Source organism: Eublepharis macularius, chromosome 11 (genome assembly GCF_028583425.1).
Source record: "Eublepharis macularius isolate TG4126 chromosome 11, MPM_Emac_v1.0, whole genome shotgun sequence".
Taxonomy (NCBI): Eukaryota; Metazoa; Chordata; class Lepidosauria; order Squamata; family Eublepharidae; genus Eublepharis; species Eublepharis macularius.
Window position 1 is genome coordinate 66,793,008 of NC_072800.1, and position 72,089 is coordinate 66,865,096.

Consider the following 72,089-nt stretch of genomic DNA (forward strand, 5'->3'; position numbering starts at 1 on the left):
GAACGTCTCTTCATGACATCTGTCAAGCGGCCACCTGCTCATCCTCGGACACATTTATATGCCATTCATGGATGTGAATGCCAGAAAGGAGATGGCGGTGGGGATGGCAGTCGTGCACTCCTTATTCTCCTAGTCATCTCACACCCTCCTCCTTGGTGAGTAGCTTTTTATTCTCCCACAATGTGGGACTGCACCGAAAACCGACAATGAAAATAGTGTTGCACTTACCTGTAACTGTTGTTTGTCTAGGTCTTTGTGCAGGCACACATTCCCTCCCTCCTACCCCACTGTGAGACACTAAGTTCTTGTGTCGGCATAGGGGGAACTAAGGGAAGAAGGGTCGCTCCACCCAGCAGCACTGCATTCAGCAGGAAAGCGTCCACGCATGCGTGTAGCTGGCCAGGAGTGACCTTCTAGTATATGAGAGCTTTCAAATCTTCCAGTGGCCGGCCTGCGCCTGCAAAGTCCCACAATGTGTGCCTGCACAAAGACCTAGATGAACAACCGTTACAGGTAAGTGCAACACTGTTTTACCTATCAGAGGTCCATGGAAGGAGCCGGCTTTCTTTGGGGAGGGGCTCAGATCGGGATCTGAGGGTGACACACTTGGACTCAGATGAATGTGTACACATTGACTGGGTCAGAACTCACATATTTATACAGTAAAAGGGACCTGGGAACGGAATGGACTTGGGCACTAAAGATTTTTATATTTGATGAGTTTTGATCAGCATTCTGGCCATAGACAAGGGGTGTAATTGCTTGTTTTAGTTCCTGTCAATAAAACAATAATTCAACATTCCATTCTGGGGCAAGAGGAGCAGTTGCTTATTCAAGTGTCCAATAAAACTACAATTCACCAAATATCTCTGAAGATTGGTGATGTGTTACAGAGTTTTAATTAAGCTTTCTCTTTCAGGAAGAAACAAAAAATCTCCAGAGATGATAAATGACTCCCGATATCTAGATTGGGTTGCACTGGGGGTTTCTCACCCAATGGGAATGAAAAGGGAAGGGCAGTCAGGAGAGAATCTTCTCAGGAACTTTCTTGCTTGGGAGGCTTGGGAAGGCAGAGTACAATAAGCTTAATTGCCCTGCATTCCATTTGCTCTAGTCCTGCTGGACATGTTGTGCTCCTGTGCTATGAAGTACATCAGACTGAGAGGCTCGTCTGTTTCATATGAGAAGCATCCTTTTGCCTACCACTCACAGAAGAACAGGTAAGCAGAAGCCCTGTGGTATGAATGCCTTGCTGAGCTGTATCATTTCAGATCGCAGGTGGGATTTGGATTCTCCCCCATCTGAAAAAATCTTTCATCTACAAATGAATTATTAGGGTAAGGCTCCAGGTGAAACTTTTCACTAACATGCTATGTATGTGTGCACAGGGACAATTTTATATGGAGGAACACTTAGATATTTGATCTTCCAACTCCAATGTGAAACAATACCGCTCTGCAACAGATACATTACATGGACTTCTGCTCATGTTTCACCATGGTGTAATGTGTAATGACTAAGGGCACAAACACACATGAATTGCCTGTAAATGGATGCATTCAGCCACAATTCAGACAGGCTGCACAGGAAGGAAAGCATTTCAAAGTGAAAAATACATGTCCTTTAAATCTTTTTTATCCTCTAAAAGCGGATGGCAGCATGAGAAGCCCAGTTTCACATAGCAAAACCAAGCAGGCATAGGAGGATTAAATCTCCTTTCCCACCCCAAACTGCAGCTGCACATGTAAGCAATCTATCTTTTACAGACTGAGATCTGTGACAGTTGTCATTTTGTTTTATGCCCTCAATTTTAATTTTATTGGCTGCAGCTGTGTAATAAAAACATACGAAGGGTTCTACCAATGGCCAGCTAAATGTCTCTGGAAAGCACAGAAGTAGAATATAAAGGCAAGAACCTACTCTTGTCCCGCATTCAGAGATGAAATGCCTCTGAGCAAGGAGGTTCCATTTAGCCATCACGATAGCAGACTTCTTCTCCGCACTTGGCAGAAAGTTTCGAACAACTATCTCAGTGAGTAGTTATAATACGAAGTAGTAAGCTACCATTTTATAAGAGATTGTAGGAAATTTTCCCAAACTGCTTGATTTATAAAAGCACAAAACTAAATGAGCTGGTGGTTTTCCTGGTCCAATCTGGCTTGTATGTGTATGTGTGGAGAGCTGAATATTGCAAAACTATTATGGCAATAAAGGAGCAGACAGAATTGCAAAAGATTTTTTTTTTAATTCAGAAAATGCAATGCAATGCAATGTAAACACTCAGTTGTAGCTCCTTTTAGTGTAAAAGATGCAGATAGTGGCATTGGCCTTAGTCGCTCAGTTCAGGACAATTTTAGATTTGTCCCAGAATGAAACATAAGAGCATCTGAGTCAAATTTCCATTCTCAGAGCAGGGATTGCAAATGTACATGCACCACTAGAAACATGTTCTACAAAACTTAATATTACGTGATTTGTTTATATCAAACAGAAGATTCTCATGTAAATTACAAAAAGCGAATGGGTAATACACTGAATTATCTTTAATAATATAAAATTGCCTATCAAAAACATTGATTTAAGAGATTAATAAAAATGATTTCATAAAACATGACTGAATATTTTCATTACTAAATTTGTGTAATATATAACACACTTTGAAAAGAAGCCTGCTTTCCACTGTACAAGGATGCAAGTTTTGGGACACTGAATTATAAAAACGTACGGCAAAACAACTCATTTTCTAGAATCAGTGACCTTCTGCTAATAGAAAACCAAGCAGACACTTCCAGATTGAAACTGCCCCTTTCCTCAGACTTGTTTCTCCAACCTGTGGATCTCTCCCAGGGGAAACAGCTGGCAGATTTTACTGCTGCTATAGCAACTGTGTCGTCAGTCTGTTGGCTTGGCAACACTGCAGCAGTACAAGGTGCAGTTCAGAATGCTCCCGATATTAACGAGAATGCATTTTTATATTGAGCTGTCAAGTTACAGCTTTCACTGCACTTTTATAAATTTAGCAATAAAAAACCCTATGCAATCTTTATTTGCCAGTTTGATCAAATCTTCGTATCTGAAACCTTGCAACGAATTAAAATCCATTCCTTGTAGAACTGCATCAGATGGGTCAAACCTCTGCAGCTGTTTCAACTGCTCAGGTGACAACCCAGCTCCCATCATGCCTTCTCCTCCAACATGGGGCTCCTTTTAAAGAAAGACAATAAAACAAGTTACTTAAATTGCTCTCCAGCTCACTGTTATTTCACTGAGAATGCAAGCTTTTATTCATATTTTTAAGAACCAGGACCCTTACTGCCACTATGGGCTCAGCCCTTTTACTGTAGAAAACCAAGCTTAGGTTGGCCATGGTGCATCCTTCTAGTAGGAAAGATTTTTTCATTTCTTTTAGAATGGCTCAGACTGCAGGAGTTAACATATGGACAGACCATGGAGATGTTCACAGAGGATATGTGCCTTAAAGTGCAGCAGCATCAATAAAACCAACACTAAGAAAACACTAATACTTCTTTATGTACAACAAAAAATTTACATTCAGTTTATGTTAGGGAGGATGTATTGTTCCAGGAAAGAACAGGTGAAAGATAGAACACAGGTGCTTAGCTGCTGTAAAGCTATTGAAGGAGGGATTCAGAAGGGACGCCCTGCTCATTCGGCGCGCGAGAGAGAATGCCGCCGCCTTGTTCCAGGATGAGTGTTTGATTATAGTTCCTCATGGGCAATATAAAGCACACTCCTGAAGAAGCAGGCGCGAAATCTGTTCGTAGCCAGCCCCAGATCTGAGCGTGCTGAAGGGCTGCTTTTTCCATCACATACTGTGAGCCACCTTGCCGGAGGAATTTCACACAGTGGAGGACTTTCATCAATTGAGAAAATACATGCAGAAGTAAGAAAGGAACACTCAGGTGGACTTTTTTGCACAGAGGATCTTTATTATACCCGGATATTGTTGTCTATTTGTCATCTGTCGTCTGTAGAATTAATATCAATGAATTTTGCCTTTGTCATTTTGTAAAGTGATTTATGAATTATTAGCACACTGCACTTTAAAATTTCACTTATAAATTGTATATATTTGTACTTTGTCTCCTGTGGGGGTTTCCCCCCCTCCTTGTTGTGATTGCTCTTTCACAGGAGTGGCCATACTTCTTTTTGTAAAGCTACTGAAGGCAGGGAGACAATTATGCTACTTTGCTACCTTAAAGGGTAAGGGGGAGGCTTTTCAAGGACCTGGGATATGAGCAGACAAATACCCGCATTAGCTGACAAAATACTGCGGCAAATAATCATTTTCATAACTAAAGGAAAACTAGGCAAATTAATTATTTACTCACTACTCTACATTTGTATCTCTCACGAATCCTGGATGATATCCAAGAACAGACTGCCTGACAATGCTGCAGTCCCCCAATAAAAGTTGGAAACTGGAACACGTGCTCCTATTTCTGATAATTAGGATTTGGCAAGTGAGGGGTTGTTCGCTAGGCAGGGAGGAAAAGTCTGTACTTTCTGTGTGCCTCATTTGAGATCAACAGCAGGTTTTCTGCCTACCCCTTAAGAGGAAGAATCAAACAGGAAGATTGGGTAATTCATGGATGGAAAAAATATCAGGCATTCTTCACTGAAATTGCAGAAAGTCAGTAATATGTTCTGACACAGTATCAAAGCACCTGCTGGAGTCTAGCAGTTCAGCACTGCTAGATACCAACATCAAATCTGAGGAGACCAAGCGCCTGCCATTTTTACAGCTTTGCAGTGTCTACCATGGCCCTGCCACTGCCCCTTCCACCTGGGTCTTGGTCACTGGGCAATCCCTGAAGAGAGTTTGCTCTTCCATTTCAGAAAGAAGCTTCATACGATACTGATAAGTGCTAGCAAAGGTTAAGAGTGACAATCTATTCACTTTCTAAAACATTTTCTGTTCTTGCATCCAGCAGAAATGTGCACGTATTCAATACACTTATCAGATAGCCTACTGGCCTTGCGATTTGGCCACTCAAGTGCACATGAAGCTGCCTGATGCTGAGTCTGACTACTGATCTATCCAAGTCAGTACTGCCTACTCTGATCAGCAACGGCTCTCCAGAGTCTCATAAAAGTCTTTCATATCCACTGCCTGATCCTTTTAGCGGGAGATGCCAGGGATGGAGCCTGGAAATTCTGGATGACAAGCAGATGCTCTTTTGTTGAGCCACAGCTCTGATTTGTGCCTGATTTTTTAATATGTATTTTCCCCCCTAACAGAAACATTGCATTGACACTTAGTAATGTTAAAATTTAACTGCAAGTAAGCCTGACACTAAATCAGATAAATGTATCAAGCGCCTGGCAGCCCCGTACCTTCTATGGATGACAATGTACCACTCCAAATTCAACATACTGCACTATAACAGCAAATTCAGCATCTTCTGTAGGCATGCATGTCAGATAAGTATGTTTACAAAAATTACACAAAACCTATGATCAAATTAGAGTCTGTCTCAGCCATTTAATCCTGAAAGATTAAAAACTGAATCCCTTTAGCCACCCTGCCAGTGAAAGTCTGGGAAAAGCAAAGCGTAAATAATTATACATTCCAAAGTCACATTATTATCTGATGCATTCTAATATAACTTTATACTATATTACAGTTTTGAGTCATGATTCAGTGAGGAGCGGATATAAACTTATGGTCAATTAACATTTACTTTAGTTAATGACTTCCCAAACTGCTGCTAACCCACAAAGCACCAGCACAGCCTGCTGAACCCTGCACAGGGAAGGGCAACGGAGTCATGGAAACTCATCGACGCAGATGCTTCCCCAGTCCACTCTCTCTGCAGGATCAGCAGGCTGCCCAGGCTCAGTTAAGTCAACAGAGACATATTGCCCTTCCATCTGGTCCTCTCAGTGCCCTTTTGTAGGGGAAAACAGGAACTCAGAGACAGGAAAATATTTAGTAGGCTTCTCTTGGGCAGTTTCTTTTGTACTTTGGCAGCTAAAAGGTATACAGCTGAGCTGCTGTCTGCAATGCATTCAGGGGATCAGTTAAACTTCTTACAGCAAGGCAACTTTCAAAATAGCAAAGATCTCCTTTCAGTATAAATTGTCACTTGTTCATTAAGGAGAGGTAGTGGGATCCCAGAAAGCACAGGGTACTGAAAAAGAGGAACACTAGGGGGAGCTGTGGGGAGGCTGGTCAGAGCATGCAGTGAAATGGCGAGCGCATGCGCTCCACATGCTCCTGATAATATCTGGTTTCAATTGGAAGTGATAGGGTCTCTTTAGGAATTGGCTCCGAACACAGGATTTTTGCTAAGACTCCATCGCTTTTTGTTTAAACTGGAAGTGACATCATCAGGAGCACACAGAGCATAGGTGTGCACTTTGCACATATGCTAAAGTTGTGCCCTCCCCTGCCCGGAGCCCCACCCTGGTTTCAAGGTAGATGGATCTGGCAACTCTGACACATACACGTGTCCCTACCCATACACATGACTTCCCTACCCTGCTCTGAGAAGGTATAGAATTCCGGACCCAGGCTGCAAATTCTGTTATGATATCGTGACACAATAATTATGATAACCTTGAAAGATCCATTTTGCCTTGCTGATACATTCACTAACATTAAAACAGTTATTCATTATGATTTCCCACAAAATTTATGGGAAAATCTGCCCCACTTCCTATTCTGAGCAATAACAATTCTTTAATAAGAACAAATTATACAGAATGAACATATCTATATACTTTGCATAATTTATTCTGCTTCTGACATCTAAGTATTCAAATAATTTGGATTTTTAATCCCCCCCCCAAAAACAAACATCTGTAACTATCAAAGTCTTCCACTCACACATGGTGGGATCCAATCCAATGTTGTTTTTTCCACTAACTCCAAGAATTAAAAACATACATACTTCCCAAAAATATATGGTCAAAAATCTGCACCACATACCAAATACTGCACTTGCGCAATGATTCTGCAAACACTTGATTGAAAAAAAGACCATCATAAAGGAGAGCAGGAACTTACTGATGGCAATGCTATTCTTTCTCGCGGCTGTGTTTCCTGACACAGTCATTTATATAAGCTGACATATACCAAAGTTGTACAGAAACTTTGAAATTATTATAGAAGTGATCTCCCCCAGACAATCAAGTTACATAAAATCAAGGACTGTTTTAGAGTCATCTTAATCATGATACAGTCAGTGTTAACACTCAAAGCTGCCTTATACTGAATCAGATCATTCCTCTATCACAGCATTCAAGTAAGTAGCCACATTAGTCTGTAATAGCAGAACAAAATCTGAGACCAGTAGCACTTTAAAGACCAACAAAATTTTACAGAACATCAGCTTCTGAGAGTAAACACTCACTTTGTTAGATACCTTTGTCAGTATTGTCTACTATGACTGGCAGCAGCCCTCCAGGGTCTCAGGCGGATGCCTCTCGCATCACGTACTGCCTGATCCTTTTCACTGGAGATGCCGGGGATTGGATCTGGGATTTTCTGCATGCAAAGCAGATGCCCTACCATTGAGCCACAGCCCCCCGTCCCCTTCATGGATAAAATGCACAGAAGAAAAAACGTGATTGGAAACACAGCAATTAGATGGCTCTGTGGATTTGTGAACCCTCCTCCATCCCCACCCCCACCCCAGAACTCATTCTTCCATCTTTTCCACAGTCCATGATCTTCTCATTCAGCAAAAGAAATGATAATCTTTACATACCAGATTGCAAATTTTAAAGTAAACATGTTGTTACCTGTGACTGAAGCTGGAGGCATGGGAAAGTCTGTAGCGCCCAAGCAACTTGCTCCTCATTTTCTGAAAGTGTTATTGTGCAAGTACTGTATACCAGGATTCCCCCTGGTTTCAGCAGCTGTACTGCCTATGGCCAAAATACACTTTCACTAGATCATCAACATTTCATATGCCAAATTACTTCCAACATACTGATTGGGACAAAACAGTCACATAACTCTGTTCAGTTAGGCAGGAAGAAAGACCACTTCTAAAGAGAATCCACAACAGGAAATTTGTTAGAGGTCACCTTTATATGGTGAATGTTCCACAAAAGTTGAGCCCTTTTTGTTGTACCAGCCTGCCACATAGATTCACCCTGAATGCATATTATAGCTAACATTTCTTCAACAGCCTATGTTAGAATGGATGCAAACTACGTAATGAGGGCCAATCCACGGGTTAACACATGAATGTCTTGTCTTGTAGAAGCAGCCGTATCATGAGAGGCAGCTCTAGGACTTCTGCTTCCCTGTGTTCAATAGACCTGGTTGACATTCCAAGAGTTTGTGAACACTAAGCCTTCAAGGTTACAATGACTCTTTTGGAGTGCCATAATAAAAGCAATCTGAAAAAGTTCATCCCAAACCATTCAAGCTGTCACTATCCCATACAAAATACAAAGATTAAAATGTGATCAAGAGTGATGTTAAACAGTGTGCCAGTAAAATCTTACTCCTTTGATGTTCTAAACTCTTTGACTAGTTTTCAACAGATATTCTCAGAAATTGAAACAGTAATTGCATCTTCTTTAGAAAACCCTGAATCTGTATGTTAAAACTCTCCCTCATCTAAAAAAAAATCATTAAAAGTTCTAAACCCCTCCCCTCTTTAGACTCAGCAGACTCAATACACAAGAGAAAACAGCTGAATAAATCATGACTGTTGCTATTTCCAGTTTCTATCTGAGAACATTGTGAGATTAAAGGAGATGTCTTGGGACAAGTTAAAGAGGGCACTAGGCCGTCTTCCCACTGGATCTGCTGAAGGACTAATTCAACCCCAGTGGGTTCCTCCTATTCTGTTGATGTAAGATCTTTTAATTTGACCTGACTTTAGGCAGCCATGGAGCTAGAAATGTTAATGAATGTATTATCCTGTCTGACTTGGAAGGTAGAGAAAGAGAGGGCATGTTCTTTGTGCTCAAACTATACAGATGGGATAGAATAACAATCCAAATAAAAAATAAATACATTTGTTTAGATAAAGGTTCAGAAACGCAATTCTCAAAAAGTTCTGGTTACATATTAAAGACAGCCATGCTATTAAAAGAGCACGAGGAAAGATCAAACACTGTGACTGGAGATCACAGCCCCCTTGCAGGAAGATAAAACCCTGATTTTTTACAATTTGACATGAGTGTCTCATACAGTTATTTTCCCAAGGTGTGTTGGCTTTTTAGATAGATGTAGTATAATTATAACCTACTGCAAATGCTGTCCGTTGCTCAGAAAGAGAAAACACCTCCTGCCTCCTACTAACCTGTCACCTGTATCACAAACTATCACATGTCATACAAATGATGACTCACTTCCCTGTTCCCAATTCATGCAACGTGAGTGGTCAGGCTGTCCTCACCTGTGTGAGTAGCTAAGGCTAAGAATTAACTACTGAAATATTTGTAAAGGGATTAGCTGTTGCTTGCAGACGTTGGCATTCACAGAACTTCAAAGTAGAACATTATAGAGACTTGCAACCTCCTCAAAGAACACCAGTATTATCACTGGACGGTGATACCAGCCTCATAATGGAGACTTGGCTGCCAAAACTTTAGTTTTCGTTATGGTCCGTTGCATCAAGATGAGACAAAGCAAAAAAAAAGATGAGACAGAGCACAGGGTGCTTCAAAGATACACCGTACTGTGTGTGAGCATGGGCGGGGGGGGGGGGGGGGCTGGGATGATGAACTGCCAATTTAATAACTGCAGCTGAAGTCTGATGAAGTAAGTGGCTAGGCCTCTGTTTTCCAAAGGTACAGGTTTGCAGTATTCCTTAGACTGTGTCATTAATACATACCACTCTGAAAAGCTTGCGCTGCAAGGGCTGATAAGATGCCACTTCTTTTAAAGACCAGGAATAAGCCATATTTGGTCTCTGCCCCATTCCACTACAGGGAGCATCAAGAAGTATTCGATCAAATGATTCTCGTAAGAATGGAGGTCCTTCTGCAAAAAGCAAAGTTACTATATTTCAAGAACTGCAGCCAATTTTTGTTTTACTTTACACACGAACACTTTTTAATTAATTGCTATTATGTTTAGATAAAGAAAGCAAAAATTCCTTTTCCTCCTACTGCATTCCTGAATGATTTCAACAGAAAGATATTGTGGATCACATGTTGTACATGTTAATGCCAGTTTCATGAAGCCTTTCTGCTGATGCTAAGTCAAGACTTGGTTTGTGTGTTGGGATATATACAAACAACAAATGTGGCATACCAACTGCTACTAGAGTCAGATGTAATGAACATTAGTCATTTATACATTATATATCTGTAGAAGTGGAAAAATATATGAAAAGAATAATGGTCTTAAAGGGACAGTCCAGAAGGCTTGCTGTGCACCTGTCAAGGGTAAATATACCTATTCACTATGTGGCAATAGGTAAGGGTAGGATTAAGATATAGAAAGACAGATAAATGTTTTGCACACATACTACTGATGAACTGATAGTCAAGAAAAGGAGAAAGGATATATACAGTACTTATGTTTGCTAAACCATTTTTCAGGTTACAAAGATTTTTATAATAACTGGCAGAGTTAAATAGTATTTAATCGCCTTGAAAACTGCAGCAAAACTGATCATTGTTCCCTTCTGAAAACATCACCACAACCACCACCACCGCAAAGAAATTCAAACATTTCATATTACCTTGCTCGAATTCTCTCTGGTCAGAGGCAAGTGCCTTAGTACTATCACAGCAAAACACTTTAATACAATTCAGTTTTAGCAATGCAGCATTTTGCCTAATCTTCTTTACTTTATCTGCTGTCTTGTCCATGGCGATCACTTCCCCCTGAAAAATAAGGTGAAAATCAAAAAGGACAAATGATTTAAAAAATGAGATTTTCTTGCTGAAAATCTTGAATACTAAATTATTTAGTACATTGCCCAATTCACATATACCATTTCAAGTAATAACTGCTGTATTATGAGATACTTGGGACACAGATCTCAAATCATGAGATAAATTTGCACTGGTTTCACTTCATTTATTTATTTAAAATACTGATATGCCTGCTTTTCTCCTGTGAGCCTCAGGATCCAAGGTGGGTAACAACAGGATAAAACCAATATCAAACAACTGAATAGAAACAAACACTAAAGCAGATCTATACTATATTAAGACCACATTAAAAACCAATCTCAAATACCTTAAGGAAATGCAACATCACCCATGATACCTGCCATTCCTAAAACAATGAGCATTTTATAGCTTTTCAGTATATAAAGCACTTCAGATATATTGTAAGTCCTTTTGAAAGTGAAAGGTTTCTCCTGAATATGGGAATGGAATCAGAAGGCACCGGGTATGGTCCAAAGACATATGATACAGCACCCTGGCTAAAGCTAAGCAGGTGTGGGTCTGGTCAGTACCTAGTTGAATAATCTCCTGGGAATCCTATGTGTACCATGTCTTCAGTTCTATGAAGGAAGAAAGCAGGATACAATTGTAAATAAATAAATAAATAAAAATTTGGAAATGCTTGAACGAGAGTTTATCTTGCCTAAGGAAAATTCCAGAACATAAATTGCACTTTAAAAAATTTAACCTCTTGTGGTGTCTTTCCAATTCACAAACTGAAGTGTTTACTAGACATTATGATGTGCTAACTTAGCAAAAAAGTGTCCATTAAAATAAAGCAAACAGATGGAAAGCAAACACTGTTTGTGGACAAACACCATTAAGTAAATGGTTATTTCTTGTGAACGTCATGACTTTATGTCATGGAAGCTTTGTGCGTTCTGGTAATTTCTCCACAATGAAACCTTGCCTGAACACTTCACTAAGCACTAAATGATCATGTCAAGAAGGCTGCCCCATACCACAAACTGCATGAGTCTTTCTTATACACATGACTGGCCACAACAAAACCTTTTTGCTAATGCACAGACCATTACGCATTGCACCAAAGCTGCATGATCTTCCTAACACACCTGACATGTGTGCAATGCTCTTTCTATCAAAACAGCAAGACAGCTAAATGTATTCTTAAGCTGTCTCAAAAGGCTAAAATTGGTACTTTTTACTTATATACACACAGTTCCTCACAATCAGAAATGCTGTGGACCATAGAAAATTTATTAATTCTCTTATGCCACTTTTCTTCCAGGACAACCAGTGAAAAAAGATTAATGTTCTACAGTGCAGTCCTAAACAGTAGGCTTAAAAGGGTGTTTCTGCTTACAACTGCACAGTTTGCTGAATACTCATAATGGGAACTGAAAAGTTATTTGAGAAAACTCACTTAAAAGCAAGAGTGCAAAATTCTGAAAATAAAACAAATATTCGCTTCTCAAATTCTGAAATTTGCTCTGCAATACAAATTCTCAGCCTCTATATAAGTTTTGAAGAAGAGAATGCCAGGATTCTCCTTTCGACATCTTCCGAATACACACACTGGGTAGAAGGCTCTTTGACCATGCATTAGGCAACACATCTTTCCCCTTCCCGATCCATCACAGCTCAGCTATTTTACTCCACGATTCAATGTAGTTTGGGTAAACTGAACTGCAGTAAATCTTGTCAGCCAGAACAAGCAGCACCTTCCCCTCTCAGGCTCATCTATGAGTATATGAAACAGCATCATATCAAGTCAGTTTCTTGGCCCATTTACCCAGTGTGGTCTTCAGTTGGTGGATCACATTAAATGTACCATCTTTCCCCCCCAATTTTAGAAAGGAGAGAGGATGGATTAGGAAACAGAGAGGAAGAAAGAGCAAGAAGGGAGGGGGAAAGTCAAATACAGTAAAAAATTTAATGGGTCCCATCTTGGTTGTTAGTGTTAAACAAGAGTCCAGGATATGAAAACACTGAAGAGTACCGGTCTGCTTTGACCAGCAGTAGCTGTCCAGGCAGAAATCCCCCCAGTCCTGTTCAGTGAAATCCTTTTAAGTGGAAATGACAGAATGGAACCCTCTACATGCAATCATGTTCTAAGGTCAGGATAGGGCTAAAGTTCTCTTCAAATACTGTTTGCAGCTATTTGCAGATGGGGACAGGATGGGTGACACTGGAATTATTTCGGCAATGATGAAAACTGATTCAAACTGCTCTTGAACATTAAAAAGGAAGCAAGATTATAAATTCTTTACATTAATTGCAGGAACATACTCTTATGATTGCGTGGGATACCACCCATAAGTTTAGATATGAATTCCAAAGGTGTTTCTATTTAATCTGAAGGAGATGCACAAATAAAACACTAATTTTTATCTACTGGACACCCTCTCTATGAACCAACCTCAGTTTCTTTTCAAAAGAAATGGCACAATCTACTGGGTTACTCATTCCAACATAACAAAAAAGCACTCATCATTACATCATTAATATTTGTTTTTAAGATGTTAGAGCACAATACCATGATGATATTGCAGTTATTTTATTTTTACTGCATCATTTTTCCTCAGTCAGAGGAAAGTGAATTAAAATTTGATTAAAAGCTGACATTCTGAACTAAAAAGAACCCTGATCAATTTGCATTATGTTCCTTCTCACAAGCCTGCTATAGCTATAGTTTTAAAATGCACCAGATCTAGTGAAATAGGATCTTTTTGCTCTAAATTTGATTGTGAGCGACAGTTAGCTCCCCCAAAATATGTGTTTAGTTCAATAATTCTGCAAAACTGCAGAGACGGCCAGCAAATGAGCACTATGTTCAAATATTAATGGTGTGCTGCTATGAGTTATCTGTGAAGCTCAGCAGATGAGTGAAACAAGCCATGCTCATGAATTGTGGGTCAAACTTTCCTCGCTGAGACAGAAAATGTTCACTTCACTTACCTCATCACGCATTAGTGTTGCAAGATGGGTTGTTTTTCCCCCAGGAGCTGCACACATATCCAAAATTCTCTCACCTGGTTGAGGATTTAAAACATAGCTCACAACTGAAGAGGGCAAATTCTAGCAGAAAAAGACAAGGCCTTAAGAATTAGAGAATCTTTAAAGTTATCTGGCTTAATGTGAATATCCCCATTTTTATTTCATTTCTCCCCTGCTGGAAATTAAACCATGAATCTTTATTTTCACATTAGCTTCTGTTCCCTCACACCAAAATTTTCCTGCCAAAATCAACACCATTTTCAATATAATTTTGCTTCGGTTTTTATACACAGTATACGAACGCCATCTTAAAATGGCATAAAAATAACAACAAATGATTGACAGCAGTGACAATGAGGTGAGTAAACAGAAAAAGATGATAATGACAGCAACTAAAATAAAAAATGAAATGAAAATGGCCCATATTTGCTCTTCCTTATTAGGACGCTAGGATTGCTGCAGGAATTAGTACAGGAATGGCTTATAAAATATTTTAAGTTCTGTTATTTGATGGTTCCACAAAGCCTAAGCACTCTCGCCTCCCACCTCTCTCTGTGTATCTCTGTGTGGGAAAAAAGGATATTATTAGTAACTATTTGCTTGGTTGCTTAATTTCTAAGGAATGCCTTTTTCTATCAAAATGGGTTCTAGCTAGCTTTATTAAAATGCATATTGTGGAGCTTGTGATCTTACAAAATTAGAAATTACAAGACTAGAAGGTTCTCCTTGAAAGATGGAACATATCCCACCCTCCCAATTTTATCCTCACAGCAACTCTTTTAAGAGAAGAGAAACCCAGGGAAAAGTCTAGCCCAAATTCACCAAGGAAGATTTATGGTGGAGCAGAGACTGGAGCTCATATCTCCTTGGTCCGAGTCTGATACCGCTACATACAGTTCCTCTCCTAAGAGCACTGAAGGCCAGTGCATAACCATTTCGGATACACAGAACTGCCTAGGAGCTGCTGATGACTCTGTTACAAAGGAGGGCAAGGCTGAAGCAGTATATGAAAAGAAAAGTCTGTAACAGGGTCACTGCAGTCTCTTTACAGAAATTCACTTCCAGGTCACATCCTTGGGATTTGACAAAGTGGTAGGTAGATTGACTGGTCAGCTGGTTCCTGCAACTGAGAAGCCACTATTCAGTCAGCTTTCTATCTCTTATCAGCCCCTGCTTGGCAGCATCAAAGTAAGAACACCCTTCAGGTAACCCACACCCTAGAAGGGGTTATGACAAATGCAGAGCCACCTAAGCACACTGGTATAATTCACTAACTAAGTGTGTGGGTGTGTGAGACAATACATTTCTTTTTGGGGGGGGGGGGCAAAAGCAATAGTTGTTATCACACAGATGCTCTTTATTGTTTTGAGGTATAAAAGCCAGATTCAGCAGGGCTGTGGGAGTTTTAACTGCTGCAGTTTAACAAACTTATTTCAATTAGTTATTTTTTATTTTATATTATTTAATACTTTTGGTAAACTGCCCTGAGTGCTTTTAAAGTTGAAGGACAGGCTATGAATCTTATAAATAAGAAAATAAATAGCCAAATAAATATATATATATAATATACCTAATATTTTATAACAGTATTATGCTCCCAAACTATCCCAAAGGTTCAGGCTAATTCACATTTTACTCTGTACCTCATTTTCTTGCATTTTCATCTCTCTGCATGTATAAACACACACACAGAAAAACAATGGCAGCCTTCCTCAATCTTCCAAGATTAATGATTTATATATAATTAAAAACTTACAAGTGGGAACCTGCAAGACTCCCCCTCCTCCCACACTCATCTCACCAGTCCAGGCATTTGCTGCACAGCTTGCTGCTCTTCCCTTCCTTTCCCTCACCAAAGGACTCCTGGATAGAATTTTGCTCCGCTGTCTCCCTCTCCTCCTGCCCACCCATCTCCCTCTCCACCACCATCCCTGAGTCCAGCAACAGAGGGAGGACAGTGGGGGGTGGAAATGCCCCCTCCTCCTCCCCCAGCTGCCCACCTCCAGCTGTGCTGCTTTGGCAGCAGGTGGGACAGTGGAGGGAGACCGAGGAAGATCCTGCCCACGTCCAGCACTGCCACCTTAGCAATGATTTTGGCAGGAGCAGGGGTCGATGGAGGCACCGGCCTGCCTCCGGCACTGCCATCTTGGCAGCAATTTTGGTGCCAGGGGCAGCAGAGGGCCTTGCCTACCTCCAGAGCTGCCACCTTAACGTCTCCATTGAAAGCCCCCAGGGAAGTGTACTCAGACAGGAGGGGGCAGCAGATGCTTGCATCCCATAACAGGGCTTTGCACAGACTCCCTTGACTGGATCCCCCCTCCTCCGCCTTTGGGCAGAGGAAAGGGCACAACAGTGGGTCAGGATACCTGGGAGCATCAATCTAATGCAGTTGCAGAGCATTTTGGTGCTGGATGGGTAAGGGTCATTTAGATGCCAGCAGCATCCGTCTCAGTCAGGCCTCCTCTGCCTTCATGGGACCATGGACCCTCCCAAGATGCAGCGAACTTGTCATCAGTGCATGTCTCTGCTTTCCCTGGATGCAGCAGAGGGGGAGTCGTGAAACCACATCCCATAAGATGGATCTCTGGGGCAGCCCACCATCGAGGCTCCCCCTTTTGCCATTTGCAGGAGGGGCAGGGGGAAGTCGGACCCAGGACTTTAGCGTGCTTCTCTCTTCTGGTTCAGAAAGATTCTTTGGTAAAGCAATGGGAACTGTAGACTATAATACTTCGTACTGTGTGTTGCTGCAAGTATGGTCCTACAGGGTAGTTTCTGCAATGATTTATATTTCATGTCAAATTGCCTGTGTTCTGTGTCAGTATTGTTTCAGCACTGTATTGGGAATTTCTTTCAGGAAACAGCTTAATCTCCAGAAAACTATAGCAACAGTTAATAATTGCTTACCTGCAAAAATATGTAACTGGATAGCACGTTGTCAAATGAAGGACTAAGGTAGATTGGCTCTATCATTTTTACTCCCAACCCTCTGAAAGGCACAAAACTCATTGTTAAAAACGGTGCGCCTACATTTCCAGAGCTACGTTATGCTAGTGTTAAATGTCCTGATTTTAACTGTGTTTAAAAAGAGGTGATGAGTTACCAGTACTACCATATAATATAAGCCCGTAATTTAATTAATTCTAATTTTATATTTGAGATCATTACTAGAAAAAAATCATAAATCTGGATCAGTATCCGCAAAAACTTGTATTTACTGATGGGTATTAGTTGAGCAATTTTTTAAATTTAATTTACTATTTAACAATACATTATTTTCTACTCTAGAACATCTACAATGTAATCCCAGGCAGAGTTAAACCCTTCTAAGAGCATTTAATTGTGCAATCCTAAGGGGGAGTGCGGAAAGCACACAGGGAGAAAACTAAGGCTTGCCAGATGTAAATGGCTGACCCCAAGTGCTTCAGGCTGTGAATGCGACCACTGCCAAGTCTTGACACCTTTCTGGTCCCACTTTTCAGGGACGGGAAACCTGTTTCTCATGTTGGCAGTGGTGGCAGGGGGGATTTGCAGGCACGTGTAGCTGCAGCCACCAGCCCGGCCCTCATTGGAAAGGGAGTTGGACGGGCAAGAGGGTGGGTGCCCTATCCGCACCTTCAGTGTTACCTCTGCTCCCCGCCCCGCCCTGCCCCCCAGGCAGGGATGCCTACTCTCTGACAGGTGGTGTTGGTGGGCAGCGAGGATCGCGGCCTCCCCATTAGCTGCACTGGTGCTCGCCCCTCACCTGCCTGTCAGGGGAGCAGTGCGGCCATTGGCTGGTGTGGGTGGGGTTGTCAGGGGAACAGTAGGCGCTCTTGGCGGCGCCTACGCCTTGCCATGCTGAGCTCCGGTGCCAGCGTGGCTCTCCTGCAAAAGTCCACATGGAGCGGCAGAGATGCGCTGCTTTTACATTGACATGCAGGCGGGGGGACTGGATCAGGCCTTAGGATTGGGCTGCCGGTTAATTAACTCAGAACTTTGCTTAGGATTGCCCTGCTAAAAGGTACTGTTCTTTTGTAAACCCAGGTTAATGCTTAGTTGCCTAACTTGCACTGATGTTACACGTAATAGTTATCTTCTCCTATTTTTAGCCCTCTGAGAAAATTCTCTGCAGCACCTTCCTGCCTCTTTCTGGGTAAAACTAAGTCTCCATTCCTAACAACAGTGCTTTGGGCAAGACCCTGAAGCACAGATGCTTCCTGCACCACCAAGGTAACCATGAAAACCCCTGAGTCAGATGGAAAAAGCCAATGGTACAGCTCCTAACCACACTAGTGCATGACCTGATTTCCAGGAAATGAAGAGTTAGTGCACTTGGAAGTCATAGCTTAGTATTTTCTCATATGAGCTTCTCCTGTTGCTGCAACTAAGAAAGAGAAAAGGATGCACCATAGATTCAGAGAGAAAGTGTGCAACCAGCAGATTGGAGACAGAAAAGCAGACAGCATAAACAGAAAGAAGCACTCAGAGAGTCCTATCTTACAGAGGGAGAAAAAACCACAACATATAAGAAAAGTCAGTTAACACAGTGAGTTTAAACACTTTTCCATGGTTAACGTAGGGTAAAGGTAGATCTCAAAGTAATTTGAGTTGTGTACCCCTGACAAACACAGCTGAAAATGAAAATGATAAATAACTGCTGTCAGCAAAAACAGATGCTTATCCTTGGGTAAAGCAGATAATGCTGCATGAGACAAACAAAACCTGAACCAATGCAAAAAATAGGAGCAGTCTGAACTGCAGGAATCACATAATTCCCTTTGATCATCTAGCAGGATTATGACATTATGCTGCATTTTCAAAAAAATCTACTTGGAAATCAAATTCAGCTCCAAGTTAAAGACAAATGCTTAACAACTAAGGTGATTTTAATAAATGAACCATATTTCCTAATGTATATTATCCTGTGTCCTAATTCTGAAGAAATTACACATAACGTATACTATCTCTGTATCTATAATACGCAACAATCCATCTTCAATACAATTCTGCATCCATCTTCACAAGTGGTGTTAAAAACGGAACTCCCTCCACAGGATATATGTCTGTCCCCTTCCATCAGTGTCTTCTGCTTATTTGCTTTGTCTAGCATTCCCCCAGTGACCTCTTCTTTCTGCCCATTGTTTTAATTACAGTAATGGATTTGACTGTGCAAATCATGAAAAACTATGGATACTTTTAAAAGGAATGAGTGCGCCACAACATCAGATTGGTTTGATGTGCAACCTGTACACCGGACAAGAAGCTACTTTTAGAACAGAATATGGGGAAACAGAATAGTTTCCATCTGGTAAAGGTAATGGCCTACTAAGAATATGGTTTCAATGCAGAAATAGGATAAGTGAGCCAATCTCACCACTGACAACCCCAGTTGATATTTACTGTGATAACAGTAAGTGCCATCATGTTTACTTACTTCAGTGGGCCATTAGAATTAAAAATGTCATTGCGTCTCACTTCAGAAATCCCATTTCCAAGGAAAACTTTGGTTCCCAGAAATTCCTTGGCTCCTCTTTTACATTTCCCTTCAATATCAGAGTAGACAGAAACCACATCACCAGCTTTCATAACTGGGGAGAGAAAAGAGAACATTTCTGATTATATTTTACTTGGCATAAGAACACTGGTCAAATCATTAGGGACATCTGCTAGAACACGCACTCCAGCCCCATGCACTTGCAAGAAACATTTCAGGTCAGGAGGAATAGCTCTGGAACAACTTCAATAATGGCTATTCCACATGCACACTTGGCAGCATTTTCTATGACTTAAAAGAACACGTCCCAATCTTTCAAAATAATAAAAAAGAATCCCAATGTCCAATCTATAAAAAACACATTTTAATACCAAGTGACTTATATTGGAGGATCTAGAGTAGAAAGGGAAAAGAAGTAGCAGGAACTTATGCCTGTCTTTTCCTTCAAATATACAGAACAAAATAATTTTATTTGTTACAAAATGTATTCTGAATCCCTAACACAAACTCTTAAGCCTTTTAAGTTCATCTTTTAATTTTTTCTGACCTGAAGCACAGCTTCTCACAGCTGCTGGAATCAGAAATATCTAAACGGTAGCATTAACCCTTTTAAGGACTTTTTGGAAATAAACAAATAAATGTTTTAAGCTTCCATAACATATAAAACAAATTTAAGTCATAAATGTTTTCGCTCTTGTGTATTTCCCAATTAGGCCATCTACAATGGAACTAAACAATACAGGCGCAAATATTACTTGAGACAGCCCTGAAATTAAATAACTACTGTGACTTCTTTTCAACAACAACAACAATAATAATAATAATCAATTTATATACTGCCCTTCAGAACAATTTAACACCCACTCAGAGCAGTTTATAAAGTATGTTATTATTATCCCCACAACAATCATCCTGTGAAGTGGGTGGGGCTGAGAGGGCTCTGGAAGAGCTGTGACTGACCCAAGGTCACCCAGCTGTAAAAGTATCTAAAGTAACAGATTCTTGGTAGCCTGATGAGTTCCCAAAGTTTTGAATGAAATCCATTCAGACATCTAAATTAACAGTAATACAAGCCCAGTGCTGCACAACTTCTACCACACCAAGCAAACTGCTGCCCAATGGAGGCTCATTAAGCCTGCCTCTTCTCCTGTCCTTGGGTGGCAACTTGACCAGCCCCCAAACTTAGCTGGTAAGGCTGCATTTGGCCTGGTGGAGTATATCTAAGAAAGTGGCCTGATCTAAGCAAGAAAACATTACAAAGAACATAAAAACACAAAAGAACTGAACTGAAAAATGAGTGCATTGTGGTGAAGCATCAATGTTAATTTGTTTGTGATTTAGAATGGTGACATCAGTGGGTTCCATTCTTTTTTCGATCAGCTGAGTCTTAACATTAGGTTTGAGAGGCAATATAAAGAAGTCTCTATTAATTATCAGATATTATTTTTAAAAATGAGAGAGATTATGAACTGTCTGTAAAGAAAATACAGAGATCATTAATGCAAGGGCCTACAGGGGAGGAAATGTGACTTTCCCTCTTCTCCAAGTCCTTGAAGGTCCTTTCTTTTAATGTATAAATGTGTGAGTGCTCTGCAAGTTTGCCTGAAGTTACTGTAATATGTTAAGCTGCTTTATGATGGAGTTTTGTGTGTGTGGATGTATACACACACACACACACACACATATATTCGTTTTAAGTATTATAGTATAAGGTATATTAGTTAGGACATTTTTAGGATTCTACTCTGGTTAAGTGTGACTGTGTGCGCGCGCGCATGCACATGTGTGTGTATGCGCTATCAAGTCGCAATTGACTTATGGCAACCCCAGCAAGGGGTTTTCAAGGCAAGTGAGAAGCGGAGGTGGTTTGCCATTGCCTTCCTCTGCAGAGTCTTCCTTGGCGGTTGCCCACCGAAGTACCAACCTTGCTTAGCTTCTAAGACCTGATGAGATTGGACTATAATGTGCTACTTCCCCTTCTATTTTTTAATTTAAGTATCTTCAGAGAGTTTTATCAATGACATTTATTATATATATTAAAAATATGAATTAAATATGATAGAATATTTGAAATATGTTAAAAATATGTATGTTTTGATAGTTTTTACAATGTCCTTGATAAGGATATTATTAAAATACACTAGGAACCACAGCAGTCCTCACTGCTGTCATTTTGGTGTGCTGCTGTGCCTTTTTACACTAGTTTTTGTTCCTCTTTTCATTTGTGCCGTTTCTCACCCCGCTTTTCAAAGAGGCATGAAATTGTTTGCATAGGGATATTTCTTTTTCCAAGGTATTAAGGCTGGTTTTCCCTCTTCCAACTGAGACATACATAGCTGACTACTTGGAGAAGAATGTGGATGGGCATTCAGACGTTCATCCAAATGCATGTCCCACTGAAAGAAATAGGAGTGTAGTTGCATGACATCTTTACTGAGATGCTGTTCATCTGCACTACGTTTCTGTTAATGGAAAATGCGTCCTTACCCACATTCTGCAGCAAGTAGTCCTGTGTTGACTATATGCAACAGGAACTAAATATGGACAAAAAGTCTTACCCCACAGTACTGGAGATACTAAGAGAATCAATGTGGTGCAGTCAGCAGAGTGCTGGGCTAGGATCTGATTGAACCCGCCAGCAAAGCTTGCTGTATGACCTTGAGCCAGTCCCACTCGCTCAGCCTAACCTGCCTCACAGGGCTGCAAGGATCAAAGAGGGGAGAACAATGTAAAACACTCTGGGTCACCACTGGGAAGAAAGGCAGAATATAAATGAAATAAATACATAAAAATAAACTGCCAGCAGAGCATAACACAGGAGAGGTTGCCTGGTTGACTAGACAAAAGGGATGCATCCTCTTTTCCCCATTCAGAGTGAATGCAATAATGGGGGGGGGGCTTTGTTTGCCCTTGGTGCTGCTATTAAGACAGTCTCCAACTCCTTATTTGCAATAATGCAGCAAAGAAAAGAAACAGCCTAAACATGACATTGGAAATGTTCAAAAGTAAATCTCAGAAAAACTTGGTGCAGCCCTAAAAAAAGAGTGGCACATATTCAGAGACAGTAGCTCTTAGCTATGTAGTATTTTTCCTTAAATGTTATGAAAAATATATTGAAAAATTCTTACAGTTTGAAGTGGATATGATTCCAGGGACATATACATGCGCTCCTCGAAGCACTGCATTCCCACATTGGGCACCAACAATTACCTGATTTGTCAATTCTTGGAGGTCCTTTCTGAAAAGGAAAATTGAATTTAATGAAGGAAAATCTAGTAATATTTAGATTTATTTATTTATTCAATTACATTTTTAGACCGCCCTCCCCGTCAGACGGGCTCAGGGCAGTTTGACAACAAATTAAATGAAAGTTAAATGTCATTCATGGGGTCAGATTACAAAATAACTATGATAAACAAAGCTGTGTAAATTGCAACTCATTAACTGCCCTTGTATCCACAGCCATCTCTCAGTTTGCACTATCCACTTTGCTGCCCAGAGCCTCTTCACCCACTACTGCCACTGATATCCACTCTTTTTGCTTCCATTGTACTTCCTTGGTGTGATCTTTGTGGCTGCTACTGTTTTTAAGCAGAGAAACAGTTGTACATTTTCTCTGTCTCACTCACAAGTTGTATATTTAAAATCTGAAAACAAGTTTCATAAAACTAAGGTCATCTTTAAAAACAAAATAAAAACACCCAGCATTTCAAGGGAAGTAAACTGTATTGGTAGTTATGTTATTCACATTTTTCCTTCTGTTTATGGCAAATTATAATCTGAGCGACTGAAGATGATTTATAGCCAAAACGTGTAATATTAAACTTAAAAAATCTACAAACCTGGGCCCAATAATAGGAATAAGTAAAACATCAGAAAGTTCTGGGTGCTGAAGAATTGGAATACTGAAACCTTTATACTGCTATGAGATAAAAGAGAGAAAAGTACGTTGCTTTAATGTGTTTAATAACAAGTAGCCAGTAGTATTAGAATAATTTTATTTTTTATTTTCATCATTAGGAAAGCCAAAGCAAAAACCAAATATATAATTAAAAAGGAGTTGACAGTATTAGAGCTAATTTATTGTTCACAATTAGTATGTTTTTATTTAGTATAGATATAAATGTTCAGAAAAAAGTAAATACAGGACAGCCAATGTCCTAATGAATTTTTATAATAGCTGCAGTGTAGACCGTTGATAGAATTTATTTCAAAACTAAAGAATACCTGATGTTACTATGTACGCAGATTTTTTTTTCCTGGAATAAGTGATATCTTCAAAGCATTACCAGTTTGCTCACTTATGTTATTACTGATTACAGAAAAAGGCTGCAACTTTCTAACTAGGGGTGTGTGATCTGGCTTTTTGATCTGGCTTTTATAGCCAGATTTATGCCGATTTGGCAAAATCTGACTAAGTCAGATCAGAGAATCCGGAATCAGAACCAGGATGCCAGATCAAGATAGCCAGATTAATCTGGGTTAATCCCGCAAACACAGCTTCAGCCTGTTGGTTCAGTTTGCATTGGGACTGTGCCTTTGGCTGAAAGCTGACTTGCTTCTGTGCGTTTTCATCTAAGATCCAACTGGAGGCACCTTGGTTAAGGGCCCAGAGAATTGGACCCTGTGGCCAATCTTCCTGAAACCTAGCGAGTCTTCAGTGGACAGTCAGCAATAGGTTCCCTGCAAATCTGGTGAAGTTTGCTTGAAAAATAAGACCCCCCCCCCCATAGTTGCCCTCCAGATAGGGAATAATGCTGGATTCTGTAATTTAATTTAATTTAATTTAATTGCATTTCTGGCCTGCCCTCCCCGCAAGTGGGCTCAGGGCGGGTAACAACATTAATAATATTAGAATAACATAAAATACAATATAAAATCAATAATATAATACAAGATATAAAAATTAAAACCAAATCCAAGCAACAATGTGTGATGTTACTACACCTCATCAGGAATTTATTAGGGTAGAGAGGACAGGTAGCAGATGGCTCAGCTAAACAGAGAACCAAGGCCATAGCAGAGAGGCCAGTCAAGAAGCCCGCACAAGCCTCAACCACTACCATAGGCTTGGACGAACAACTCCATCTTACAGGCCCAGCAGAATTCCTACAGGTCCCTAGTCTCGACGAAGACGGAACTCCATCAGGCTGGTTACAGGGCTGAAAAGGCCCTGGCCCTGGTTGAGGCTAGGCGAACGTCCTTGGGGCCATTTTGCTGAATCTTAACCAGATTTCAGGGATACTGAACTTGTTTGTTTCCTGCAAACCTAGATCCAGATCAACCTACTTTCTATTTTGTATTATCATGTACTATTCTTTTCATTTCATCTTTTTCATTTCAATTGTTTGCTATTCACACACCATCCTTGATTTACAGTGCTAAACAGAGTTAAACTCTTCTAAATCCAGTGATGTTAACGGGTTTAGGATTATACGTGCTAGTGGTTTCAATTGGTTGACAGACAAACAGAGGCACAGCACAGACCTTGCAGATCTCTTCAGACAGTAGACTTCTTACATGTTCAACAGATGCCAAGTGAGTGTTTACTCGAACAGTTGTGAAAGCAGGCGGATGAGACAAATTATTTAACAGATGTTCATATTTTCTTTCAACTTCCAGGGGACCCACAGCAGATACGAGCTTAAAATAAAAGCACAAACAATACCATGCTGTAATTATGATGAAGTTCCAGATCTAACTCAAACTACAATTAATCTAAATTAGAGTACCTAAAACTTAGAAAGAGAAAAATAGGCTTAACTCCAAATGATAATGTACAGAAATCAATGAGAAATAAGGCTGCAAACCTAAGAATACTTAACCTGGATGATAAGTGTGGGCACAATCCTAAGAAGGTCTACTTTGGAGAGCATTTCATGTTATCAATGGGGCTTATTCCAGGAAAGTGTCCTTAAGATTGCAACCTATGCATGCTGGAAATCAAATTACATTCAAGAATTAAGTTTTAACCAACCGATAAGCCTAACTGGTAAAATAATTTAAAGGCTGGAGATGAGCAAATATGGTTCCAATAGTTCTGAAGTGCATTCTTTTGTTTTACTCTGAAATATATTATTATAAACAATTATTACCCATCAGGGTCTTTGGGGGTGATATGAGTTTTAGAAGTCAAATAAACATTCACTGACTTTTTATAAATATCTTCAGTTCCAGAATATTTCAACCCAAGCATAGAAAATATGAAAAAAATTCCATTACTATATTTTAAGAAATAATAGATCTGACAAAAGGAGCTTTGACTCTTGAAAGTTTATACCTTGCAAATTTTGTTAAGTCTTTAGGATGGTACAGGACTACAATCTTGCTGTATCATCTGACAAATACTTTAGAGCTGACATGGAATATATTCTTGGCAACAAACAGCACACACTTCCCAGCCTAAGGAATAACCTTCCCAGCCTTAAGGAATAACCTTATGGGCAATTCCTGTTACTTAGAAGGAACTCAGCCACTGTACATGGTTTTATTCATGACAGTGAGAAAATGGAAAAACAATTTTGTGACTGGGGCTATCCCCTACATGGGGTACAATCAGCAAGATCTAGAACTTATTATGCTGAAAGAGAGAACTTATTCTAACCAAAGTCGGCACAGCCTGTTTCTCAAATTTCTTGTGCCTTAAGAGTATACTCTATATGCCAATGATATTAAGAAAATAATTTTAAAACATTGGCATTCGGTTTCTGATTTATCAGGTTGCCAGAACACACCTTTAGTGGGCGTTAAACATTAAAAATATTAGGGATATTCTTGTGAAATCTGATTTTTAAGGAGACCACAGATAGATTTGAGAGTAAAAGGACATTACAGATGTGGTAACTGTTCAGTCTGGGCACTTGCTTTGGAACTGAAGGTCTTCAAGCATTCATTTGGTTTTTGTTCAATAACACTTTCACATTTTACCAACAGTAAATGATTGGTCTATGTTATTGTATGTCCATTTCAGTTATTCTATATGGGCAGCACCACTAGGACAATTAAACAATGGATATCAGAACACAAATCAAGGATTAACAACAGAGTAATTGAGGCTCCTTTGGTCTCCCATTTCATTGAAAAGAAACACCTGGCTACTGATATGTTTTTTTAAATAATTTTTAAGTATGATGCACAGCCCTTTAATGTGAGTAACATACAACAGATTTTATTACAAGAGGCACGATGAATATACAGATTAAAAACACACACTATCAAAGTCCTGAAGTGTCATGATTTATTTAAATATTAAGAAATATAATTTGGGGGTATCTGTTATGTGTCCAAACAGTCATAATAATCTTTTTCTGGTTTTGTGTAATTGAAATAGTCTCTTTAAGTGTGTGTTTTTACTTGCTGTGGTGTGAAGCCCAGCTGAACACAGTCAAGGGAGCTCAATTCTATAAACAGTAGATTAGCTCTCTGCTAATTGAGAACCTTATGCCAACTATGGATAGTGTGGAGAGAGTTTTTTGTCCTTGCTAGTTACTGAATTGGCTGAGACACAAGTAATCTACTTTTGGGTATGTCTGTACAGAGTTAGATTTTAGGGTCGCTTTGTTTTTTACTGGGCTTCACAGTAAAAATCTTTTAAAAATAATAATAGTTCCAGTTCTGAAGAGATTGTCTTTATGAGTATTACTGATAGTGAGACTAAAATCTGACGGAAACAGGAGCACACCTAGGCATCTCGTTAGCAGCTCACCTTGGAATATATCTTACCAGCAGTTCACCTTGGGATATAGCTTATTAGCTTTATTTATGGCTTGGCTTTACTCACGACTAAGCCAGTAGCTTATTGTACTACTCTGTTTACCAACTTCTTTTACTGTTCAGCCCTTCTCATGATTCAGTCCCTTGTGTGAGGTTGGAGGCTATTGTTTCAGAATAGCCCCAACCAGTGGAATTTTTTGTATTATAGTCATTACATTATGTATATTATGAATTGTGAGCTTCTCTACAGAGGTCTGTATTGTTTTCATTGTATTTACTTTGCTGTACAGAATTGTAACATCACCAGGGTGTGTTTGTGTTAGTGCATAATTAATATTTAGTGGATTCATTCCCAGATTTAAATACATAATTTGATACACAATTGTTTTATTCATTATTCTTTATCTTAGTGCAGTGTTACTTTTGTTTCTGCTTTGGAATATATTCTTGGCAACAAACAACACACATAAAGTGTTACTGTTTCAAATGGCCCTACTTTAGTATAGCCATTTGATGATAGAGAATGATATTTCTCTATCATTTACTATCCATAATTTTCCTTTTAACATAGTTATCGCCACAATACTGTATTCAACAGAAGCGTGGTATTATAGTAGCATGAATCCATGTAACAGATCAAAGTTCCCTCTCCCATTTAAAAAGAACTCTGACAGCCATGATATAAAACAGAAAATTAACTCAATGGAGACAGTGAGCAAATAGAAGAAAATAATCATTTTATATAGCACTTTTAACATTTACCTCATCATTTTTAAATGTGGCCTGCAGATATTCTTCAACCTCTGGTCTTAGTGAGAATTTGGGGAAAACAGACATAGTCCCTGTTGTCTAGTATTCACTCTGGAAAACATCTGTAATAAACTATATTTTAAGATTTTTTTTCAGTACATATTTGAACATGCACAATTCATAAACCGAACTCAGACTCCAAAGGGTGATATATATTTTCTTTTTCTTTTTTTCTATAATGCCACAAAGAACGGATATATCATGAAGCCAAGCCGAATAGGGATAAACTACAGGGTATCTTTTCTAACCATCAGTAAATTCCCAAATTATATGAGTTTAGTAACACATATACTTTGCATGTTATATTATGCAATTGCACTGTACAGTATATAATGTGTGGGTAAATTACATTATTTAAATGCAGCAGCTTTTCTCTTTCCAGAAGCTCTGGGCTGTGCCGCCACTGTCTAGAGCTCGCTCTGTAATAGTTCAGGTTTTCCCCATGCCTCTGGAACAGTCTCCCATGGTCAAGGGGACTTCTATGTCCCTGGCTTTCTGGCAGGACTGTAAAACAGAACCATACCACAAAGCTATTGGAGCAGCCACAGTTTGGGCTGAAGGGGATATGTGCACAGCGAGGTTTTAAAATAGTGGCTTTTACTGCTGATTCAATGTATTTTTACTTATTATTTAATTGTGTGATTTTATATAGTTATTGTATTTTATTTTACTGCCACTCACGCAGTATCCTGACTGGGTCAGGATTACCCCATAATTAGTTTAGCTGGAAATAGACTTTAAGAAGGGGGGAAACAGATATTCCAAGCTCCACTTCCCAAAATCCCATCACCAAAGATGCTTTTCATCCACAATCCTATTTCCCCTCTAGACTGTTTTTTGCCTCAGACGCACATGAAGCCTCTCAGTAATTGAGGTTCCTAATTGCTAATCTCTAACCTAAAGGCTGAAGTTTTGCACAGCAAGTACGTTCCAAGAACAGCAACTGATGGGCTAAAATAGCAATGTTTTAAATTGCAGATGTCCAAGATAAAAATACGTCTTTTAAAATGTAATCTTTTCTACTGATGCTGCCAAAGGCTTCAGAAAATAGAGCTGAAGGACTGTCCTCAAAAGGCCAGTCAGTACCAAGAAAATTGTGACCAGTTGCACTACACTTTATTTTCAAAAGCTTTATCTTAGTTCAGCCCTAGGCTTACTTACTCATAAGTTCCAAGAAATCTTATCTTTGTTTTCAGTCACCATGTATTCTAGGCCATTTGCCTTGCTCAGTATTTTAATGGAGCATGCCTAAAGCCGTATTTCTTTGGAAGGATTTCCACCTCAAACTGAAGGTTATATAACTGCTGACCAAGCTGCTATAATTCAGGGGGAGCTTAACAGCACATGCTTAAGCATGAAGACTCAAAAGTTCTGAGTTCAATGGAACTTGTTCTCAAACTCGTATGGAAATGCAGCCTTCAAATGAAGATGCAATGGATGGCTTGAAGTTGTAATAATACTTAATTTAATAATTCTTTAATTTAATAAGTCCTATGTAATCTGCACAGAGCTTCACTGTCTTGGTGAGTTGCCAGCCTCCAGGTGGTACAACCACGCAACACACCAAAAGAAAGCTCACCCCAGGCGGAAAATATTCAAGGCAATTTAACCACTTCCTGTAAGTTTAGTGTGTAATACAAAAATACAAGGAACATTAAATCCAAAAAACAGTAAATATACAATATTATTGCCAATAATAGCTATAGCTGATATAGTCCCCAGTTACATGAAAAAAGGGGCGATGGCCCCAGCAGACGTGTGTAACTGCCGTGGTCCAACAAGTTGTCCCGATCCAAAGAGTGTAGAAGCCGCTGAAGGTAAGCCAATTAAAGCAACTTGAGGCAGAAAACAGCAAGACGTCCCGGTCCGACGCTTGAAAAAAAAAAAGGCTGCTATGAGATGAGCGGGAGCGAATTAATTAAGCACTGAAGCCAGACACAACAAGCCGTCTCAATCCAACGCTTGTAAGAGCCGCTGTAAGGTAAGCGGGAACGGAGAGCCGAGGACCGGGACGTCTTGCTGTTTTCTGCCTCAAGTTGCTTTAATTGGCTTACCTTCAGCGGCTTCTACACTCTTTGGATCGGGACAACTTGTTGGACCACGGCAGTTACACACGTCTGCTGGGGCCATCGCCCCTTTTTTCATGTAACTGGGGACTATATCAGCTATAGCTATTATTGGCAATAATATTGTATATTTACTGTTTTTTGGATTTAATGTTCCTTGTATTTTTGTATTACACACTAAACTTACAGGAAGTGGTTAAATTGCCTTGAATATTTTCCGCCTGGGGTGAGCTTTCTTTTGGTGTGTTGCGTGGTTGTACTGCAGTTTAGCTCTTCACCCCCCTTTGTAATTTTTCAGCCTCCAGGTGGTGGCTGGAGATCTCCCGGAATTACAACTGATTTCCAGGCCACAGAGATCAGTTCCCCTGGAGAAAATGGCTGCTTCGGAGGGTAGACTCTATATTATACCCCATTGAGGCCCCTCTCCTCCCAAACTCCACTCTTTCCAGGCTCCACTCCCCAAATCTCCAGGAATTTCCCAACCTGGACCTAGCAACCCCCTTCATGGGACCCTGGAGCCAGAGTAAAGACGTTTAAGGTCGAATACAGACGTTAATTTTTCAAATACTTGTACACGGAAGAATTAAGTTCAATGAGAAATGTGGTGGGTGAACACAAGTTTTCTGTCGCCAACTCACGCCCCTAATTTATGGCTAGTAGCAAAATGTTTCCCAGTCCTTTCTTGCTTGCTTTCACGACTACGGTGTTCTAAGGTTAGAAACATGACCCACTTCGCACGTCTCTTGCCAGCAAGAACAGGTTTTAAAAAAACGCACACGGCCATTTGTTAGCCCTTCTCCTTTCGCCTGAAGCTTGTTGAGGCGCCAAAAAAGGCCACCCACCTCCCCTCCTCGCTGGATGACTGCAGCACCAGTTCTGAGTATCACACACACGACTACTCGGAACAAGCGTGTCTGTCTAGGATGGTCTCCATACAGAACAAGCGGAACTTTAAACCCCCTCTAAAGCCTACAGCCAATGGCGGGTGGCCCAGCAGCCTTCGCTTCCTCTCCCTCCTCCAGGGCCCAGAGACGCTCCACCCATTCGGTACCTTCTTCTGCTGATGCTGGACGGCTTAGCATCGCCCGAGGAAGGCCGAGGAAATTTTCTCCCAGCCCGCCCTCGTCTGCCGTCGCTCCTTTTGACATCCCGCCCCTCTCCTTCCTGACAGGGCGGCGCCTGCCGTCCCGTTGCTTCAGCAGGCCTGCAGGGAGCGTTTGGGCGACTCGGAGGTTATGATGGTTAAGTAGAAACGCGTCAAGAATCCAGCTCAGCAAAAGATACGCGCCTCCTCTGGCAACTGCAAGGCGTTTTTGTGGCGAGATAGCAAATAATATCCTTCAAGCCCACCAGAAAGCTCATCCCCTTCTAGGGATTCCGGCCTCCAGGTGGCAGCTGAGATCTCCCGGAATTGCACCTTATCTCCAGGAAACATAGCCCAAGTTCCCTGGATAAAATGGCTGCTCTGAAGCTCTGTGGCATTATACCCCACTGAGGCCTCTCTCTTCCCCCAAATCCACCCTCTTCAGGCTTCACCCCACCCCCCAAATCTCCAGGAATTTCCCAATCTGGACCTGGCAACCCTACCTTCTCCAGGTAGGGTTGCCAGCCTCCAGGTAGTGGCTGGAGATCTCCCAGAATTACAACCGGTCTCCAGGCCACAGAGATCAGTTCACCTGGAGAAAATGACTACTTTGGGGGTGGACTCTATGGAATTATGCCATGCCAGGGTCCTTTCCCTCCCCAAACCCCACTTTCTCCAGGTTTCACCCACCCAGATCTCCAGGAATTTCCCAACTTGGAACTGGCAACCCTATCTCCAGGTGATTGTGCATACTAACAACTGGATGCAATGTTTAGGAAGCAATCCTAAACAGGTATACTGGGAAGTCCCATTTTATTCTGGTGGGTTTACTCCCGGAAAGGGTATTTAGGATTACAGCCTTGGTCTTGCAGGTGCTGATGTTTTCCTGGTAGAAAAGTTCTTCAGAGATCATAATGCAGACAACCATGAAACCTGCTGATACAGACACTCTCAGGCTATTTTACTTTACAGGGTTGTTGTGAGGCTTCAGTAGAGAAGGGGGTTCCCAAGAGAACAGGCTACTTAAAAAGGTATGAGTCAGTCCTGTCTTAAATAATTTCCTTTCTGACTATCCTGTCATACACTCCATGTGGTGTACCAGTTACAATGTTGAGCTAGGACACCTGGAATCACAAAATTTCCTGGCTGAGTTTGGGCCAGCCATCACTCTCAGCCTAATTTACCTCAGAGGGTTGTTGTGAGGATAAATAGAAACAGGGAGACCCTCTCATCTGAAGAAAGATATGATGATAATGTAATAATCTCAAATCCAATAAATAATGGTTTTAAAAATCCATCTTCCCCAGCATCTTTTCAAGATTCTTCTTCAAAACAAGGTGGAGATGATAGTGACAAAGAACATGCGTTACAGCTTGGATCTAGCCATGTTTGCTCAGATACTACCAAGAATTTCAGCAGGGATTACTTAGGAGCTAAATCTTACAATTGTAGCTGGCTTTCTGTGTTGATCACATGCATGTTTATTAGCAACAAAATCTCACTGTTTTCTATGGAATTTACTTTTCTATAAATGTGCACAGAATTGCAACTTCAGTCTAGATTAGACAATCTGGACTTCTTAAACAACTGAATATCTTTGGCCATAATTCTCTAAAAGTGCAAAGCAGAACTGCTCAATCTCTTTGGCGAAAAACTATATACTATAGAGCCAATGCCATCATAGTTCTTACTGGCAGTTCCAAACTAAATTTGAACAATGGTTGTTGTGGATTTTCCGGGCTGTACAGCCGTGGTCTTGGCATTGTAGTTCCTGATGTTTCACCAGCAGCTGTGGCTGGCATCTTCAAAGGTGTAGCACCAAAAGACAGAGATCTCTCAGTGTCACAGTGTAGAAAAGATGTTGGCAGGTCATTTATATCTACTCAGGAGGGTTGGGGTCATCCTGTAAGAGTTTCCCAGGGTGTGGAATGCTAATGGAGGGAGGCTTCACTGTATCCTGAGGAGGTTCTTTTGCATATGGATTGGTGCTTGATGTGCTAATCTTCTCTGCAGGGCTATTGTTGGGTATAGAGTGTTTTGTTAGCCTGGTGTTTTTCAGGACTGGAAACCATGATCTATTCATTCTTAAAGTCTCTTCTTTCCTGTTGAAATTGTGCTTATGCTTGAGAATTTCAATGGCTTCCCTGTACAGTCTGACAAAGTAGTTGGAAGTGTTATCAAGTATTTTAGTGTCCTGGAATAGGTTACTGTGTCCTGTTTGAGTTAGGCTATGTTCAGCCACTGCTGATTTTTCAGGATGGCCAAGTCTGCATGCAGTGTCTTTCATGTTCTTTATTCTTGTCTGGATGCTACGCTTTGTGGTCCCGATGTAAACTTGTCCACAGCTGCAGGGTATACGGTATACTCCTGCAGAGGTAAGGTGGTCTCTACTGTCTTTTGCTGAACATAGCATCTGTTGTATTTTTCTGGTGGGTCTGAATACCATTTGTAAGCTGTGCTTTTTCATAAGCTTTCCCATCTGATCAGTGATTCCTTTGATATATGGCAAAAACACTTTTCCTGTGGGAGACTGTTTTTCCTTAATTGTTTGGTTTATCCTTGGTTTATTCGCTCTTCTGATTTCATTTCTGGAGTAGCCATTTGCTTGAAGTGCGTGGTTTAGATTATTAATTTCCTCATTGAGAAAGTGTGGTTCACATATCCGTCTTGCACGGTCTACTAATGTTTTTATTATGCCTCTTTTCTGTCGAGGGTGGTGATTGGAGTTTTTGTGTAAGTACCGATCCATGTGATCGATACTTACACAAAGTGTTTTTGCCATATATCAAAGGAATCACTGATCAGATGGGAACGCTTATGAAAAAGTACAGCTTACAAACAGTATTCAGACCCACCAGAAAAATACAACAGATGCAACAGATGTTCAGCAAAAGACAGTAGAGACCCCCTCACCTCTGCAGGAGTATACCGTATACCCTGCAGCTGTGGACAAGTTTACATCAGGACCACAAAGCGTAGCATCTAGACAAGAATAAAAGAACATGAAAGACACTGCAGACTTGGCCATCCTGAAAAATCAGCAGTGGCTGAACATAGCCTAACTCAAACAGGACAGGTCTTTTTCTAGGTTTATGGTCTATTGATGAGATGACAAGCTGCAGTGTAGCTGTGTTGGTCCACAGGAACATTCTTTAAAAAGGAGTGTAATTAGTTTTTGTTAAAGCCCATCCAAAATATTACAAATTAGCGAGCAAGCTTTTGAATTCCCCAGAATTCATGATGCTGGATAGTTTTGTTTGATTATATTTTGGGAATACTGAACTTCCAGATGAACAAATCCGAAGAACATGCTTACTCTCCTGTGATATTTTGATTAATCTTAATTTTTTAAAAAATAACAGGAATTACGTTACTGTCTTTTTACTATTATTATTATACTATTCACTCAGTGCATGAAAAATATATACTCTGCTGTCAAATCCATATATACCTAGGCATAATGAAAACACTACCAAGAGCAGAGTATTTGCATATCACAAGTTTGCAAATCACCTTTTTTCAGCCTCCTTTTTCCTCTAAAAGGCAACATTCAAAACCGGAGAAGAGCAGCTGCGCCCCTGTCGAGAGATCACCCCTCATCCCCCATGACACTAATCGCCCAACCTTGCCCTCGTCCCTCCCCGACTAAAAGGGCTTACTACAAGGGACTGATCCAAGGGACTGATCGCTTCCGGTTTCCCATGGAAGGTACAGAGCATAAGAAGCACCGCGACTCCCCTCAGTTCCGGCATGCGATATCATGTAGGAACCTGAAGTGAACACTTTGCAGCAAGCCTCATCCTGTATCTCTAAGTCCCGGTCGAGGTTTCGGCCTTGCGTCACGCGATGCGTCACCTCCAGGCAGAAGCGTGCGTCCGGCGTGCGGACGTGGTGACGTACAGGCAGCCGTGAGCGGGAAGGATGGGCAGGGCTGCGGTGACGGCCAGTGTGGCGGAAAGGAGGAGGCGGAGCCGGGCCGGTTTCGGTCCCTCCCGCCACAAAGGCTGGGAAAGAAAGGAAGGTCTTCCTTCAGTGGTAGAGCTCGGCGCCGCCGCTCCGCCTCAGGCTCGGGATGGGGCTGATCTTTGCCAAGCTCTGGAGCCTGTTCAGTAATCAGGGTGAGTAGAAGTACAGCGGCCGGCGGGATATCCGCGGAGGAGATGGGCTGGAGGGAGAGGGAAGCTGTGGAAAGGGCTGGAACCGTCTCCACGGGGCTTGAGTTCTTTGTGGACACAGAGGGCGGCGGGGAGGGAGCGACGTGGCCATCGGGAAGGACCTGGAGTAAATTAGGGGGCTCTTGAGTTAGGAGGTTTGGGCTTGGGACAGGGAAAGAGAATCGCGGGTGGAAGGTAGTTTCAGGTGGGTAGCCATGTTGATCTGCAGTAGGATTTGAGTCCAGTGGCGCCTTACCGACCAGCTAGATCTCTAGGGTATGAGCTTTCAAGAGTCCAGGCTCCCTTCTTCAGGTATCCGAAGATATCTTGATTTATCTGAAGAAAAGTGGGTTGATTCTAGAAAGTTTATACACTAAAAATCTTGTTGGTCTCCGTGGTGCCACTAGACTCAAATCCTGATGGAAGGTACTTGGCGACACAAATAGGCTGGTTGCATGTGTGCTCCTCATAACTTGCCTTAAAACAACAAAAAAGGAGTCTCGTGGCTCTGTGCAGAAGATGTTTTTTATTACAGGTACAGTGAGTGGATCCTTGCTATGTAAGCCCTGGTTCATTCAGTCCGTAAATCCTCACAGTGTAGATGTTGCTATCTGTATAGTGAAGATCCACTCAGTGCATCTGCCAGTGTGATGTAATAGCTAGCATGTTGTACTAGGATCTGGGAGACCCAGGTTCAAATCCGCACTCTGCCCTGGAAGCTTGCTGGGCCAGTCACACACCTCACAGGGTTGTTGTGAGGATGAAATGGAGAAGTGGAGAATCATGTAAGCTGCTTTGGGTTCCCATTGGGGGTGCGGGGGAAGGTGGGTTATAAATGAAACAAATAAAATACATCTAAAGAGATGAGCTCTAGTCTATGAAATCTTGCATTGGAATAAAAGTTTTGTTGATTATTCCTTTCTGTTTTGGGCGCAGTACATTGCAGGGCTATTCCATTACCCTTCAAGATTGTTGTGAGGTTAAAATGGGGAGAGGGAGATCTGTGTATGCTAGCTGAACATTGGGGGAATCCGTGTTTTGAGCTGAGAACCATGTATGCCATCCAAGCAATCTATCTGCTACTTTTTTACCCTGCCCTTACGTTTTATCATCACAACGGCCCTGTAAGGTAGGTTAGGCTAACAGAGAGAGTGTTTAGCCCAGTGAGACTTGTGGCTGCATCTCAAGATTCCAGCCACCATTTTGAAAAAAGGAGGAGCATCTGCCTGCTGCTGAATGTGCCAGGTGGGTGAGGAGGAGCAAGAGCCACTGCCCTCCCTCACCAGCACTACTGGCAGGCAAGAAAGAGTGGGAGCCACTGCCCCTTGCCACCACATGAGTTAGGCAGCCGGAGGCACTGCAAGCAGGGGAGGGGGAGCAGGAACAGGTCCTCCCTCATGTTCACAGCTGCCCTGCGAAATGGGCAGGTGGGGGCAGAGGCATGGCTGGCTGGCTGGCTGACAAATGAACGACCAAGCAGGTGTGGAAGGATGGGATTTCCCTCATGTAAGTTTTGCGGGTCATCTGTATGTGAAAATACTCATTATCCAGGCAGCTATAAAAACACAGCATTGGCATTCACAAAACAAAGATAGAGTTCAAAAAGCAAAGGAGGTTGCTTGCTGCTGGTGTGTGCAGTGTTCAGTATGAGTGCTCCTATGTTTTTATGTTGCTATCAGAGTTAGGCCGGTGGAACAGATACATCCGTCTTTTCCAAAACATGCTGTAAATGGCTATTCTAAAATAACTTGTGGCCAAGATGCATGTTCGTGTGGGATATCTGCCATTGGTCTCACCACCTGCACTTTAACAGTAATGATGAACAAGGGTGAGAGGAAGGCAACTATTTCAGCGATGATTGTGGCTCTGGGCAGTGAAGGATTAAGCTTTTCTCATGTTCCTAATAGAAACTGACATCTCTGAGCTCCTAGTCATTTAGTTAGCTTAGGGCAGGATGGATCTTTATTTTTCCATTTTTTCCTTACCTGAGTCCTTTGAGGTACGTTAGGCTGAGAGAGAGTGACTGACCCAAGGCCACCCATTGAGCTTCACGGGCAGTGGGGACTTGAACTTGGATCTCCCATATACTAGTCCAGCACCTGAATCATTTTATCATGCAGAAGCAGTAGGAGGTGTGGGGACCCAGGCCCCTGTGTTGTGCTTGTTTTTTCCCTATTGGTGCTACTGGAAATTCTATTCCTAAGGTCACCAGCTTTTAAAATGGTTCCTGCAGCAATCATCAGGTAATGTTATTTAGCTCCAAGCCATGAAAAACTTTAACAGAGGATTTCTGCATATCGTACTTCTGTTAAAGGGACAGGAAACTTTTCCCCCTGACCAGTAGGCAACCTTACCTCTTTTTTAGCTGCTATCTGTGAAGCAATATCAGGGAAATGGGTTAGCCCTCCCTTTCACCTTGATCCCAGTTAAAGTTGCCAACTAGTCAAGAAAAAGATGTCTTGTCCGTTTTTATAGAGGTTTAATATGCAGAAGTTAAGAGCCCCATGGTGCAGAGTGGTAAGCGGCTGTACTGCAGTGCATCCCAACCTCTGCTCACGACCTGAGTTCAATCCTGGCGGAAGCTGGGTTCAGATAGCCGGCTCAAGGTTGACTCAGCCTTCCATCCTTCCGAGGTCGGTAAAATGAGTACCCAGTTTCCTGGGGGTAAAGTGTAGATGACTGGGGAAGGCAAAGGCAAACCACCCTGTACAAAGTCTGCCAAGAAAACATCATGATGCGACGTCCCCCAATGGGTCAGTAACGGCTCAGTGCTTGCACAGGGAACTACCTTTTACCTTTTTAATATGCAGAAATCTGCCCTTGAAGCTTTTCGTGGCATAGAGCTAAATAACATTACCTGATAATTGCTACAAATCGCTTGTGTTAAAGGGACAGCTAGAGGGACCCATTTAAAAGCCAGCATGACTTTTGGCCCTTAGCTTATGTATATAGAGCCAATCTTGCCAGTAGGCATTCTTTATGCTTGGAACTGAAATGGTATATTAGATGCAGGAATAAGGAGGCCCTTCAGCCATTCTCATGTAGTCCCTCAGCTCTACGCGGGGGTGAGGGGATGCAAAACAGAGCACTGCCGTGCAAAGCTGTCTAGAGGCATTCCATTCTTAATGGAGTATCTGTTAACCTTTCATGAAACATGATAAATGATTCTGCTGCCTTGAAGCTACTGCACAAAGACTCCATCCAGGCAGACATTATTTTAATGAATATCTTGACGCAGATTCCTGTTTTAGATTCCTGAATGAAAGCTGCTGGAAATACCTTCGTGTGGCAGCAGCTCTGGGCAATAGTTGCCATGCTAGACATGCTCATCACATAGCTTGCTGGTAGTGTGCAGAACTTGATACTGACTGCTAGCCACAAATATGTTATCCTGGTGCAGGAGCGTCTTTCAATAGTTGTATTCCATGTAAGAGTTCTCGCTTGGAGCTGCCACCATTGTTTTCCATAATTGGCTGTAAGAGAATCAGCCTCTCCATATCTCTTTTATAATTGTTTTATAGTAGTGAAAAGATTGGCTTTGAGTAAGTGAATAGTTTGGTTAGCCTTTTCTCAGTCCCCTCGATTGATAGTAAAAGGCTATATAAGAAATATCTGGCTATTTTAAAAAAATCCAACACAGAAAATAGCACTAATAAGCATCTGCAGTGAGGAGGCTGCACTGATATAAATTTTTAAAAACAGATTTAGAATATTAAAGAGGGAGAGAAGCTCAATTTTATGCAGATAACATGGAAATAATAAATCTGTGGTGGACTAAGATCAACTTTGCAGAAGTTGGGAGGATGAATAGAAGAAGATGCCTTGCCTAGCAGATCGATATTTTCATGGCTGTCTTTCTATAAGATACCTGCTGGTCAAGTTGCTCCACTAAAAGTGCCGTCCTAAACAGTTATAATTCTGAGTCAATTGATGTCAGTGGGCTTAGAAGGGTGCAGTTCTGTTGAGGCTATAAAATGTAGGATATAACTTCGTAGAGAAACTGTAGGTAACTGACACGTGTGGAATGACCTTAAATTTAAAGCTGCTCAGAAATGTTTGCTTTTATGTATTGCAGAACACAAAGTGATCATTGTGGGACTTGACAATGCTGGAAAGACCACCATTCTGTATCAATTGTAAGTATATGAACCAGATATCAGCTTCAGATCTGAAGCTCATCAGTCACAACTTAGTTTGGTGTGCAGGGATTAAAAGTATGATGAGAATAAAGATGGCACACCCTGAATGTTATGTACCCTAATAACTTTGAAGCCTGAACTTTCCCCCAATCTTAAGCATGTCCAAAGAACTTACAGTTGTGCTGTCTTACTTTTTTCTTCTCTGCCCTCTTTGTTCCCTGCCTAAATTCTTTTCTAAGAAGACAGTTATTGTAGTGATTTTGTAATTAAACTCTTGAGTATGTCAGATGCAGGGTAAATATGATTTGTTCATGAACGAAAAGACTTCGTCATTAATTCCTGTTGCTAATGGCTATCATTATCCGTAGAAGAGTAAAATTTTCTTGATGACCTATCCAGCATCACCTAGGATCACACATGTCCTTGAGAATATAATTTCATCATTTTCTGGTGTTTTTTGAAACTGTTGGATGCTCTGGTTATAAAAGCTGTAGATGAGTAATTAAGGAACTGGCCTGATAGTAAATTTTTTAAAAGTCTCTCTCTTTACAGGAAGAAACAAAAGTGTTTGAATAAAAAAAATATGGTATCTTATCTCTTGTTCATAGGTGGTTTTGTGTTATAGTATTTTATGGCCATGCAATCAGCTAATCCTCTAATATAATCAGGGCTTTTTTTCAGCTGGAATGCGGGGGAACGGAGTTCCAGAACCTCTTGAAAATGGTCACATGGGTGGTGGCCCCGCCCCCTGATCTCCAGACAGAGGGGAGTTTAGATTGCCCTCCGCGCTACTACAGTGGCGCAGAGGGCAAGCTAAACTCCCCTCTGTCTGGAGATCAGGGGGCGGGGCCACCACCCATGTGACCATTTTCACTGAGGGCAACCCACTGAGTTCCACCACCTCTTTTCCCTCCCAGAAAAAAAACTCTGAATATAAACAATAAACAATATAAATTCCTCTATACAATTGTGTACATGGGTAGTCTTCCACTTGGACAGAATTTAGGGCTATAAATTTAATGAGCTGAGATCAATTTCTGATCTCGGCTATACTTTTCGAGTGGCTGCAATCTCACTGATGTCTGCTGTATTGCCGCATAAGCAGCAGATCTTGTCCCATACATTTGTGTGCCTGCATAAACAGTCATGCAGAAAAAATTAGTCCAAAGGACAGGCTTATTTTTAATGAAACTTTCATTCTTGACAATTCTCATTCTAAACAACAAAGCTCTACACACAAAATGTTTGTGTGTGTGTGTGTGTTGAGCTTTGTTTACTTCAACTCAGAAGGGGGAAATTATTCTGTGATAATGTATTTCTGTAGAAAGGTTACCTTACATGTAGTTTTCCCCCTCTTTTCTTCTCTTTAGCCTAATGAATGAGGTGGTTCACACTTCTCCAACTATAGGAAGTAATGTTGAAGAAATAGTAGTGAAAAACACACATTTTCTCATGTGGGATATTGGCGGACAGGAGTCTTTGCGATCATCCTGGAATACCTATTATTCAAACACAGAGGTATGTTTACTTGCTCATTCCTAAACTAATCACACTTCAAGAGATTAGTTGCGTTAGCAGTGGCATGAGGGATCTGCTACATTGCTGTGTTTTAAGTCTCTCAAAGACATTTTAGGCCTTACAAGTGACTTCATGTCCTACTAAAGAATAAGCTTATTGATGTTGACTTTTCCAGTAAACTTTGATGACTTAGATTTTTTTAATCTAAGCTGTTTCTAACAGCTTGTAGAAAAACAGACTGGATCTGGACTGGACTGTTCATGCTGTCTGCTCTGCACTGTGCATGGTTTTTGGTTTTTTGCTCTCTACTGCCACAGTTATGAATAGGAATTTCAAGTGCTTCACACAGGCATTTTGTTTAACATATTTGTTCCATTGTTCCATTTGCTGAGGCTCTGCATACTTGGAAACACGTGTTTAGCTGCTTTTCTAACATTCTAATCTTCTCTCTCTCCACAGTTTATTATCCTTGTTGTTGACAGCATCGATAGAGAGAGATTGTCTATCACAAAAGAAGAACTCTACAGGATGTTAGCTCATGAGGTACTTTTTATTTAGGATTGTAGGTTGCCTTGTAAACCCCATAAATTGAGCCGTGGCTCAAGCCAGTTTTCTTCCAGATTCTATGATCAAATCATACCGGCACATCTGAACATATTTTGGTCTTTACTTTTGTTTAAGCAGGACTGTTGGTTAGCTTTGTTCATGACAATGTTAAAATACAGTTAAGGCATGTGATGCTCTGGAAAGGGGAGAGGGAGGAGGGAACATACAGTCCATAGTTTGGCAACTGGCAAATATTATATCTGAACCAGCCTGAAAATACGGCATTATTCTCGCATCAAGACTTTAGTAACACGAGCTTTCTACACATTTTTTCCTTTGCTGTCAGGATTTGCGGAAAGCTGCTGTTCTCATCTTTGCAAACAAGCAGGATATGAAAGGTTGTATGTCAGCTGCTGAAATTTCTAAGTACCTCACCCTTAGTTCCATAAAAGATCACCCATGGCACATTCAGTCCTGTTGTGCTTTAACAGGAGAAGGGTAGGTATTTACTAATAAGAGACTGCCGTTTTTACTAGAAACTGCAAAACGATGTTGTTCAGTAAAGTTCATGCTTCCTGATCTCACAATTGCATTGCTGACGTCAGCTGTTCTGATATAGAATACTGATTCTACGTTGAAAGTGCTACTTGCTTTATTGTAGTCACAATTCTAGATTTTCTTCCCATCTTCTGAATATCACCTAATTTTCCCTCATCTAAAATCTGGCCAGATTGTGCAGGGAGAGAGGTGCTCTCTTCTACAGTTCTCAGTTTCCTTGCTGGTAATTTTGGCCCCACTAGCTCTAGGATTCCCTAGTGATCTCCTCATCTTTGCGTTCTGCCTCTTCCTTCCCTCTTGCTGGAACTCCTATTGTGGTACTGTCTCCAAGGTTTATAAACATGAAGCCTCTTTGAATGTTTCAGCTGAAATGAGCTTCCCCAGTGAAGTGTCTGTTCTTTCTGATATGAAGTTATGCAAGAGCATAATAATCTTAAATTCACGAGGCTGCTTATGATTGGGAGAGTACTCGTGAATAGAAGTGGGCACAGACAGAAAAACCCACGGGCCATCGAGCTATGGTCCGTCGCATTTCGTGGACCATGAACTTTTCACGGACCTGCGCCAGTTTGAGAACTGGTTCGTGGATCCATGCCTGCCAGTCTGCTGGAGCAAGGAGGGGGGATTTAAACATTAACACCCTCCCGGTGCCTCTTGCCAGTGACTCAGGGAGCGCTTTAACCCCACTTTGCACCACCTGACTGGTAGTTCTGCCAGTCAGGTGGAGCATTTAAATGTTAAGGGGGAGGATTTAAACGTTAAAGCACCCCCAGAGCTGCTTGTTAGCGATGCCAGGAGTGCTTTAACCCCCCCCCTTGCTCCCCCTAACTGGTGGGACCACCAGTCAGCTGGAGCAAGGGGGAGGATTTAAACGTTAAAGAGCTCCCAGCGATGCTTGCCAACGATACCAGGAGCGCTTTAAATCCCCTAATGTCTGGATTCACAGATGATGGACCAACAGACCAGCCGAAAAATCGTGGGGTCCATGGAAAATGGGCATCCGATGACCTGCCGGTTTGCAAACACTGAACCAACCCGGTCCATGTGACATTTTGGTGTGTTTTCCAGTCTGTGCACACCTCTACTCATGAATGTAATTCCAGTTTGGATGCTTCCACAGAGAGGCGAAAGTTAGGAGACAAGGGTTTTCTATGCCCACCATGATCAAAGTTGTTGATTAACTTCCTTCGTGCTGGGAGAGATGATTACGTAATGGAATGTGGGGAGTCTTGATGGAACTTGTCCCTTTTTACACCCCACCCCACCCCAAGTGAAGAGGCTGGTTGGGCACAAGCTTGCCTAGCAAAGTACTATGTCCGATTTGAAATCTTTATTCGTGTACATGGAAATCAGTGTGTTAAGATAATATTCCTGAGAGAACTCCTTGTGTAAACAGTGCTGGAGTGAACTTCAGAGTTCATATTTCAGTATCTGGTCACAGTGGTCAGTAACAGCTCTGTACGTACATCGGACGTATCCTTTAGTTATGGTCAATTTACATATAAGAACATTAAGAATACATTTCTGTGCCCTAAAGATGTTGATTTGTGTTAAGGTTGGGGTCTGTGAGGGCAGATCCTGTGTATATCAGGTCTGAGTGGTTTGACAGGTACCCTGTGCTTGTTTATGTTACTTTGCTGATAGGTTGGTTGCAGCAAAGTTGAAACTGGTAACAGTGTCAACACCAGGGAGTTGGGCTGGAGGTTCTTGTTTTCCGGTTGAGTCATAGCCGAAGCATGTTAAATACACAACTGAGATATTCCCTTAGGGATATTTTTTATCTTGCTATCTAGAAAATGTAGACTCATTCTTGTGAGTTGCCCCAGTGCCACATACGAGAGATGGAGGAGAAGAACGAGGGATCTCAAATTCTTACAGGCTCTTTGCCTCTTTTGTAGAAAAAACCCTGAGTTTCTTAAAACTAGAGTACATGTTAGGCTGTCTAGACAGCTTTCTGCTGATCTTGCCTGCCCTGAACAGTTAGGAAGTCTTAAATGTATTGTGCTGTGACAATGTAGTGTTATCATACATTTTGTGTTCTATGAAAGTTAGAGTAAAATGATTTGAAATCTTTCTCTCCAGAACATCTCTGATTTAAGCTTATGGAAGAGTTAGTATTTTTTTTTAATATGAGGCATAAGTATATGCTGTCCTACTTCTCTTTCTTACTTAACAACAATATTTCGATGGCTTCTTTAATCCATATTCTACTCTAATAGAAATCCCATACACTTTCAGGAAGACTTTTAGTCTAGATTTTCTTTTTTGCCAACTGAAGCGTATGACTGTGTGTTGGGTGCAGGTTTAAAAAAAAAAATTGGGAAAAGTTTGTCTTTGGCAATGCACTATATCCCTTATTTAAAATGCCTGTGTCCTACAAGCTCAAAAATGTTCTTGATGTGGCTTCCAGCAATCGGGTAAAACAGCAATCCAAAATTTAGAGCAAACTTTGCTGTGGCATTTTTTTAAAGTACTTATTTTTAAGATAAATTGAGAGGGAACAGGTCAATGAAGTTCTTTTGTTAACTTTATATCATATACTGTTTGTTTTATTTGTGTTTTTTCTTTCCCCCCACGTCCCGACCCCCCCCCCCATTTCAGATTGTGTCAAGGTCTAGAATGGATGACTTCCCGAATTGGAGTAAGATAACTTATTCTGGCGAGAAAGTTACACTTGCGCTGCGGACAAAAAACTCCTTTGTGGTACACTAGGCTGCTGATGTAGCTACACATTTAACTTAAAACGTCTGAAACCTCTGACAAGCAACACTTGAATCAAGTGCAGCTGAACTTAAACGTAAAAGTATTTTTTAATGTTTTTAAAAATGCACTAATTTTGGATGGATGAACAAATGGAATTCCCAGTTCTCCTGCCTCCATAAGCTAAATGACTGCCTTTTTAACAAAAGTGGCCATTGACAAAAGCCTTCACTCTTGCAACTTAAAATAACAGCCTCTGTAAAATGGGCTGGTTTTCGTTTTTGTGTGTGCTGCAATGAAAGCTTTAACAATCCCAGGGGTGGGGATTAAAACCAGCCTGTTTCCAGGTTGAATTCAAATGCTGATAACACACTACAGAAGTTCTGTATAACTTTGTAACAATTATTTATTTATAGTCTTTGCTTGTTTGTTTATATGTCATTGTCACTTCTGCCTTGGAGAACATATATACTTTTAAAAACTTTGTTCAACTGCTAAATGTTTTATACATTGAAGTTTACCTAAAAAGTTTTGTACAAAAACACTGAATATGCTGCATGTGGGTTGGAAAAACTAATATGACTGCACTGTGTTTTAACAGTGCAAATTTATAGGTATGTATACTCCGTGAGAACAGTGGGGTACACATAGGGATCTCCAAGAACATCGTATGAGAACTCAGTAGTAAAAGCCAAACTTGTTCTGCTACTGTATTGCAAAGTAATTGGGTTCTGCAACCTGATTCTGAATAACTCCTACGTAGGAGTCTGTCTGAGGAAAAAACCAGGGCAAAACTATTATTGAAAAATAAGTGTATTTCCCAACATGATTGGTCCGACACTATAGAAAGGTAGGTGGATTTTGATACTTTTTTCCAGATAGATTGTACTCCTTCTACAGATCATAGGCAACAATGCCTTATTTTTGTAGCAAAAATAAGTGCAACTTTTCAATAGCAGTGTGCCCATATGGCTGTACCACAGGGCTGTAAAATGCATGTCATAACACTGGTTGGCTTCCTGTCTTAAGGCAATGCTAGTCTGGTACATGGAATCAAACTAAATGTGACGTACTTGAATGTAACTAGATCCCTGTGCAAGGTATGGGGAAGAAATCCTGAAGTCTTGCTTGGCTGTGGGAGTAAGAGAATACAACTAAAATGCTGTGCCTGCACTCCTGCAATCTACGAAGTGTTATGGAAAACTTCTGAGAAGCAATTTGCACCCAGGAAGTGGCATGGGGAAGGTTTTGGCTCCCTTCCCTATAGCACTGCTCTGGTTTAAGTGGGGGGTGGGTCAGGAACACCCAGTGACAGATCTCCTAGGTCACAACTGGCTTGGCCCTTGCTGTATAAAATGCTTTACAAATGCTGCATAAGAAAGCATGTATATTTAGCATTTTCCTGCAGTGCCAAACAATGTAAAGCAAGTTGCCAGCCACATATTGGCTGTTCTGTGACTTATTACAACATAAATTTTATATTATATGACATCAGGCCAAAGCTCTTGTCTGAGTGAGGGAGCCATTTCTTGGAACATAACTAATCCAGAGAAGAAAATCTATATTAGTACTATGGATTACTTTCCTTTATATGGCAGCAGCCTATGGGTAATACTGGGTTGGAGAATCATTTTATCAAGGGGATGGGGAGGGGTCACATTTAGACTATTGGAATGGTAATAGCTAAGTTACATCTCAGCCTGGGCTGCTCAGAAATAAAAACTGATGTATTAGGATGGTGAATCTTTTTCCCTAGTGGTATCAAATCCTTTGGTAGCCTAGGACACAGGCATGTCTTACTGTAAAGTTAAACACACAGTGTCTGAAGCCCACTTGCTACAAGTGTTGGATATAAACTGTGCTTAAAAATCACACACTTTGAGTTTTTAAGAATGTTCGCATATCTAATTATACGTCATCAACTTAATTTTGACTGTAGTTCCTAAAGCAGGACTCATCATTTTTACAATTGTAGAAGTTTTCTTTGTATAACTGGTACAGTGTATCGCCCAAGAATACTGTTTTTGGAGAAGGCTGTTCTCCTTGCCCGCTGTTCTGAGTTTTGGCTCTGCTCATGAGCTTTGCAGTACTGTGAATTTACCATTTGCTTTCTCTGGGGCAAATCAGTGTTTAAGCTGTAGCTCTTGCTGTACCATGGGATCGGAAAAGTAAGGCTCATTTTTGGCTAAGCTCATGTCATTTAACCATTTATACACACCGTTTATACCAAATCATGGGCATTATATTGCATTGTAAATGTTGGGATGAATTAAAGTTCTTGGCTGTGCAAAGCAATGTTTATCTTACACAAAACTTCAAAACAATTTACAATGAACGTGATGCTTGTTGGATGGGGGGGAAAGAGGAAAGGTGGCCAGTGTGACAAAACAGCTTTTCTGGAGGAGGGTGGGAGTCTATCTGCACAATCTCTTGCCTGTGTTTAAGCTGGTTTTCACTTGTGATCGTGGTGTCGCAACATTCCAGCTTCTTTATGTTGCACAGTTTTCATCATGCAAGACTGCTTCACTTCCTTGTGGAAGTGGAAACAGTCTATGCTTAGTTATTAGTGTTTCTCCTTAACAGACACGTATATGGTTACTCATAATCTCATAAATTGGTCTCCTTATTTTCTCATTTTGCCATCTTGACAAAAATGCCTTTTGAAGTACGTCAGAATTGGTCAGATGAAAATGTTTGAAAATGTAGCAGTGTGTTTCAAAGTGTTTTAAGCAGAAGCATTAATCTTCCTTTGTTGCCTGGTGTCTTCCAAAAGAATGATACAATTGGGGTGACAAATGAAGTAGCAATGGGCAGCTGTTATAGCCCAAATATCTGGCAGCCATCTTTGAATAACAAACAAAATTGACAGACTTGGGACATGATCTTCCATGCAACCCAGAGACCATGCTGCTGTAAGGAGAATTTCTAGCGTTGAGGGTATTTTTGCTTTGCATCTTGCAACTCTTCTCCTGCTTGTGATCATCTCTTCCCCCATTCTGCAAAGAAGGCATGAGTTTGAACAATTGTATGCACCGATTAACCTAATATACTGAACTTTGCGCTATACTTCATAGGTAACACTGTGCAGTCTACAATGAGACTGTGCCAAAGCGTGTAGGGCTTGTTACTTGATGGATTATACTTGACCCATTTTTATACTTTAAGAGCAGAGCCTTCATATGGTGAAATGCTCCATCATAGGAAAATGGATTCATTGGATCAAACCCAACAGAGGTCAACCCCCCCCCCAGCGTTAACAAAGCTGTGTTCACAGTACAGACATTCTTGCTGTGTGGATGTGAATAACATGTTGCCAGCCCACTGGGGAAAGGCTGTGTTTTGATGGCAGAGTAGAAGTGTCCCAGCTATTGTACACTTGAGGCACCAGAGAGCTGCTGCTAGGTCAAAAGACACAGTAGTGAGTGATACATTGACTACATGTGCTCATAGAATTTGCAGAGGTTCGTCATCTTGTCATTCCTTGCCATGGTAGACTCTGAGAAGCTTTTACTTTGAGCTGAACTTTTTTTATTCATACAGAATGTGGGACAAAACTGTTGTACGCTTGTTCCAGCTCATTAATCTTAGTCCTTACCTGGCATGTAAAATTTGCCTAACGTGTGGTCAAACCTGAGTTGGGCACGTTTTGGTTTTCCCTGCCTTGTTTTGGGAGCAGAGTATGTTCCTGCATGAGAACATTCGTGTGCTGCCTCTTCAACAACTTGCTGCTTAGAGTTAAGCTTCCCAAGATAATTGCTGGATCTTGTGGATACTTTCTGCTAGTGGTGGTGTTTCCCCTTGATCCAAGGAGCCTTCCCTGCCCTGATCCATAGTTTTCTTTTAGCCCGCAGAGCAGCCATACAAGACCTCTTGTGCCTGAGACAAGATGTCATTACTGGAATAGCTCTTCACTTCAACTAAACCATTTTCTGAAGTAGTAAGGTTAATAGATACAGTATTTAGTTGTGGCTTTGTTGTTTGTGGCCACGGAGTGTGACTGAGGAGTAAAAGATGGGCAAAATGTTTTGAATTCAAAACGTGCATGGAAGGGAAGTCAGAATGTGCCTTGCTGCTAATGCAAGTGAAGCCAGTGCTGAAGGTGAGCGAAGTTTCTTCTGCATTGTGTAAACTCAGTTCTCTGTTAAAGGGGAAGTTTTAGTGGGGCTGCAAACAGAATACATAGTCAAATATCACTGAAGGAACAACATTCTGTGGTGGAACCCATGGAAATTTCATAGATGTCTTTCCAATAAAAGCGACTTTGAAAGCTCAACTTCGTCCACTTGGAGGTGGTTCTTTAAGTGTTTATTAAGACAAGCAAGCCTAGGAAAGTGCTAGTGTGTAAGATTACTTGGAAACTGTTCAATCAGTTCAAGTGTACTAGGTATGCAAGTGTTTCTTGACCTAGACAGCCCAGGCCACCTTTTTCTTGTTGGCTTTCAGAAGCTAAGCAGGGCCAAACCTGCGTAGTACTTGGATGGGAGACCATTACGAAAATAATGGAACCCATGGGCATGAACTGAAGGGATTTTGCCTGCAACCATGTGTGAGGTATGCTTCCAGGACAAGTATTTACTTTGGATGCTCTCCCAGCAGATAATGGGATATTAAGTTGTCCTGTGTGTCTTGTTTGTATATTTTCATATACATATACTGCTTTTGAGTTCCCAGTGTGTCCATCAAAACATACTTGTCCTCTCTAACCCCACTTTTTGCTAGTGTTTGCATGAAATTTTGCAGGAAGGCCAGTACTGTGGCACCAGTTTTCCACAAAATACCAAGGAGGTATGGCCTAGTGGGCATCTGCTGAAGACCCAGCCCTGGCAGAATGTACTAGTAGCGGGCTGGAAGGCAAGGCTTTCTTCAGGCCCCTCTTCTGCTTGGTCCGCAGCCACTTGCAATGTTGCAATAAAGGTCCCTCGCTCTTTTTTGACCTGTGAACACTGATGAGGTCCAAAGGAGTGTGAGGAAAGTCACCATCCGTTCCCTGTGGTGTAACTATATGATGGAAGGACCCACAGCTATCCAGTGTTCTAAGGTCCATAAAAATCTGCTGCTGTTAAGGGAAAATAGCCAGAAAATTTCCACTATTTTTTCCCAACTCATCTGTAGAAAACCTAGAAGGCAGCAGCGCTAAGACTATGGCAGTGGGTGAGTGGGGGTGAACGATCCCCCAGTGGTGCACAGGTGCAGTCAGTAGTCCTTGCAGTAGCCAGGTGCTGGGTGGCAGGAGCGTGGGTGCAAAGCAGGGCTCAGAGTGGCAAGCCTACACAGGAGCAGGGAGCCTTGGCCTTCCTCATGGGCAATGCCCACAATGGCCAAGCGACGGCAGCAGGTTCAAGAGAGAAGGAGCAGAAGCCCCTTTGAGGGTTAGGGGCACCAAGTGGGTGGCATGTGCCAGGCAGAGACTTGGACTGCCACTGTTTAACCCCAGACACTCCTGAAGGCAAGAAGGGGAAGTGCTCAGGGGTCAGTGGGGTTGGCCAGGATGCTTTGTGCTGATCCTTGGCTAAAGCTGCTTTTGTTTCCATTGAATACATTCTGAAACCAGTGCAAGTATTAGAGGCTTCAGAGGTTGCTCTTCAGTTACAGCATGAATGTTAAAACTAAGGCTGTGCTGGAACTGCTGGCTGGCTGTCACAGGCTCATAGGCGTTTTCACATCCATTTTAGCGTTCCCTGTGAAATGTTTTCCTTGTTTTTAATATCGTTTAGTAATGTCATCATCACATAGCCAAACCAGATCTGCTGTGTAGTGCTGTGTCATCAGCCCGTTCGGTGCAAGTCTTCATTTGAAAGACTCTCCCATTGACAAAGCAGGGAGTGGACAAGGGTGGGGATTGGTACTGAAGGAGCAGCAGCTTGAGGAAATGGCACCAGATGAGACCAGTCATTGATGATAAGTACATGATCTAAAGATAGTGAAGCTATTTCACTGCCAAGACTGTTTCAAACAACAAGATGCATACCTTGGATATATATGGGGAGAGCACTGGCAGTTAATATGATCAGGAATGGAAACAGACATTACAGATTACCTGGGAAAGCTCACGCGCACCTCTTCACATGTTCCTCTTTTCGACCTCCCATGTGCTCGTTTGCACACTCACATTCCCATTTGCAGGCATCGGGAGCGAGCTTCGTCTGGGTGCAGTTTTCATAATTACAGCAGAAGAAATTATAGAAGTCCAAATAGTTTAACAAAACTTACCGCCTTGCATTTGTGCGAATTGCCCACTTCTAGCACGGCATGATGAGCCTTGCAGTGCTTGGCCCTAGTCCCCCAATATTACTCGCACAGAAGACTGTCTCCTTTTTCCCCTCACACCCTCTGAGCTAGCAACACAAAGGTCACATTCACTCCATGTTGTTTCTTGTAACAAACCATTCACTGTCCTGGCTGAGAGCCTCTAACACAGAGTGGCTGGTTCAGGCCTGCTCTTGGCTTATGGCACACTGCAGTGTGGAGAAGATGAAGTCAAGTAGAGAGTAACTGACGGTGTGAAACATCTTTGTGGACCCTGGAAGAATAAGGGCCAATCCAAATTTAGTCTGAATTCTCATGGTGGGCGTTCAGGCTAAAGGATCTTCAGGTTACGTTTGAAGTCTCCAAGCCTATGCTATAAATGTATTCACAATCCAGAAGTACGCGCAATTTCTATGCTTTTAAACTGTATATAGTCGCTAGTTGCTATTAAATCTGTGACCTGTAGATGGCAGTAAAGGACTTGGTTCTGTGTTGTTGAATGTAGCACTTCCTGTCAAAGGGGAAAGGATTGTGTTAAAAAGAATTGAAAGATGTCAAACAGGAAAGGTTAACTCAAAAAAGAAGAAGAAGAAGAAGAAGAAAGGGGGGAACGGAAGAACAGAATTTGATTGAACACGTCATGCCCCACTTTTTCTTCTATATGGGAATTCTTAGTAGCTAACAATGACAATATACAACTCATAAAAATACATAATGACAGATAGCCAAAGTCCCTAAAACTTGAATACATTCATCACAAACCAGTTCATAAGTAAATGAGTTTGAACAACATTTTAACATGTCTTCAAAAAGTAAATAATGTGGGACTGGCTGGACTTTCTTAAACAGGTATAATTAAAGCTTGGTTCTGATTAGGACTGGGCCTATATAGCTCTTTTCAGGCAATGGGTCTTAATTTCATATAGACGTTGTTATAATTGATTTGAGTTTGCCTCACTTTTAGTGTAAAAAGAAGCATCAGTGACAGCACTGTTTTTACCTCACGTTTCCAAAGGGATAGCTGTGTTAATCTGTTGTGGCAAACTAAGGTACCTCTGGACTTCTATTTTATTTTACATTACATATTATTTAACTACAATTAGTGAAAAAATAGCACCAGGAAACATGTTAATGTTAACTGGAAAAATTCAGCATAAGGGGAAAAGTAACTATTGTGAAAAATAAAGGTGGTTAATTTCTCACAAGAGAGAAATAAAAATGGGCATATTTGAACTGAACCAGCCAGCTTTCAAAATTTGGTCTGATTCTCTTTTCACAATGAAATGATAATATAATAACAATAATAACATTAAATGTATATACTGCCCTTCAGGACAACTTAACACCCACTCAGAGCGGTTTACAAAGTATGCAATTATTATCCCCACAACAATCACCCTGTGAGGTGGGTGGGACTGAGAGAGCTGTAACTGACCCCGGTTCTTCAGATCAGAGTCTTGCCGCTCTTATTCGCTACACCAAACTGGCTCTCCAAGCAAGTGTCTGGGCTGTATCACTGCAGGAGCTCATATGCCCAGATGTTCCTCTATTCAAATTGAGATATCATTTCTATTCCATTCTCCATTTATAATTTTGTTGTAGGAAGAAAAATATGGTAATATATCAGCCCCTCCCCGCCAAGCTTGATGTATAGCAGCCCAAACAAATTCCAGAGGGACAGCTGTTTCACAGTGCTAACATGAGCAGAGTTACACCCTTCTAAGTTGCACTGAAGTCAACAAGCTTAGACGGGTGTGACTCTGCTCAAGTTGGCAGTGTTAGCCTGATGCAGCCTGAAGACTATCATATTTATTGTGGCATAAGTTTTCATGAGCCAGAGTCCATCAGAACCATGACCCCAGATATAGATTTGCGTCCTCTTATCATCAGAGGCCTAACAATGCTTCCCGCATTTCTCGCTTCGCAGGCAGAAGGTAGGCAGAGCAGGGCTTCTCCCGCTGATGTTAACACTCAGGGAGGTACATACAGGTTCAAGCACAGAATCTAAAAAGACTGTGATTGCTTCCACGCAGTGACAGTGTGATAATTGTGATTACCTAAAGGATTAACAACTCAGAATTTCTAAGAATCAGGCTAGGGCTGCTTGAGATGTTGTGTCAGAAGTGAAGTTTGAAGCTTGCTTTCCACCATGCTCAAATCAGGGCTTCTTAAAAACTCGGTATTGCCTGAAAGCCATGGAGTAGGTGTGCCTGATCTAAGAAATGTCATCATGGAATCACCTGTCACCCCAGGTCATGGGGTCATGGAATCACCTGTCATCCATTATTATATCACACAAGGGTTCAATTGTATGTTTCATAATCAAATTTGGGCAATTCCCTGCTCTTCTGCTTATTGCTTCACACTGAACCTCACAGATTTAGGTAAAGGAAAATAGGTGTAGCCATATTAATGTTGTTAGGCCAGGCTGTACATATCACCCCCTGCTAGCTACAGCTGGATATTTTGTTTCCTTGCATATTAAGCCATAAATAGAGATGTTATCAGAAGGTCAATTATTTCGCATACCTCTGATTAAAATTCTGTGGCATATGCCACTCAGTGAAACCAGTAAAATAAATTATCAACTGAAAAAGAATGCTTAGAACAGCAGCAATTCTGAGAACTAGCGTCAGTTAATTAGCTCCCTAATTTCGGTTGCAATTTGTAGCGAAAATTTTCCTTGACTGGTCTAGACAATGCATTAGCACTATGCGCTGCTGTTCTAGTGGTGCCAAACACTGCTAATTTATCATTAAGCAGTAGTCTTCGTCAATAGTATTTACAGTGAGAGATTGAGAGGAGAGTGTTCAGTGTTTCAGAACACAAATTCAGGAGACCAAATACAGTGTTTTGTGTAACAGAAGGCTTGTGAAAACAACAAATCGCAAGAAAAGGCTATGGCTTATGGGCACGAAGGTCATCTCATACATGTTCTTACTTTGCCAAACCAAGAGCTTGTCCCTTTTGTGCAAATTAGCGCATTTTTCTGGTCTCTATTTCCTTAGATGCAGTGAGTGGAACAGTTGAGTTGGATCCAGTATCATCTTTTTGCTAAGACAAAAGTAAAGTAAGACTACTGGCCAAATGACATGGTACTTTTCCAGGTGGGTGCTATGGGAACTTTCAGCGGGACTCCAGCTGCAAGTGCCCCATGGAAACTAAGTGCCACAGAGGCCCAGTTCTGGCCTGGATCATGGCATGGTAGGGAGAAGGGGTTCCTGCTTCCCCCCATGCCAGTTTCCTCTCCTGAAATGGCACCTCAGGGTATTATTGGTGTGTTCAGACCCCTGACGGGGCAAATAATATGCCCAGCACAATTTCAGGTAGGGTTGTCAGCTCCATTTTGGGAAATTCCTGAAGATTTGGGGGGTGGAGCCTAGAACAGGAGGGGTTTGGGGAAGGGAGGGAGCTCAGTGGGTATAATACTATACAGTCCATTCTCCAAAGCATCCATTTTCTCCAGGGGAACTCATCTCTGTGTCCTGGAGATCAGTTGTTATTCCAGGAGGATGTAATTCCAGGAAGCTGGCAACCCTGTTGGGAAAACATCACAGAAGGAGGAAGACCGGAGCCTCTACTCCCCACACCAAGTTCCAGATCAGAATCACACCCCTTGCAGGGCTTCTAAATAGTGTTGCTGGGGAACTTGCAGCTGGCATCTTACTGCTGCATGCCCCCCTGGCTACCATGTGGAAAATGTAACGAGTCGTTTGTCTCTTCCTCTGCCATACCATGGCTCCTTCTGCTGAAGGAAGATCACTTAATTAGAATAAAGGAGCAGTTTGGTCCATTCCCGTGACTTCCTCCTGTCCTGGGCACCTCTCTGCTGGAACTTCATGGAAATGGCACCATTCAGCAGATTCATGCACAAGGAGCATGCACAATGTTCTGTTCCATGTAGATATGTGTGTGGGTTATAGGGTCAAGAAGGTATTTATAGAATGAATAGAGACAATGCCTGACACGAATGCAAAAAGACGAACTTTTACACCAGTACTTGTTTGAGGGCCAGTTTGGTGTCATGGCTAAGAGTAGCAGGACTGTAATCTGGAGAGCTGAGTTTGATTCCCCGCTCCTCTACTTGAAACCAGCAGGGGGACCTTGGGTCAGTTACAGCTCTCTCAGAGCTCTCTCAACCCCACCTACCTCACAGGGTATCCGTTGTGGGGATAATAATAACACTGGCTTGTTAACCGCTCTGAGTGTGGTACTAATCTCTCCTGAAAAACAGTATATGAACACAAGGTTGTTGTTGTTGTTATAGTGGAAAATGTAGCATAAACTGATTTGGAATGCATGTAATGAGCTTTAATCTACTGTTTGACATTTTTTTCTAGAGCAGTTTTAATCTTCTGGTTATATAGGAATGACCCCCCCAAAATTAGACCTGGATAAGAAAATGTAAGATACAGCTTCATACACACAGAGGAAACAATTGCTCACAAATAAACGTTAACATATGAAGTCACAAGACCTAGACTTGAGACATGATGCGGTTAGATATCATACCTGCAAGATTAGAGTCCAGTAGCACCTTAAAGCTTGACTCTTGAAAGCTTACACCCTGAAACTCTCGCTGGTCTTTAAGATGCAAGTGCTCTTGAATCTTGCTGCTCTATTGCAGAACAACACAGGTATCTACCTGAAAGTATCAAAACAGCAGTTAAGGTTATTTGCACAACTCTCCAGGCATGGGGGAAGGCAACTTGACAATATAGCAGGCATTTGACTGCAACGTATACACACCATCCCATTAGCACCTATGAATTGTGGTGGCATGCTAAAACTCCAGACCACTATATGAAGATGTTGTTATGATATCAACCAGGGTCATCATGAGTCAATTGTGACAGCAATTTCAAGGGAAATTGCAACAGCTACTGTTGGCACTAATGTGAATCAATCATCAGTAGCAGCATCAATGTAGGTCAGAAAAGAGGAATTAGCCAGGTACCAGGGAGGGCAATCTAGAGCACAATTTCTAATACTTCAGGTGGGTAGCTGTGTTGGTCTGCAATAGAAGTGGAAGATTCAGGTCTAGTAGCACCTTAAAGACCATCTAGATTTCCAGGGTATGAGATTTTGAGAGTCGGAGATTCCTTCATCAGATATTACTATTATTGTATAGCTCTGGGTACCAGGAAGAAAGAGTTCTTCAGAGCATAACTTGAATTGATAGACGGCAAATTCAATTAGCAAGATACTAAAGGAACTGGAATTTCTTTTTTGTTAGCTTAGAGATGATTTACATGTGGAGTTTGCCTTCCTGGACACAACTGCATGGCAGAAATAACCTTTGATCTGCCTTTCCCATTGGACAGGCATCACTTCCTACCAGTGATTCACATTGATCATGCAAATTGATGCCTTCTCTGTATGTCTCACCAGGCTAGGCATTATTTCCTTTATGTTGTTACATCCAGGGAGGGTTACTGTTTAGTAAAACATTTCTCTATCCTTCCTCCACCCCCTGAATAGCTCAAGGCAGCTTCCAAAACAATAGAAACTAAAAATATTGTTAAAGGCACACAATTGCAAACAATGCAACAGAGAACACAGTCCATTCTAAGAAATGTTGCTGACTGACTAATAGAATCAAAAGATTCCTCAAACGTGGTCATTTTTCCATGTGATCATTTTTCTATCTCCATCAGGTCAGGCAACTTGCTGACCATGAGGAGAGCAGCTAATTCACAATGTGTGCTATGCAGAGAGGTTCAGAGTGAACCGGGGCAAAGAGTACAAGCAACAGTGCAGTTATTAGAAACGAGTTTGAGACAACACTAATAAGATGACAGCAAAATGAAGGATTAAGGAAGTGTGTGGGACGAGTCAGTACATGTCCTTTGCTCTTTGCCTTTTCATCTCTTGCCATTCACTGGTAGCTGCTTTCTCACTCTGTACTTCTCTTTGAGCCTCCTTATCACTCTTTTTCTCTCTGACCCTGACTCCTTTTTCTCAACACCTGACTGGACTCCCACTCTAGAGACCACGAGGTTCTCCCAAATTAAAGCAATTATCCTTTGCTCTGTAAAAAGCAGAATTGATCGGGTAGTGCAGGCGGTAAGAAGTTGAAAGGTGGAAATGAAAGCAAAGAAAAAATGGTGCAGGATCTTCACAGTGCTTGTAGATAGTGCCTTTTTTATAATATAAAAAGACAGTGTTTTAGCTAGGGGATTCCCCCAATGACAACATTCTCTTGCAAGAGGCAGTAGTATTTCCAGACACTGACAGTATACAATTTTCACTTAGAAGCTTATGAGCAGAATTATAATTAATTATATGCAAAACAATTTCCCAAGAAAAACACAATATAAATGTAAATAAAAAACATTTATAGTTTTGTTTTTCCAGCATCCAAGACAAAACAAATCTCTATTATATATATTTTTTTTCTGCATCATGAGTCTCTTCTTCCTTGTCAGTCAGTTGTCTCAGAGCACTCCCCATGCTTCTCCAAACTCCATAAAATAGAATGAAAATATAACAAATTGTACCTCTATAGGAAGCTGCTTCTAGATTGCTAGTAACTTTTTGTTTGACTGTGATGAGCATTTTCTCTTAAAGGCATTACCAACCTGCTACCTCCCCTCCCTCTTCTCATTTCCCCTTCAGATCTTCCTCAAAACCTGCCTATTCTGTGAAGGTCTTGGCCGAGCCGCTGTATCCCTCTCAAAAGTAAGTCTAGTTACATGTATCCAAAATGAACATACATTGTTTCCCCTTGTTTCTATATTCTTTCTCTTATTTCCACTGTGTTGAATTTTAGTATGTAAATTCAGGGACAAATGACCACATTCTACTTTGAAAAGGATTTGCCATGAAAATGGGGTTGCCTGGAGAAAAGAGAGGTTTAAGAGAGGTTGATGTTATTTACCTCTGCACCATGAAAAGTTTCACATCCATTTCTACACTGTTCAGGGGTGGTGCCTCCCCATGCACCTACTCCAGAGGAGCCTCTAGCGTGGAGGAAGCTTCACACAGACACCACAGAGGCAATCAGCTCGACCAGGGGCTGTGTGGAAAGGAACAAGGGTGAGGCTGTGCTGAGGTACACCAGCAGTAGCCTCAGACCCTTGTAGGTCCAGCACACACACCTCAGAAGGGAGGCAAGGCTCAAGCAGTAAGTTGTACCTGGAAATAGGCCAGAGAAAGAGAGCAAAAGCTGAGACCCAGGCAGGCAGGCAGTGCAACCTCTTATATCCTCAGAGGAGAGCAGGGCAGGAGAAGGAAGGGTCCAGACGGGGGCTGTTGGCCCAGATTCCTTTCACTCACTTTGGGCCTGCCCCTGAAGTGAAAGCATTGAGGGGGGAGGAGTCCAGGATCAGCCCACCCTCAGATGCCATGAGCCAGCAGGAAGGTAGTACCATATAATGGTAAAGCTGGCAAGAGCACATGCTTTTGGGCAGCTTCTAGGTCTGGTTGCAAGGCCAGAGGAATCAATTTCCAAGGGGTTTGGTAAAGGGAAAAGAAGCCAAGTGAGCTAAATTGTTTGCACTCTTTGCAAAGGATAGAGGCTCTAAGTCCTGCAAACTTATTTATTTATTCGATTTTTATACCACTTCTCTTCAGTTAAGATCTCTAAGTGGTTCACAACAATTACAACAGTTAACCAATACAAAATATAATATATTCAATAAAATCACAATAAAACAGCATAATACAAATAATTAAAAACCGCTCTAGTTCCAGCCCCAGCCTATAAACCATTCTGAATGATATAACATTGCAGGTAGATAAAATGCACAGCAATTTGCTCTGCCTCACAGTAGAATATTAGATACCAAAAGCACACCGGAATAGTTCTGCCTTGCAGAGTTTCCAAAATATCAACAGGTTCCACTGGTCACAAGTGCCTTCTAACAGTGTGTTCCAAAGGGAGGATACCACAATTGTAAAGACTTCTTCGTGGTGGAAGAAAGTCATGCCACCCCAGGAGTAGGAAACACCAACAAGCCCTGAGAAGATTGAATGAAGCAGGTGTGTGTGTGGGGGGGGGGGGGGTCATGATAGGAGAGGTGGACCCAAAGGTATGAGGGACCCAGACCATGAGGGGCCTTAAAGGTGAGGACCAACACCTTGAATTGGATCCGGAGACTAATTGGTAACAGTGCAGCTGCTTCAAAATTGCTGTTATATGAGCTGGCCATGGTGACTTGGTCAGCAACCATCAGCCACATTCTGCACCACCTGAAGTCTCTGGAGCTTCTTCAAGCACAGCCCTATGTAGAGTGAGTTGCAGTAGTCTAAAGCATCATATGGATCAATGTGGTAATGTCGGCATGAGATAGAGATGGGGAGAGTTGTTGGGCATGGCAAAGATGGGAAAAAGCCATTCTAGCCACCACAGACATGTGTTTGTCCACAAAAAGCTTAGAATCAAGCCAAACCCCCAAACTCTTCCCATAAGGAAACAGTGGACAGTTCTCATAGTAGAAAGGAGGTGTGTGGACATGGAGTTCTGATAAGAGATAACACTTCAATCCAAATTAAATCTCTCTGGGCTAAGCATTTCATAGTGGGAACATTCGTGTTGGCTGAATCCTTGTAGGGCTTGAGTGCTAGAGTGACCAGATTCTTTGTACTAACTGTACTCTGATTAATTACTGATAAATCTTTATTAATACCTTGAGGAGTAGGTATGGGGAAAGTTTCTATGTAGACTGCTCTAGTTCCTAGGAGAGTAATGAGATGAGGGAGTGGCCCCAGTTCTTTCCTGGCTTTAGTGCTGAACAGCCAGTATGGTGCGGTACTTAGGGTGTTACACTAAGATCTGGGGTCTCTGATTCCAGTTCCATGTCAGCCAAGGAAGACCTTGTTGAGTGACCTTGGACCAGTCATTCTGTCCTAATCTGCCTCACATTACTGCTGTATGCTGCCCTGAACTCCTTGGTTGGAAAGAAGGAAATACATAGATCCTTTTTTGGACACAGGCTAGTATCTCTCAATCTTTCTATGTCTAAAAATGAAAAGAAAAATAAATGTGTGTTTTGCGCAGGTGATGGGCAGTAGCTGGCTGACATTCGTGAATATCTTTTTCATATAAGTGGTATTAATTGGAAGCCTATGTAGATTTAGAAGGAAGTAATGGTATCATTAGCAGAGCTCTATGACTTATTCACATGTGTCCTCTTCAGAGAAGTGTTGTCCAGTGGAACCAATTAGGAGAAATATATTCACAAAGCAACAAATCTTCAAAAGTAAAGATGGGGAAATGGAAACCTTTCTAATCACAGCACTGTCCCTGGTCTCTGCCTGATCTCTGCATTTTGTAATTCTTTTTTTTTAAAAAAAAAGAACTCCCAAGCTAATTTGTGGAAAGTATACAGGGGTAGTAATGAATTTTAAAAATTTGTTTGTAAATTAATTCACTTTTCTTGACATTTCTCACCATCTTTCTAAATCTGATGCAAGGCTTCTGCCTACATTAAAAAAATAAAGGCACAGCGATTAGCACTTTGAGTCCATTTGTGGAGAAAAGCAAAGTAAAAGCACTTAAAAAAAACCCAGGCCTTTTTTTCAGTGGGAATGCGGTGGAATGGAGTTCCGGCACCTCTTAAAGATGGTCACATGGCCAGTGGCCCCGCCCCCTGATCTCCAGACAGAGGGGAGTTTCAATTGCCCTCCACACCGCGCGGCGGTGTGGAAGGCAATCGAAACTCCTCTCTGTCTGGAGATCAGGGGGCAGGGCCACTGGCCATGTGACCATTTTCGTGGCGGGCAATTTAAACTTTAAAAACAACCCCCTTGTTCCAGCTGACCCAAAGTGATGTCATTGTGTGGTCTTGAGTTCCACCACTGAGTTCCACCACCTCTTCCCAGAAAAAAAGCCCTGAATAAACCTACTTTCTTGAATTTTCTTTTTGGGACTAATTTTCATTTTGCTGTTGTGTTATAGGAAAATCATGCAATTTATCAAGCTGTTTCAGAAACAAACCAAGATAGGATAAGGGGAGGAGCCGTAGCTTAGTGGTAGAGCATCTGTGTTGCATGTAGAACATTCAACGTTCAACCCCCAGCATATCTAGTTAAATACTCAGGTCATAGCTGGTGTGAAAGATCTCTGCCTGAGACCTTGAACTGCTGTCACCAGTCAGAGTAGAAGATACTGATAGACCAGTGGTGTGACTCAGGGCCAAGCTACAAGTGACGAATGACACTTGAACGGCAAGTGTATTTCTCCCTGTTCACTTGCCCTCCACTCAATCCACTTGCTGTTCAAGTATCATTCGTCATGTGTAGCTTGGCCCTCAGTTTAAGGCAACTTCATGCATATGTGTACAGTGGAATATGGGAAGTGGAAGGCAGGCAGCTAATGGAACTTATTACTCTCATAATTACTCTCTAACTGAAATTAAATTAGCACAGTATTAGCTCATAGTTTCACATGGTAGTGATGCTTTTTCCTCCTGGCTTGATTGCTTTGTATAAATATATAAATATATTTAACAAATGTTATACTAGAGGTGGTAGAAGGGACCCACATATATTGATTTGAGTCTTCCTGCTCATGTCTGAAGCTGGCATAATGGAGCATATTGGGAAGGGAAGCAAAATCCTGCCTCCTCTAGGGTTATCTACGTATACATTCTTACACATTTTTGCTAATTTCTCCAGTGACATGTACCATCTACAAATCATTTTATAAAAGTTTTCTTTCAAATGTGAAGTTAATATAAATTTAAGGCCATTCAACCACATATTCTCCCATTGTTCAAGTTGTATATTAGATCCAAAGTTCCTTGCCCATTTTATCATACATATTTTCACCAGTTCTCCTTCTGTTTCCAATCTCAACAAAAGTTTATACAATTTAGCAATAACATGTTCATCATTCATACATAATTCTTTCTCAAATACCGTCATAGTTTGATCAAATCCATACATCCTTTTGTCAGCTTTAAATCTTTCTGTTAATTGTATATAAAAAAACCATTGACAAGTGTATCCTTGTATAATCAAATCTTCTCTTTATTTCATTTTACATTTACATTGTAAAAAATCTAATATATCTCTATACCTTAGCCTCTTACGTTTGAATATCATTTCTCATCTGAAAAGGGTTTCTTGTGGTAAAATCCAAAGAGGCACTTTTGGATAGAGCTTCAATTTATATTTATTCTATACTCTCAGAATGGCACATCTAATATAATGATTTTTAAAATCCACATTAACTTTAACCTTATCATACCACAAATATGCATGCTATCGGAATCTTAGGTCATCACCTTCAGACTCCAATAGTGTTTTATTTCTCAACATTAACTATTCCTTCAACCATACCAAACAGCAAGCATCAAAATATAGATAAAATGATGTATGGATGGTAATGGTAATAGTAGTAGTAGTAACAACAACAACAATAACATTCGATTTATATACTGCCCTTTAGGACAACTTAAAACCCACTCAGAGCAGTTTACAAAGAATGCTATTATTATCCCCACAACAAAATACCCTTTGAGGTGGGTGGGGCTGAGAGAGCTCCTAGAAGCTGTGATTGACCCAAGGTCACCCAGCATCAAGCATTGTAGAATGTACCGGAAGAACAACTGGCTCCAATGTGAACACTTTAAAACAATTCCAGATTCTTCTTCAATGTTCTGGGATTCTGAGAGAGACGTGTAGGGAGTACCTAAGGTTGCCAACTCCAAGTTGGGAAATTCCTGGAGATCTAGGGGGTGAAACCTGGAGAAAGCGGGGTTTGGGGAGGGAAAAGACCTTGGCATGGCATAATTCCATAGAGTCCATCCCCCAAAGTATCCATTTTCTCCCGGTGAATTGATCTCTGTGGCCTGGAGATCAGTTGTAATTCCAGGAGATCTCCAGCTACTACCTGGAGGATGGCAACCCTAGGAGTACCTCAAAAATAATAATCTGTGAAGAGACAGTTCCTTGAAGCTACACAATTGGGCAACCAATGCTCTCAAAATATCTCCCTTGCTGTATCCAAGTAAGCTTTCCACACTGTCAGGAATAAAAAGCTAAAATGAGTGTACAGCCAGTTCTTCCTTTGCTGTTCATGATTCATTTTCTGTATGAATGCATTCTATTCCAGAATGATGTGATTAAAGAGTAGACATTTATTGTTTAAATACAGAAATTGACTACATTTACATTTTTTCCCAAACAGAAGAAAGTATTGAAGTGAATTGCAGTCTGAATAGCAGTATTTCTGTATCGAGAGAGACTGCCTTGGCTCTTCAGACACAGCACTCCTAAATTAGGCTAATGTATGTATTTTATTCCAAAAGAGCCAAGCAATAAAATCCTTGAAGCAAGCATTACCATAAGGTAATTGACTGTATCTGCAAGTTAAACGTTCCAAGGAAAAGACAAAGGTACTTCCAATTGTCAAGGTCAGTTATCACCTGTTTGTGTCCTTTTTCATGAGTAATTCTTTCAGTGTGAGGAACTTTCATCCCAAAACATAACTTGAAGATAACAGAATACTTCATCTATGCCCCAAATTAAAGAATACACGATTATAGCAAACTTTTGTGCCATATGATAGCAGCTCCATCCTTGTGCTGCTTTTATCTCACTATTGTTTTGGCTTTATAAACTAGAAGACATTTGGTTTCCCAGGCTTTTTTTTTTGTTAATTTGTTATTGATTGATGTTGTCTTATTGCTGTGTGTAGGTTATTCCCCCACCTTACAGAGAACCAGCGTGTTGTAGTGATAGAATACCAGAATAAAGACTTGAAAGATCTGGGTTCAAATCCCCGTTCAGCCATGGTTGACCATGGTCCAATCACTGTGTTTCAGTCTAACCTACCAAACAGGGTTGTGACGAGGTTAGAATGGGCGTGGGAAGAACCTTTTATGTCACCCTAAGCTCCTTGGGAAAAGGATGGGATACGTATATAATTTATGGACTGTGAATAGCACTCACTATTATTCTGGTCTTATAATTGCCCTTTAATAAGACATCTGCTGCTACTGGTTTTCTTCTAGCTTTTATATGTTTCTACTGCTTTTAGAGGACTTTTGGATTTTTGTTTTATATTCTGCAAGCTGCAGTTTTTCTCAGGTTATTAGCTGGTGCATTTTCTGGTTAATTTCTTTTTATAGATATCCTGAATATTTTTGGTAGCCATCTTGGGAGCTATATTTGGTTAATACTGTGGGAGCTTATGGTACTGAACCTTAGTGGTTAAGCGGTTGGGTTGCAGATTAGCACTCTGCCATGAGCTCAGCAGGCGGCCTTGGGTATGGCACTCTTATCAGCCCCAGCTCCCCAGATATATTGCAGGGATAATAATAATGCTGACTTTGTTCACCACTCTGAGTGGGTCACTAATTTGTCTAGAAGAGAAGTATATAAGTGTAGTAGTTGTTGTTGTTGTTATTGTTATTGTTAGTAGTAGTAGTAGTAGTAGTAGTATATAAATATGTGAAATGAATAATAAATAGGATTAGATTCCAAACAAGGGATTTAATTGGGGAAACATTGGGGAGCAGGAAAGGGGCATTCAGGAAGACTGAACATATTTAAGAGGAAATGGTTGTTGGATATCAAAACAGAATCTTCTCTCAACCACTAATGGAACTTAGTGTTCCAAAAGATGTAGCTGTTACTATTTTTAAATGCTTGAGTGCTATAATTGTCACTTACACAGAATCCCATAATTCCTGACCCCCTAACCCTGATGTTTTATTTTTAATAAGTTCAATTAATTTTTCAATTATCTGGGATGAGTACAAAGTAGAATGGAAGCAGGGGATAAGGAACAAGCTTGTTACAGGAAGATGGAGAGCACTGTCACTTTTTAAAATTGGCACCGGCTTCCTGGGAGGCAAAGCTATCTCTGAGCAACTTTCACAAGAGCCCACCATAGCCATCATGCCAGAAAGATGTTGTCAAGTGGATAATTGTAACAAATATACAGATATTTAGATGCTTTCATACTGAAGAACTATAATGAAGCAGGGTCATTATGAGCTCTCAACTGACCAACTTTGCTCGAATAAACAGGTGGGGAAGACCTTTGGAAGCAAGACTTAAGCAATTGAAATAAGGAAGTATTGCAGTCATTACAGAGGCCGATGGCAAAATGACCAGGAAGGCAATTCCTCAGACAGCAAGAACTTAATAATAAGTACATATGTTTACACACGTACTATAGGGCATTTCTGAATCCATTAAATACCAAAACATAAGTAATGTTACATTTTTAATGTTCTAGAATTTCTCTCTCTAGTCCTGTTCACAAGTTATAATGAATATTTATTTATTTTATTTACATTATTTATACTTTGTATTTCTCACTGAGACTCATGGAGGATTACATAGTGTAAGTAACAGAATCAACAGCTGGGATATTTAACAAATCGCACAATAGGGTTTGGATTGCAGAAATCGGAAAACAAGCAGAAATCCAATACAGAGCTGAAACAGTCCAGAAACAAAGCCTAAGCAATCAAAAAAGACATGTTAAACGATGTAGAAATTTCCTAGTAGGAGCATACTTAATAGCCAGTCCAATCAAGCAAGCCTTTATTGGCATATATCATACTTAATAGCAACAGATATTACCAAGTAGTCTACAGTCCCTGTCCTTTTACCGAAGTGTCTTCTTGAGTAATTTCCTTATAGTATAGTCTAACTTCTGTAGGAAGAACGCTTTGGTGCAGAGTGGTAAGCTGCAGTACTGCAGCCCAAGTTCTGCTCATGACCTGAGTTCGATCCTGGTGAAAGCTGGGTTCAGGTAGCTGGCTGAAGGTTGACTCATCCTTCCATCCTTCCGAGGTCGGTAAAATGAGTACCCAGTTTCCTGGGGGTAAAGTGTAGATGACTGGGGAAGGCAATGGCAAACTACCCCGTAACAAAAAGCCTGCCAAGAAAACGTCGTGATGCGACATCTCCCCATGGGTCAGTAATGACTTGGCACAGGGGACTACCTTTACCTTACCTAACCTCTGTAAAAAAGGCCCTCCTGAATAATCCAGTTGTGCATAGCTTGCAGAAAAGGAGGAGCCTCCCTAACCTTATTAGGCATGCTTGGGGGGGGGGGCACAAGAGCATGCGTTTTTATAGGCAGTTGTTGATTTTTCAAGAAAATGAAACACCTTGGATATGAGAATATTAAGGTCAATATAAAAAACATCTCTAATCTAGGTTTCGTTATTTATTATATTTTTAGCTTCTTTGATATTGTTATTGACATTCTCAAATCATAGAATCATAGAGTTGGAAGGGGTCTTACAGACCGTCAAGTCCAATCCCCTGCCCAATTCAGGAAGAGTATAAAGATATCCAAGGTTTCTCTCCCCTCCCACCTATTTGGTTACCTGTTTTTTTCTGGGTTGAAATCCTCCCCCCACCCTTCATGTTTCCTTTTGTTGATTTTGCCCATTTGCAGGGTGGCACCTGCAAGAGGCTGATGAGTGAAGCTGCTGTAGCAGAGAATACGGAGAGAGGTACTCTCAGAGATACCAGGGACCAAGGCCATGAAGGGATTTGTTTGTGGCTGCAGAATGCAGCCTAGCTCCTGATACTAACCAAGCTGCAGCATTCTACACCAACTGGAATCTCAGAATTGACTTCAAGGAGAGACCTATGTAGAGTGCATTACAGTAGTCTAATCTAGCATGGATCCAGGTGAGGAAGAAAACAAAATGGCTGTACCCATCACAGAGAACATAACCGGCAAAAAGACCAATGATGTAAATAAGAAAAAAAAATCACTACTGCTCTTGCATTATCATTGAAGGAATGTTGAAAGACCAGCAGATTCCCCTGAAAAGCTCGTTTGCGAAATGCATAGGGAATTTTTACTTGAAATAAACTAATATTTTCCTTTACTTGCACCATGGATCCAGGCCGCCAGATTGGCCATGTAAAGGTAGAGGGCTATCTCCTGGCCAAGACTGAATTGGAAGAAAGTATTTTTTTGCAGCTGCATTCATTTGATTTTCCAGAAGCAATTATGGATCCAGTATAACCCCTAGGTTCTTAACCAAGTATGTAAAGGTCAAACTCCACTGAAAGTGGGAAGCACAATGTCCTTTAAGACCTCTGCCTTCCCAACCAGCATCACTTCTGTCTTTGTTCACTTTCAGCCATTTGATCGTAGCAGCCAGGCAATGCCAATGACTCAATGCATCAGCAGGAGAATTAGGATAGTGAGATATAGAGCTGGCATGTTGATGCCATCCAATATCAAAGCTACACATGATTTCTTCTACAGGCTTTACATAGAAGTTGAATAACCCCACAAGACAATTCTCATACTGAAGATAGCTGATCTCCAACAGCAACCTTTTGAATCTGTTCCATGAAAAATGATTTAAATCAGTCCAAGGCACATCTCTCTCACACCTACTTCTGCCTCCAACCACCTCAAAAGGATATGATCTACTGTGGCTGTGGTTATATCCAGGAGGTGCAACAAAGAAGCTTGGCCTTTGTCTACATTGAGATGGAAGTAATCAGTTAAAGCCACTAGAACCATCCCTGTCCCATAGCCCAACCTGAAACTAGACTGAAAGGAGTTTAGAACACAAGAGTTATTCCAAAAAAACCCCTGGAAAATAACAACAACAACAACATTCAATTTATATACCACCCTTCAGGACAACTTAACGCCCACTCAGAGCGGTTTACAAAGTATGTTGTTATTATCCACACAACGATGCCCCTATGAGGTGGGTGGGGCTGAGAGAGCTCCTAGAAGCTGTGACTGACCCAAGGTCACCCAGCTGGCTTCAAGAGGAGGAGTGGGGAATTAAACCCAGCTCTCCAGGTTAGAGTCCACTACACCAAAATGGCTTTCAAGCTACTGTTCTCTCAATCACTTTGCCTAGAAAGGGCAGATTGGAGACTGGGTGTTAATTGGCTGAAGCATTTTTGTCTAAGGAAAACAGAAGGCAGTTGGTAGAAGGCAGTTATGTTTTCAAACATGTTGCAATAAATCTACACAACCAAACTCTTAAAGAGCTGTGAGGTCAATTTAGAATTTTAGTTCATTGCTAGAGACTGGGGCTCAATGTAGCCCAAGTAATTTTAGAAATTAAGATGTGGGGTGAGCTTGCACAGGTGTTATCTCCTGTCATGTCACATTAGAGATTTTATCTCCAGTTCTGTAATGCTCTAAGGAATTGTTGTTGGCAATGAAAAAATAACTATCAAAGTGGCAGAGATAAAAGAAGATATTTCTTTTTTGTTCCCTCTGGGCCGATAACTAAGTTGTTTACAGCAAGAGAATATTTAATACCTCCATTTGTTTTGTTTTCAAGTTGAAATAAGCTGCTTGACCACTTCTAAGGAGTAACAGAACTGAGATTTGCAGCCCTCTAGAAATTTACAGTCTCTTTTAATGGCCACACTCATCAGCAGCTACTGACTCAACATGGCTGCAGTTTTCTGCCTGTGCAAAACCAGAGGTAATGATGCTTATCAATATGTTTCAAGAACTAAGAGAGTGCAAGTTGAAAACTCTTTATAGCAGTACTTTTAAATATTTATTGCTGGGAATAAGCCCATTTAGTTGGATCCATCAGCTTTTCCACTCAACCTCACTTAATCCCCCTCTTACAAATAGCGCCCATCCCATTTGACTTCTGTTCATGCAGGTGTCACACTCTCCAGTGTGGCCTGTTTGGAAGTCAAAGTCCTCACTTTTTCACCAGCAGAAAAGCTGGTCATGTCCATCTTATTCACTTGAACTTCCTAGAGGAACATATGCCATCAAGTCAGCAATGCCCTTCAACTTTTTACATTGGACAAATAGGTCAGTCCCTTTCCAAAAGAATGAATGGACATAAAGCTGATTCCAAAAACCACAACATTCAAAAACCAGTGGGAGAATATTTTAATCTTCCAGGACATTCCATCACTGACCTAAGAGCAGCAGTTCTCAAGCAGAGTAATTTCAAAAGAAAATTACAATGCATGATTGCTGGAATTGAGTTCATTTGCAAATCTGGAACAATGGACCCTCCCAGGGTTAAATTGGAACATAAGATTTTTCTTGCATTATGGATGCTAATTTTCTGCACTTCACACCCCTGCTCTATCAAGCTAATTACAATGTATATTATAGTTGGCTTCCTGACACTCTAATTTACAATACCTTTCCCACTGTCTGCCTGGATTATAAGGACTTCTCCCTTTTCCCAATTCTTCTATCTGACAGAGAGAGTTTTGACTTTTGGAAATCTCATACCTTGGAAATCTAGACCTTGCCCCTCTGCTTCTGTTGCTCTTTGCAAAGGATGAAAAGTTAAAGGGCACTTTGCAAGGGAAGGAATCTGATGACACCTCTGTTGCAATCTATGCTTGAGAAATAAGCATCAGAGTCCACTGCATACTGAATATACGTGGCAAAACCAATGCTGCTGAGTCTTCAACCCCTGCTCAGTTTGAAATATGACCTCTATTAAAAATTAGTTGTCCAGCACAGGTTTACTAGGTATGATGAGAGTCAAATGCTAAGCTGACCAGGTGCAAAGATGATGGCACAGTTATGCAGCAGAGATACTGGCAGATACCGTTCCACTGATGCAGTATTATGACATGACCATTTGCACCTGCCTTCAATTTCCTCTTTAATATAACTTGAAGATATAAAGGAACTCTATCATCTCAGGCTAACTTCCTGGGATTGGGGTGTGGATACATAAGAACATCTGACTCTGAGTTGTGAATAAGATTGCCAACAGGGTGGGGGGGGTCCAGTTCCAAGAGGCCTAGTGTGGAAATGGGCAGCTGAAGCTTTTCATGGCATGGAGGGAAATTAAATCACCTGGTAAATAACACCCCATTAAACCTCTATTAAAGGAACAGGACTCTTTTCCCTCCAAGTGGCTGGCAACCCTTGTTGTGAAGCATTTAGTAGCCTGAAAATGTAGGGATGCTCTTATACTTAATCAGTACTGGCAGGTATGGTGTTCATAAAACCTTTGTTTGCAAAGTATTAAGGTTGGCTTTTTAAACCCATCTTTTAAAACTGCATATTGGATTGTTATCAATTTTACTATGGGTTCGTATACTATCAAAATTATTTTGAGTTGAATTACTAAGCTTGAAGAGTTTTATTTATTTTTCATTCCACATTTATACCCTGCCTTTCTACATAGCTCAAGGTGGCTGCCTGCATTTTGTGGTTTCACAACATGAGAATTTGTCATAGTGCACAGAATCTAGCATCCTGAGTCTAAATTTGCATTAAAAAGTAAAACATGGTTCCAGCCCTGTAGGTAGAGATTAGCACAAAAAATGTGGGCAGCGACTCAGAATACAGAAATGGCTGGGCTGCATTTCCATTCATAAAGAATTTGTCAGGGACTGTGACCCATTCCATTAGAAGGTGGCTCCTGAAACTTGGAGGATAAGGGGGCTTGATACCTCAATCTACCCAACGAAATAATCACCAAAGAAGCCACCCTTTACAGAAGCTTAACATGTAGATAGGATGAAGGTAAATAACCTCTCATTAAGTCTGTATTAAAGGGACAGGACATTTTTTTCTCCAGGCAGTTGGCAACACTACAGGTAGAGATGCACACAAAATAGCAGGACCTTCTTCTCTTGCTCCTGTAGATACAACCTTCTTTTTTGTTGAGCCTCTGATTACTCTGTCCTCACCCTATCTACAGCACCAGAAAATACTTGAATCTTGAAATAGCACAAGGCATTCCATCATCTTTGAAGGTACAACTGTGGAACAGACCATGGTCCCTTTAATTCTGAGCAGATGCTCTGGGGGTTAGGCTGAACAAAACCCAGGAGGGCTACTTAAGCTGCCATGTGGCTCTAGGCCAGTGCTGGGGCTACTCTCTAAGTTTCCTGCTTTTCATTGGCCCTTGCAGTGAACTAATTGAGGCCCTGAAGACAGCTAATGATAGCTGTGGTGCTGACTAGACATGGGCACGAACTGCATTATGAACCAAAAAAACCCATGAACCACCTGATCGTGTGTTCGCGAACCGGTGGTTCGTGAGGGTCCATGGCCAACAAACCAGCATTCGTTGGAAGCCCGGTTTGTTGCGTTCGCCTGCAGTTCATGAAGCCAGACAGTCAGGCACCATCAATCAATTCCCTTGGAAACGGAGCTAGGGGAATGCCTGAACTCTGTCTGCACTCCTTCTGTTGCCCTGGAAACCCGAATTGAAGCCCAGCTTACCTTGATCGGCAGGTCTTCCTTCCAACCATGGAGCTGCAAATTGATTACAATTGGTTACATGGGAGAAGACACCCGGGGAGAGGGTGTTCTGTAGCCATGAGCACTCCAATCTCATCCCTACAAACCCTGGTAGGCAGTTCTGATGGCCAACCCCTTGTACACTGGGCCAACGTCAACTGGTGGCTCTAATTGTATCGAATGGGAGTTTCCTGTGGGCCTTGGATTGGAGAGGGTATAACTCCAAGATCCCTATTGCAATCTTGACCAAACTTGGGTGCTGGCTGGAGGAGAGCCTGCTAAACACTCCCTGGGAATATGGGCTCTCTAAGTCCAACGGGGGCTGTTCTGATGCCCACAAACCATGAACCTCGAACCGGTTCCTCAGTGGGAAATGTTCATTTTGGTTTGTTCGTTCGGGTTCATCGGCGGCACCAAACCACGAACCGCTGGTTCATTACATTTTTTTGGTTCGTGCCCATGTCTAGTGCTGACTGCCCATGAGCTAACTGTGGTGTTGATCCAACACATGGTGACGCTGGCCTGTTATCTTGCCTTGTGTCTCTTCTCTCCTGTTTTTAGCCACTATCAGGGCAGAAGAGAATCTAATGTTTCATAAAGGTTTTTGTCTCATATATGGAAATACATTTAACTTGTATAATTGTTGTCAAAGTTGTTTTCACTAGCAGGATCTAGGCTTTTAAAATATCTTTTGTTGAAGCTCTGAATATATCCACAACACTAGATTTTTGTTTTCAAAGCTGTGAACATGTGGGATACATGATCTTGTTGCGTAGTGCCATGAGAGACAAGACTACAGAACTAATCATCTGGATAGCTCAATAGTGGAAGAATCTGACAAGAACCAAAACTACAATTATACGTGTAATCTCTCCTAGGATGCAATTCCCTTTTGAGTTTTAAAACCATTAATGAAATCCCCGTTCTGCAAGATTTTTCCTAATAAATGATGGCCTCCTTTTTAGTGGCAATGCATTGCCTCTTAATTTTTATTTTGTTTTTATGTAGGGGGCAATATTTCAGTTGTTCATGCTACTGCTGCTCAAAAGCCGTAGTAGTTTTGAGTGAATCTTCAAATG

At 41.3% G+C, this 72,089-nt stretch overlaps 2 protein-coding genes across 4 annotated transcripts; one reads left to right on the top strand and one right to left on the bottom strand.

The window, feature by feature from the left end:
* Positions 1–2,225: 2,225 nt before the first annotated feature.
* On the bottom strand, positions 2,226–31,045 carry NSUN6 (NOP2/Sun RNA methyltransferase 6). Of its 3 annotated transcripts, none has more exons than XM_054991466.1 (12): positions 30,965–31,045; positions 27,800–27,909; positions 24,812–24,967; positions 23,167–23,243; positions 22,453–22,562; positions 19,265–19,418; positions 16,756–16,837; positions 13,813–13,932; positions 10,680–10,824; positions 9,825–9,973; positions 7,771–7,896; positions 2,226–3,204 (listed from the first exon to the last, which is right to left on the bottom strand). In XM_054991466.1, the coding sequence occupies exons 2-12, from the start codon at positions 27,872–27,874 to the stop codon at positions 2,998–3,000; spliced, it is 1,401 nt and encodes a 466-aa protein (XP_054847441.1). In that variant the 5' UTR covers positions 27,875–27,909; positions 30,965–31,045; the 3' UTR covers positions 2,226–2,997. The 3 variants fall into 3 exon arrangements, with proteins under 3 accessions (XP_054847441.1, XP_054847439.1, XP_054847440.1); XM_054991464.1 differs by having other exon boundaries at positions 23,167–23,246; XM_054991465.1 differs by having other exon boundaries at positions 23,167–23,246; positions 27,800–27,919; positions 30,965–31,044.
* A 3,964-nt stretch (positions 31,046–35,009) lies between these two features.
* Positions 35,010–48,854, top strand: ARL5B (ADP ribosylation factor like GTPase 5B). Its single transcript, XM_054991999.1, has 6 exons — positions 35,010–35,115; positions 39,227–39,287; positions 40,661–40,808; positions 41,268–41,351; positions 41,701–41,852; positions 44,514–48,854. The coding sequence occupies exons 1-6, from the start codon at positions 35,070–35,072 to the stop codon at positions 44,560–44,562; spliced, it is 540 nt and encodes a 179-aa protein (XP_054847974.1). The 5' UTR covers positions 35,010–35,069; the 3' UTR covers positions 44,563–48,854.
* Positions 48,855–72,089: the final 23,235 nt, after the last annotated feature.

Excerpts from the sequence above, each read along its gene's own strand:
- NSUN6 (XM_054991464.1), bottom strand. The coding sequence starts at position 27,874 with ATGTCTGTTTTCCCCAAATTCTCACTAAGACCAGAGGTTGAAGAATAT. Across the intron at positions 16,838-19,264 it reads AATTCTAATGGCCCACTGAA|AGGGTTGGGAGTAAAAATGA; the intron begins GTAAGTAAACAT and ends TGTGCCTTTCAG. Across the intron at positions 9,974-10,679 it reads CCAGAGAGAATTCGAGCAAG|AAGGACCTCCATTCTTACGA; the intron begins GTAATATGAAAT and ends TGCTTTTTGCAG.
- ARL5B (XM_054991999.1), top strand. The coding sequence starts at position 35,070 with ATGGGGCTGATCTTTGCCAAGCTCTGGAGCCTGTTCAGTAATCAGG. Across the intron at positions 39,288-40,660 it reads ACCACCATTCTGTATCAATT|CCTAATGAATGAGGTGGTTC; the intron begins GTAAGTATATGA and ends TCTTCTCTTTAG. Across the intron at positions 40,809-41,267 it reads CCTATTATTCAAACACAGAG|TTTATTATCCTTGTTGTTGA; the intron begins GTATGTTTACTT and ends CTCTCTCCACAG.